Source organism: Electrona antarctica (assembly GCF_951216825.1).
Source record: "Electrona antarctica genome assembly, chromosome: 4".
Classification (NCBI taxonomy): domain Eukaryota; kingdom Metazoa; phylum Chordata; class Actinopteri; order Myctophiformes; family Myctophidae; genus Electrona; species Electrona antarctica.
The window spans coordinates 40,852,675-40,917,685 of record NC_136809.1 but is presented as its reverse complement, the minus strand read 5'-3'; the positions used below and the strand labels follow the sequence as shown (position 1 = coordinate 40,917,685).

The window sequence follows — 65,011 nt, the reverse complement described above, 5'->3', positions numbered from 1 at the left end:
TATTACATCAATTACACATCCCACAAAGCATTGAATGAATTAAGTGTTTTGTTTGTTTTTGACACATTTCTGACCCAATAATATGATGTTCGATTGTAGGGAGTCTTTAAGTCTCCTACCAGAGACTCTGCTGGTCATCAAATGATTGGTTTAGGAATGCGACAAAAACAAATTAATTCAAGGGGAGTGTAATTGATAACTTGATACTCCTTTAAGTGTAAAAGTAGAACAAGTTTAAAACTTCAGATCGCAAACAGCTAGTAAAGATCAGAAATAAAACACCAAGACAAACAGATGAAACAAACATCCCTCAGTCCTTATGATCACATAATGAAGAAATACTGCTAGGTAAACAAAAGAGCCAGATGAAAAAGCACATTTTCTCTCAAGACAAGAATCTTCAGTGGAAGTATAGTAGAGAGGTATGGAAGCTGTAAGTGGGGGAAGTGACTTTAATGTTAAATCGATACATGCATCCACAGGAGAAAGCAGTCTATGGCGTGCCAATGCCAAGAAGCTACTTGGAGCTGACCTTGAGCCCTAAGAGCAATGAAGTGGACAATGCCAACGCTGCCAATTTCAGCACCGACGTGCTGCTGATCCCTGACCTGTCGACCTTCAGGATCCTACCCTGGGCCGAGCAGACCGCCCGGGTCATCTGTGACCCGTGCACGGTGGGCGGGAACCCACTACGGACTTCACCCCGTCTAATCGCCAAGCAGCTCTTGGGCCAGCTTCAGAGCCTGGGCTTCTCCTTGCACTCCTCCTTCACCTACGAATGCTGTGTCCTTGGGGCGCCGGACCGCATCGGCCCCAAGACCCTCATGTTCCCCGCCACCACCCTGCTCAGCAACCACGACCAGCCTTTCTTCCAGCAGCTGGTGGATGGCATGTACTGCATGGGAGCGGATGTGGACAGTTTCTCCTCGGGCAGCGGCCCTGGTCAAATGGAGATTAACCTGAGGCCAGAGTTTGGGATTGCGGCCGCCGACAGTGCCTTCACCTTCCGCACGGGCATCAAAGAGATGGCCCGCAAACACAGCTACATCGCCAGCTTCTTCACCGATGACGGCCTGTACAACGCCGGTGTGTTGTCCCACAGCCTGTGGGACGCCAACGGGAGGCGGAGTCTGTTCCACAGTCGGGACAAGGAAGGCGAGCTGTCAGACATTGGCTTTAAGTGGCTCGCTGGTCTCTTTACTCACTCTGCCGCCCTGAGCTGCCTGATGTCCCCAGGCCTCGGCTGCCGCAGTCACATGGCCAAGGCTGCCGTTAAAGACCCGAAACGAAGCATGCTGTACGCCACCTGTGGCTTCAACGAGAACAGCACCTCCTTCAACGTGAAATGTCATGGCGGGCGGGAGATGCACATCGACAACAAGCTGGGCTCGGCCATGGCAAACCCTTATGTGGTGTTGGCTGCCACCGTGGCCGCGGGTCTCGACGGTATTAAGCGTAACCTCACCGTCGAGGGTGTTTTAAACAAGGCATCCAGTCAGCAGAGACAGTATGCCATCCCCGCGAAGCTTGACGATGCCCTGGAGGCTTTGGGAGAGGACCACGTCATCCGCAGTGCCCTCGGAGAGCCTTTCGTGCAATACTTCATTGCGATGAAGAAATTTGAGATTGAGACACAAGAGCTGGATGATGAAAGGAACAAGTGTCTGGAGTATTTCATCTAGAAGCAGAAATGCAACCAATAGGGTGCTCCAGAAGAATGTTTTTAAAAGGGTGACAAAAGTTCCTTCTGACAAAAAATATCACTTGAAAATACAAGCTTTTACGTTTTTAATCAGCCTAAGGGATATACTAAATAAACTGACAGTGGAAAAACTGTGTGGTCTTTTGTTGATTACTAGTGCAGTAGCCACAGAGTGCTTGGAGGCCACTTTATATTATGTCAGTCATTCATGTCACACCAACCTGGGCGAGTTTGTGGATTTCATATGGACAATCGGCAGTGGTGGACTTAAGTACAGTTGTTTAGTTTTCCTTTTCTTTGCAAGCACATGACTTTCACTCTGCTACATTTAAAATAGAAATTTTTACTCAACTGTATTAATAGGAAGGGACTCTCCTAAACATACACAAATATATTATGAATTAACCGTTCAAACCCAATTACAATAGTGGAAATAGCCGATGTGACGCATTGTGACCTTGTAGCTCTGCTATTTTCACTATTGTAATTATTAAAACCGGGGCCAATGTGTGTAATCTGCAAAAGCGATAAAAATATGGAATAGCTTCAAAATGTGTATAGCACAATTTGCAAATTTAAGATAATATATAAAATGTATAATTAAATATAAAACCATATTATAATAAATATAAAAATATGTCATATTTACAAAAAATATAAAAATAAATATTGCCATGGTTTTGTTTCTACTGATGATTCTGCAAATGTTTTCTGTTTTATATACAATAGCTTAAAGTATAAAGGGTATATAGGCACTATAAGCTAAGGCTTCAGCATACACCTTTTGTATTAGTGCTGGTAAAATATTCCATTCACACACATATTCTTAAAGAGAGAGATGAAAGCATAATAATGTTTGAACTTTTGCACCTCACCATAAATCAAAATCTAGGTCTGTTATATTTTTACTCCAATGTTTACAAACATACCACGGGAAAAAAATCATTTCTGCATTGCTAAGTTTGTATTTTATTTATTTGTTGTTGTTGGGCTTTAGTATAGGCCTACAAATACAAATATACAATGTGTTGGCCTGCCTACAAAGACACCACCTCGTCTACTATCACATTGACCATGTTTGACCTAAATACAAAACAAACACCTCCCATATCTTCCATCATGTTTTAACAGTATAATGTCTTCCCTGAGGAGCTCTGAGCTGAGAATGTCAAACTCATAAAAGGACAAATTGCTGTAGCTAGCATATTACATACATGAAGGCAGTTGACTGACGTGACTTGTTTAAATGTGTGCCAGAAGTTATAGAACAAAATGTTGCTAAGGCATTTGCCCTGAACAAACTTCCATATGACTTTGAATTTCATTCACTGGCTTTTCAAGTAGCCTATGTACTTTTTTACTCAAGGCATGAAATACATTTTAAGTACTGTAATTATTACAAAATTGTCACCATTCATTTGCTACGTCCCCCCCGCCAAACGACTTTATAACTTATAGTTACTTGTTCTTGCCTATCAGATGACCAAATCGTTGCATGAATCGCCCCAGTTTGTTGTCAGCAGCTGTTTGTGTCTGATACATCGAACAGCTATTGACGGAATCAGCAGAAAGATCCCTTGCGCTGCTCACAATGGAGCTTCTGTCCTTTTCCGAGTTATACATGACTGTAGTCATTAATGGTTTGTCTGGGGGCTTCCTCTCAGTGCCGAGGAAATGCTCAAATCGACTGTATGCTTTCAGCCTTCTGGGTTCTGGGACAGATGAACCCCCTCCATCCAAAGTGACTCTTGAGCCTCGTTCCTGATCCGATACAGCATTCATCTTTCTCCTGCTTGAGCGCTGAGCAGAGGACCGGTCCATCTTCTCCATGTCTGGTAAATCACTGATTGCATTTTGTGATCTGGAGAGACTTGCCGATTTATCTTTCGAAGGCGTTTTCTCTAAAGCAGGGGATTTTGCAACGGGAGATGCTGCTGAAATTGCCTTTTGTTTGGATCCTTTCTGTGATCTAACAGAGTTCTTCCTCTCCATTTTTTCCTCTTTCCGAGGTGATTTGTTTTCATCCGATGTTGAAAGCAGTGACTGTACTTTGGACCTCAGAGAGTTCATCCTCTGGAGTGCAGGCACAGAGCTCTTGGCATCAACCCTGTGATGTGAGCTCACAGACGTGTTGGATTCTGTCAAACTGGGTTTTGAAGCAGCCATGTCCTCATTGCATGCTGCTTGCTTTCCATCATCGAGGGCAGCTGAACCTGGGCTATGAATTAGACTCCCTCGAATTAAACTGTGATCCTTTGTCCCCCCAGACACCAAATTCACAGTTGGAATAGTTCTCTCTTCTTTGGGTGTTATTTGGTTTCGCCCCTTTTGAGCATCGGGACTCAAACTGCTTATAGCTAGCTTGTTTATCGAACCGTGACTTTCTCTTAATAAGCCATCCTTCTCTTCTGGGATTTCAAATAGAGACTCCATTGCTCTTGAATGCCTCACGTTGAAGGGTTTGAGTGAAGAGTCCTTGGATTTCATATCCAGATTACCTGCTGAAGTTGTCCTGGATAAAGGCTCTTGCCAGATTATTGCATCTGTAATGTCTTTCTGTGAAGCTGCTTTGAAAAGTGCTGGTGTGAATGGTTGCTCTCTTTCACTTCGACTCTCAATACCCTGGTTAACCTGTTGACCTATTGCTTTGACCCCTCCCCTATCTCCATAGTCAGCTGGTTTCATGCTGACACCAGACTGCATTGTCTGCTCCAATTCCGCCATACTTTTACTTTGGTCCAGATCTTGTAATAATGGCTTACCCTTAGATCTTTCCAGAGTTGCAATTGCAGAATAGAGTGACTCTTGGCTCTCCCGCGGACTGATGCACTCCTGCAGACTGAGTCTTTTCAGTCTAACGTCCTCCAACCTAGACTTGATGTCCAAAGACCGTCTAGTGATCAACTGTAATTGATTGTCGTTCAAGCCACCTTGACTTCCGTGTGGGGAAGCCACATCGTATGGCATGTCTGCGGGTGCATCGCTGTTAGTCATGTACGAGTTGATTTTCCACTTGTGGAGCGATGTCTCAGAGTTGAACGGAATCAGGTGCTGGTCGGAACCGTAGCGAGTCAGATGTTTTTGATGGAACTGATTAACCCTGGTTGTTAACAGTGGATCCTGGCGGGGCCCACACCTCTCAGGTGCCCCAAGAGCCCTCCCTTCTCTCATGAGCTGAGATGTGGCGTTCAACCTCTGCAGGTCGCCGGCGTAACTGTGCCCCCTCACCATGTCAGGGTGATGAGTCATGTGCAGCCTGTCCTGCATGCTCAGACCCCGGGTCAACGGCCCACCATTAAACCCATTGTCTTTGGCACTCCTTAATCCATGCGTTACTCTGGATCTCATGTGGAGCCGGTGGAGGGAATGCTGGCTGGAAGTAGGGCTCTGCAGAAACAGCGGCTCTCTCACGGGATGCTCAGGTGGCCTGTTCCTTGGCAGTGGAACAGAGGAACGAGCGAACAGGCGGCGAAACTCCTCGTCATAGGAGTCCACCAGCTGCCCTGTGATCACCAGCACCATGCTCATGTTGATCTTCTCAAAGGACCACATGAAGCTGGAAGGAGAAGACAGTAAAAGGAAGTTAAGCAATGCTCACAGTTTCCAGAGCGACTCACCAAAATGCACTTTTACCCCATTTTGGACTGAGGCAGATTCTAAAAACGCCTTCTAAATCCTGACCTTATACGTTTTCTGAAAAAATTCAAATATTTATATAGCAGCATCATTTCTTTTGAATACTGTATACATACTGTACAGAACCCCAAGAGGGGTTCCTGTCCAGAAGGGTTAGAACACCAAGAGGGGTTCCCGCCCAGAATGGGTTACTTTACTAAAGGAGCATTCAGTGATTTGGAAAACCCTCCCGGTCTGCCCCGGTAACAAGATGTGCACATGCACACACTACAGTGGGGGGACACGCAACAGGCACACCAAGGCCCACCCCACTCGATCATGATTGGCGGAAGGCCCCTCCTGATTGGATGAAGGTTGGGCCATTTAGCCAAAAATGAAATCTAAGGTCTTTTGACCCCAGGGGTTAACTGGGGACAGGGAGGAACTCCTTATATGGTCAGCACACTCTATAGTAGGGTGGATTATCACAACAAAACAAAAAAATAAGTGATATTTGAATTAAGTGAAATCACTGAATATACCTTTAAAGGACCGTCCATTTTCCCCATATTGCTTAATGTTTTTGATATTACGTTTAGTTACATTATATTCTTATTCACGATGTCATGTTTTCAATCAGTCAATTTATGTTATGTCTTCTGGGGGCAAGCTGAAGCCATACAAGAAGAGTACAAGTCTGTGTGTGTCTTTCTGCAGCTATAATCTCCTAAATCACCACTGCAGCAATATTGTGGATACTGCCAGTATTAAGGAAGTAAATCCACAAATATTAGTGAAATCATTATATCAAATCCACTGTCCTGCCAATCTTCCATATTTGGGCAAGACTAACATTATCAATATGACTATAATATCGTCATGACGTCAGATCTGTAGATCAGCTATTTTCACACCAAATGTTTGTATCCCCAGAATTGAGAAGCCTATGAAGAATAGTGTTCATTCATGTGTTTAACTCTCCAATAGTACTGTACTGTACTGTACTGTACTGTACTGTACTGTACTGTACTGTACTGTACTGTACTGTACTGTACTGTACTGTACTGTACTGTACTGTACTGTACTGTGTTCTGTTCTCATAAACTATCTGGATAATAACTGACTGACCTGTACGTTCCATACAGAACTGTTTTGCAGTCAACGAGCATGAACTTCTGCTCTAAAGCTCCGTGGAATTTAGCCCCAGATCGGCATTGATACTGCTGTCCTCGTACGGTTCGAACCCGGATGTTCTGGTTGAGAAACAGATGAGAATCCCAGATTTAGTGATACAGTACCAAACGTCTACACACTTGCACATGCACGCACGCATGCACACACTCACACACACGCACAGACACACAATCACACACACACACACGCACGCACGCAGGCACGCAGGCACACACTCACACACACACACGCACAGACACACACTCACGCACGCGCACGCACACATGCACGCACGCATGCACGCACGCATGTACAAATACATGTTTGTATTACTATACTTGTGAGGACATCAACATTTTAGGACAGCGATTTTATGAATGCCAATTAACAGGTAGGAACACTGGTCCGCACAATTATAGTAATACCATAGTAACACGCACGCACACACACACACACACACACACACACACACAGACAGACACGTATCACACATCACACCCTTTGTGGTCGCAGACAAGATCTAACATGCATCCATGTTTGTCACTTCTGTCACTTTGACATTGTAGCCTTGTAAACGATCCCGGTCGTGTGAATTCACATAATCATGTGTCTTCTGCAGACCAGTCTGGGCGGTCTACAGAGGACACATGATAATGTGAATTCATATGACCGGGTTCATTTAACAGGTAGGAACACTCACAATTATAGTAAATACCATAGTAACACGCACGCACGCACGCACGCACGCACGCACGCACGCACGCACGCACGCACGCACGCACACACACACACACACACACACACACACACACACACACACACACAGACATGTATCACACATAACACCCTTTGTGGTCGCAGACAAGATCTAACATGCATCCATGTGCTAGGGAAAACATGTAAGTTGGTTACAGACGATTATACACCAAAACCATTATAAGTGTTTCATGTAGCTAAAACTCTCCCACAACAGTTTATCTAGGTGCTGGTTTAACAGGAACATCCAGGCTTGTTGATGAATGCTTCCCAGTAATCCTGTGCGTTACCGTGGAGTAAATGTCAGACATAATCCATTAATGCTTCTGCCATCAGAATGAAGGTCACGCTGGTAGGCCTACAGCACAACATCCTCACATGGATCAAATCCTCAGTGTTCATATAACTCTGACCCTAATGGATCTGTTAGAAAAACACTTAAACCCCACGCGTTGTTGAGCGTATCATTTCTGTTTTCGCTCTACAATACATGTTTTCGCTGAAAATAGCAGATCAACAAACTCACAACGCCACACGTTGCGGCACCTTGTGAGCTTGCCAATCTGCTATTTTATAGCTGCGACGGTTTTCCCAGATATGCTGGGGTTATAAAGGGATATTTAATTTCAGTTTAGGCTCATTTTAACATCTACTCTGGCTTTTGTGAGTACCCCAGACAGTTTTTGAGTTGCTCCATTCAGTATTTAGATATATGGTATTAATTTGATCAGACCTTCCTATACAAATCCACTGTAACTTCAAACTCTATTGATATTGTCATTCTAATATGTGAGGGGGGCGTGTTTTTTTCAATTACTTGTTTCATTTCATTTTGGAGGGAAAAATACAATAAGAAATTAAATAAAATGAACACTTTCCCTCCCTAACATGACTTACACAAGTTAATTGATTGTAGAATAGCTTCCCTCCCAATAACAAGTTACACAAGTTATGTTTTCATTGTTTAATTTGCGTTAGAATACGTTTTAAGACATACAGGGTTTCCATTGGACAGAGTGGGATAGGTGACGTGCTTTGATGACGTCATCGCAACATTGAGTGTTTTTCATGAATGTATCATGGATGGTTAAAATGGAGTCAGATAAAAATGAATATCAAATATCTAAATACTGAACCGAGCAACTAAAGAAACTCTGAGTAGACGTTAAAATGACCCAAAACTGAACTTGAAAGCGAAATATCCCTTTAAGCGGGAGAATTGAACTCAATATTTATTTGTATAACTGTGTCTTTCTGCCTGATTTTATGGAATATATACACACAAATAAAAGATGAAAGAATTAAATTATTCAGCTAATAAAGGTAGATTTGATGTGGCATTACCTTCAGGTCTTGGATCCTCACACCCAGCCTCTCTGACATGTTCAAAAAGCTGTTGGATTGGAAGTAATCCAGAAGTATGTAGACAACCACTCCTCTGAGCGCTGCCGTTACAATCTCCTTGAATATATCCACATCAGTGAAGACGTCCATGGCTACAGCAATAAGCTGTCAATGAAATGGACATAGGCTCGTTAGAAAGGCATGAGATGGCCTGGGCCATGGCTCAGTGGTCCAGGCACCTTGGCTGGTAATCCAGTCTGGCAGTGTGCCGCGGGTTCGACTCCCGATCCCGACGGCCTTTACTGCATGTCTTCCCCCCATCTCTCTCCCCATTTCAGCCTACTGTCTGTCCCTCCATAAAAAATATAAAATAAAGGCGAAAGCCACAAAAAAAAAATTCTATATATATATATATATATATATAAAAAAAAAAGAAAGGCATGAGATGGGTTTACTGAAGATTGGCAATGCAAAATGCCTTCTGGCTAAAAAAAACAAGTGTACTGTAGGCGTATAATTGTTTTTGAAAAGTCAATACACTTTGTGGTCAATCCAAATCACGTGGACACTTTGGGCCCTATTATGCGTGTCTTAAGTACCAGGTCTTATGACTTAACTTAAGACCTGGAGGCGTGGTCAATGCTGTTTGGCCACTCAGAATAGCCAAATGGCATTGATCACGCCTCCAGGTCTTAAGTTAAGTAATAAGACCTGGTATTTAAGACATGCATAATAGGGCCCTTTAAGTTTTAGGGCCCTATTTTTCAATATTTTGAGTGGCCAAACAGCATTGGCCAAACCTCCAGGTCTTTAGTTACGGTAATCATAAGACCTGACATGCTAAATAGGGCCCTTAAACTCTTCTGGGATAATTTTATACGAGACAGCAAGATGACACCAATGTGGTGTCAAACGACATGTTCTGAAGGTTATTAAACACACAGAGAATATTGTTGCTGTCAGGCAGAAACCTCTTATCTTCATATTGAATCTAACCTACTTGATCATACTACAGCACAATCACACAAAAGCATCAAAAGTAGCAGATCCACAAGATCAAGACGCGCAAATCGATGCGTTTCAAGCTTGTAGATCTGCCATTTTTAAATTTGAATCCTGAAAAATAACAGTTTTGGACATATGAGGCTTCCACCCGACAGAGACGATTATATACCATTGCATGAGCCATAATTCATGACCAGCAGATGTGTGAGTCATAATAACAGATGTCAGCAAGATGGGATAGGAACAGATATTAAACCATGGTGTTCTACAAAGCAGATGACAGTTGATTTGAACAGTGACATCCTGTATCCTGTATGTGGCATGCAGTATCTTGATAAAGGATGGCACATAGCTTCAGAGACACATATCTATAATGAATACACAGCTTAAGAGTAATCAAGCATATTTATAGGATTATGAACAGATACTGGAGTCTGGGATGTGGGCCAAGCCAGGGCATATTACAGTAGCACTACAATGATCTACTCTTGTTGCATTCTTGTTTTATTGTGTTTATATCTTATATATATGCTCTTGTGGATAAACGATATATATATATATATATTTTTAAACGTTTTCAAATGGCTGAAATGTATTAAGGGTTGTATGTCTACAAATCTACAAAGTAACTATAAACTAAAGTTTTCAAATAAGTGTAGTGGAGTACAATATTTGGTTCTGAGATATAGTGGAGTAGACATAAAAATAGACATGAAAACTGGAAATACTCTAGTAAAGTATAGAAATACCTCAAAATTGCACTTAAGCACAGTAGCCTACTTGAGTAAATGTACTTGTTTTTATGTCATTCGGTCATTCCATGCAAGCCAAAGACAATTTTCCACTTTTTTCAATTTGTGTTTAGATCTAAATTATTAGGTAAAGACCGGGCATGTACAGTATGTCAGCAACAATGTGAATTATTTCCACTTGTTCAGTGGAAAAGCGAATCACAGCAGCTGTAAGCTGAGATTCATACCCATTCAAGCTGAGACAAGTCAGGCACTTTACTTTTAGACTGGCATTAATCTTCTCCACGAAGGATTTACGTAGCATTCATTGTCTGTCTGTCTCGAGGGGGAAAATCTTATAACGTTGTTGGTGAAAAGTCCAGAACATTTATCATCCTTGATGTTTGTGATTTGGATATGGCATAATGTATCATTTTGCTATACGGCACATCATCTCTATAGGCCTATTGCACTGGCCTTTGGGTACTTCTTAATCCTGACCACATTTTACCATGCAATAACGACAAACATTGTCCTCACCTGCTTTGCCTCCTGAATCTGCTTACGAGCAACTTCTTTGATGGTCGGCGTGTTTTGCCTCGGCGGGTGAAACAGCAGGCTGATGTTGGTGTCCAAGTTGTCAAGCGTGACCTGTGGCCAGCCCAGGTCCAGGTCAGGCACCTCCTCATCCGAGTCGGTTGGGAAGTAGGTCGATGAGCTGCCCTTCTCTGCTGTGTGCTTTGCCTCCGACGAGTCGTCCTCTGAAACCGGTAGCTCTGCATTTTCCAAAATGAATGATATTTCTTCTTCTGAAAGAAAGGCGCCTATTTGCTCGGCTTTGACAAACTCCTCGTAGGCGTCCCTGCCTCCGCAGAGCAGGGCATAAATGGCCAGTCGATAAGCCTCCTTGTAGTGGGGCTGTACGTACAGTGGGGCCACACTGTCCTGCTGCAGGGAGGACAAGCAGGACGGGTTGGACTCCATTGTTACCCACAGGGGATCTCTGGGCCTCAAACTGGTTTGTTCTTTACCTTCAAAGGAGCAAGTCATGCAAATTTGATTGGGCAACGTTACATGTTCGAACATATGTTCATGCATTTAGGCTATGTTAAACGCTTAACAGATGAGTCACACACTGAACCCGAAAGGAGACTTAAGGACACATCAACAGTAACCTATGAATTGGAATAGAAAAATGGAATACAAATCATGTACCCTATGTGACTGTAGTTAAGTACTGATATGAAATAACCCCTGCTGGCTGTGAACTAGGTTACCTGTCCTGAACTGCCTGTAAAGAAAATAAATAGTTATTTTCATTAAATAAGGTTACTTACTTCATGGTTGTTGAACGGCTGCTTGTCCCGGAGACAATCACACAAAACTCATGCTGATACAGGCATACAGAAACACAGCAAAGTATTCATTCTTGGCAGCTGTACTAGTGTGTGCACAATGTAAAAGCTAGCAGTCAGTCAGTGATGGGTGCGGAAACAAACAGCCTGTTGTACCTGAACCAGACCCTACCTGCTGTGTGAGTTACACCCACTCACCTGAGGCAACTCTGTTTCGCTGCAAACATTTTCTGTTTGAGTAACCAAACGGACAAAGAGAGCTTTTATCTCTGCTGACTGCTTTCAATACAACATTTGAATAGAGAATATGGACAGATCTGACACAATTCATATAGTAGGCTACATAATGCTACTCAATGTTCTCGAAGAGTAGCGTTATGCAATCAATGTCAATAATGGAGTATTCGAAGTACATTTACTTGAGTATTGTACTCATTGTACATCTTTCGAGTATCTGTACTTTACTTTAGAATTCATCTTTTTTGTGATACATACTGTGATACTTTTGCCCCATTTCAAATATAGTGAAAATAACAGATCTACATGCTCACAACATGTGCGCTTGTAGATCTGTTATTTTCACTATAATGAATATACTTTTTTAAATGTCAAAATTGGAATACAGCAAATGCATTGTTCAAAAGTAACGTCATTTCAACTTTTGAAAAGTATTTTATTTTAAAGCAAGTTCTACGGTACTTTAACTCAGGTACAAATTTGACAGAGCAACTTTTAGTTGAGTTATTGCCTAAGGCAAACAGAAACTAAAAACCAGGTTTTCAAACATAAACATCAAATCGGACAACACTCTCATCACTGACAACCTTGATGTGGCCAACTACTTGAATATCTTCTTTACAAACATAGCAACAACTCTGGTTAACAAACTGCCCTCCCACTCTGGGCTCTTTGGTGTAGAGCACATTACAACCTTCTACAGAAACCTAGGTGTTTGTAAAGACGATTTTAAACTAGTTATGGTAACAACTGATGAGGTAATTAAGAAACTGAGTGTCCCCCAAGATTTCAAACTGGCCAAAGTAACCCCCTTGCACAAGAAAGGGAGTAAATTAGACCCCGGCAACTACCGCCCTATTTCTATTCTTAGTTCCATCTCGAAAGTGATGGAAAAAATAGTCTATGAACAGGTTGAAAAGTATCTTGCCACTAATAAATTATTGTACGAGTTCCAATCTGGCTTCAGAACATCCCACTCCACTGACACATGCCTTCTCTATTTGAGCGACCACATCAAACAAGAGGTGGACGCTGGCAAATACTGCGGCATGGTCATGCTGGACCTCCAAAAGGCTTTTGACACCGTGAACCACTCCATACTGGTTAGCACATCAGTGAGCTGGATGCAATCCTACCTGGAGGGGAGAGAACAGATGGTGGAAGTGAACGGAACACTGTCCCCCCCCCTCCCAGTGAGCTGTGGCGTTCCACAAGGAAGCATACTAGGGCCTCTACTGTTCCTAATATATGTAAACGACATGACTTCAGCTTGTGACTGCAACTTGTTCCTGTTTGCAGATGACTCAGCACTGCTGGTCTCGGACAGGGACAAACTGCAGGTTGAAAATGCCCTCGGCTCTGAACTCGGTAGAATCTGCACCTGGCTCGCTGATAACAAACTATCTTTACACCTGGGAAAAACTGAATCCATTCTCTTTGGCTCTATTAGTAATCTCAGCAAGGCAAATGGCTTCTTGGTTAGAGTGGGTGACAATGTTATCACACGTAAAGATGAAATTACCTACCTAGGTTCCATCCTGGAGGCTAATCTTTCCGGTGATAAAATGGCCACCAACGTAATCAAAAAGGTCAACCATAGAACAAGATTCCTTTACAGGATCTCCTCACTGGTCAACAAAAACACCTTGAAGACCTTAACAGGAGCCCTTGTACAGGGTTTCTTTGACTATGCATGCACCTCCTGGTACCACAGCACCTTAAAACCAGGCTCCAGACTTCCCAAAACAAACTGGTCAGGCTCCTACTTGACCTAGCCCCCCGAACCCACCTCACCCCTGCCCACTTCGACAGGCTGGAATGGCTTAGGGTCGACGACAGAGTACAGCATCTTGCAATGGGTCTGGTCCACAAGATTCGATACACCACCAAGATACCCATGTACCTGTCTAGATACTTCCTTAACGTTAACGAAGTCCACACCCACAACACCAGAGGGAGTGCAACGAACCATGTACAACCCAGATTCGGCACAAACAAGGGACTAAATTCTTTTCGCTCCTATGCCACCAAAATGTGGAACGCCCTACCAACTGTCATTAAGACATGCGAATCCCTTGACTCTTTCAAAACCGCTCTCAAAGGGCACCTACGGACGGCTGCAATTCGAAACTGGCCCCTGTAAAATCGGAATCCCTCAAACACGAACGCAAGGACAACACAAGAGACGGTCGCAGCCACACCAACTCAGGTATGGCCACTGAGCCAACTTGGGGACCCAACGCAAGGACAACACAAGAGACGGTCACGGCCACACAGCCAACTCAAGGTACGGCCACGGAGCCGACTTGGGGACCCAACGCAGCTCCTCCAAGGAAAACAAACAAATTAACGGAGCTGAACGTGAATCCCCCCCACCGCCCACCCCTTTTTTCCCCTCACTGTATATGTTTCTTTTCCCTTTTTACCCTTTTTACCTCCTTTATGATGAATTCCTGTTCTGTCTATAGAAGTGTCTATTTGTACGTCTCTAAATGTTTTGATGATTTGAACATGGTGGACCCTATTGGAAACAAGTGTAATGCTTAATTGGGTCGTCCACTCACAGTTAACAGCCTTTGTATTGAGTTTGTGCTTGAAATGTACTGTAATTCTGCAAACTGTTAATAAATTCTTCAATCAATCAATCAATCAATCAAAGGCCCGACTCACACCTTTCGATCTAGCATACAACATTGATGCATGCTAGATGTAAAGAAAGGGTTTGTTTACATCTTGCCCCAATGCATTTCCAATGGAAGTCACATGGTTTGACACAACATTGTTCGACTGCCCCCCACCCCCTCATACAACACAAATGTTGTGTCAAACCATGTGACTCCCATTGGAAATGCATTGTGAGCTTGCATCAGTCAATAAGTCTTGCATCAGCCATACATCAATCTGTTGCGAAGGTGTGAGTCAGGCCTAAGCTCACAATGCATTTCCAATGGGAGTCACCCTTGTATGAGGGGGTGGGGGGCAGTCGAAACACAGCCGAAAGCCGTACAACACAAATGTTGTGTCAAACCATGTGACTTCCATTGGAAATGCATTGGGGCAAGATGTAAACAAACCCTTTCTTTACATCTAGCATGCATCAATGTTGTATGCTAGATCGAAAGGTGTGAGTCAGGCCTACGTGAGCAAGCCTCTGAACCCCTAATTGCTCCTGATGGGCGGGTTGGTGCCTTGCATGGTTTCCTCTGCCATCGGTGTATGAATGTGTGTGTGAATGGGTGAATGTAATGCATAATCTATGTAAAGCACTTTGGATAAAAGCTTTATATAAATGCACCATTTACCATCTAAACTCCACTCACTGTATGTAGTTGACTACTTGACCAGGAGTATCTATACTTTGACTCAAGTACTGGGTTTCAGTACTTTGTCCATCACTGGGTAATGTATAGTTGCTGCGCAGTGCCAACTCAGAGATGAGCACAATTTCTATTATTCCATTAGTGTGCTAATTATATTATAGGGTTTACAGTCCAATCAAGCAAGAGAGGGAAACATAAAGTTCCAAGACAACAGAAAGAGGGTGATAAGTAAGGTTTATTGTCAACACAAAGCATGGAGAAATACATTCAAACTGGACAGACCTGGTATAGTAACAAGGGCAAGAACTAATAAGAGCCCCACAGTGGCCGGTACATTCTCAAATTAAACAGCCACCTTTTCACTATATGACCTGCCACTTATTGTTTTAGAACAGAACCTCCAAAATAATGGTTGACAAACGTTGCTGGTATACTCGACAAACATACGAGCCGTAACACAAAGAAAAATCATTGCATTTGGCTGATGTTTGGTGCTAAATTCCGACCATGGAGAACACTGGTCCTGTACCAGACCCTACATGGTTTCAACTCTCATTAGACATTCACAATAAAATGTATACAGGCATTCCGCTATGTTAAATAGAGGAAGGTGCAGCTTTTGAAACACTGAACATTGACCGTCTAACCTGGCCATTTTGTTTATTACACGTTTTCTCACCTGCCAAGAGCGCAGTGACCACCTGAATGACATACAGTACGGTATCTGAAACTGACATCTACATACACATTGAAGTAACAGCTTTTGTTTTCACACTCATGCCACGAATCAGTAACCTCGAATGCCCTCCCTACCTATCCCTAGCTTACTTCCTAGGGGGGGTTGGGGACTTGAGGCGGGACGAGGGGCGAGAAGATGGCGGGGACTTGGGTGGGACAGGGGTGGAGGCCGGGGTGGAGGCCGGAGTGGGGCTCTTCATGGACGAAGCTGGGGTTGCGGACTTGGGTGGGGTAGGAGTGGGGGTCTTGGAAGGAGGAGCTGGGGATGGAGTCGGGGTCTTGGGAGGCGGCGCGGGCGTGGCTGGCTTGGACTGGCCCAGCCGGGGCTCGGGGGCCTGCGCGCCGTCCCTGTAGACGCTCACGGTGATCTCCACGAACTCCCCGCCGTACTTGTTTCGCACGTTGATGCTGTACTTGCCGGAGTCCTCGGAGGTGACCTCCGTGATGACGAGGCTGGCGAACTTGCCGCCCTCGAATGTGATTTTGGTGTGTGGGTTGGACGACACCTCCTGCTCGTTCTTGAACCAGGTGACCTCAGGGGTCGGCTCGCCCCAAACCGTGCAGGTGAGACTCAGGGACTGAAGAGTTGAGAGGAAGATTTCAAAGTGAAGAGGTGAAATCTCAATAGTGCCATAACCCATTAAAACCGGGAAAGCATCTGTGTCGTTTTAGATTTTAACCACTTCAACCATTATTTAATACTTTGGCTATTCAAAAATAGCTCATATTGTGAGCTATGAGCTTGTAGATCTGCTATTTTTGAAAAGAATATAACAAATAATTAAAAATGAAAGGGGTAATGGAAAAAGCACAGCCCCCTCACACATTCTAATACGTGAGGTGATTTTTCCACACATCTTTTCATTTCATTTCTTTTTTCTTTTCTTTGTTTCATGTTTATTTTATTTGAAAGTGAAATATTCCTTAAACTCAACATTTTAGCCCACTTCTGTGGGTCCCTGGAAAAAACTATTTGGATGGGGGTCCATGGCCAAATACATACAATAGTTTGAGAAGCACTGATATAGCATACATTTTCCAGAAAAGGAAGACATCAGGTCGCAATGGGTTTATGTGCACAAGAGATCTAGAATATCAAGAATATACATACCTACAGTACAATACATTACAGTACATAGATTAAAACAATAAGTACATTGAATACTGCCCTACAAAAGCCAAAGTGCAGTAACTATGGGGAAAAATGATGCTGATGAACTGGTCAGCCAAATGAGATATCAGCAAATAAGTGATATTACACTAATTGTAAATATGTTCTTGAGGTAATTGTTTATCCCCTAAAATCACAAAGTATAAATTGACTTTTGGGATACAGAAATAATTCTGTGTTCAAAAACTTTGGCTTTGTAGGGCAGAATAGAGAAGCAGAATCACAGAAACAATGGATGGGCTTCATGAACATCCTGTCCATTTACATTCTTTATCTGATATAATACAGGTAGATGTGATTTTACCTTATTCTCCATAATAGTGACCACATCAGGCAGGCCACCGACCACTCTACCACGGTCTGAGAAATTCATAGAGATACATTATTTTCTGAAACCACTGCATGATACAGTATATAAATATAATCTATTTAAAAAAAGTTATTCTCCTTTAGAGTTCCAGGCTTCACTGAAAATCATAGGCCTACATTGCAAAAAGATTAGTATGGTCATGAGTCAATATTTCATTTTAAATTAGGTTCAGCTGTATCAGGGTGTGGACTTTACAGCTGTGCCCTTTTCAGTTGTTACCTCTATGTTGCCTTATAAACAAGAACTGCTTTTTAAAGGAAAATAACATTATATAACACCAATATTCTATAGTATATTATATAACAATAATTCCATTTTATTCTATACGTTTATAGTAAAAGCAAATTTGGTTTAGTGAAATGTCACCATGGGTGAAAATAATTGAAATGGGGAGGGGGGTGGGGGGGTGGGGTAGTAATACAGTATGCCTTCTAACGATCATAATATACTCACTCTTCTCAGCAAATGCGGCAGCTCTGTAACATAAGATAACGAGATTGTTAATATCATTACAATGTTTAAATAACTTGAATTTACATGTTATATTAAATTGTTTCAAATGACTCACTTGAGTCTAAGGTACTCTTCATAAGCATCAGTGTATGCTGAAATAGCAAACAGAGGAGAAAAGAAAGTTAGGACATTTCTAAAGCAGTATATTACACTGTAAAATCAACGGTGTTAATTTGACTCTCAGTGTACAAATGGAACCAAATGGTTCCATTCATACACTGTGTGTGTTGAGAACTCAATGTTTCCATTGCCCACCTTGTCCAGAGAGGTCGAAGCTGCGGGCGTATGTCTTGACCCCGTCTGAGATCTCAATGGTGTATTGTCCCTTCTCTCTGTCTGTGGGATCACAGATCTGCATCCAGGCCATCTCCGCTGTGCCACCAATCCTCATCTTCTCAGAGGAGGAAATCTTGCTGTCCCTGCAAGGATCATATCAGATATGTTAGAGTCCAGGCTTACACATTAAGCATTGCGTGCATATTCGGTTATTTTTTTTATTACTGTATGTGTATCCCAGTGGTTCTCAAACATTTCCATGGCATACAAGATGTTTGTTGTTAAAATGTTCGAAATCTGTCACATGCTTTGAAAATAGCAGATCTACTGTACAAGCTCACAGGCTTTTGAGCTTCTATATAAGATATTTTCAAATAGCCGATGTATGCCGTATGTATGGTTGAACTGATTTAGATGCTACATTAATTTTAACTCATTTTTCTGGGGACCCCCTTCAAGGACCCCTGGGGGTCTCTGAGAACCACTGCTTCATCCACTGAGAAAAGGAGGAGTTTGTTTGTACTTGTGCTTCCAGCTGGTCTTCATCTCCTCTGTGTAGTAGGTCATGTAGCACTGCAGTCTGATGCCTTCAGGAGTACACTGGAGAACCAGCTCTGAGGCAGACGCACCTGTGCAACACCAAACACAATCATGTTTATCGTTGCTGTCGGGCAGAAACCTCTTATCTCCAAATTTTAACTTTTTGTGTTTTTTTGGTAAATCAACGCCTTATTTGATCATACTAAGAGTGTCACACAAAATAATCAAAATAGCAGCTGGTCCACATGCTCAAAACACGTCGTGAAGTAACGCATTTTGAGATTTTCGGAAAAGGGCCATATGATTGTGTGTTTGTGTCTGTATGACATACAGACAAAAAAAAACATATAATCATATTCATTCCCCAGGTTGTAGATGGCTCTTTAAGAGAGTTTGCTAGTGGTTAAAAAAGGATATGTCACCATATTGGAGAAGTGACAATAACACAATATTGTGGAATACACTTACAGCAAATAAAAATGCCTGGTAGTATTTGCTCAATGTGAATACAGTTCAAAACAACAACTTATTATCACTTAAGTGTATACTGTGTATGCCATTACATGTACATACATTAAAACAAAGGTCTGTAAAAGGTTGCTAAACACATCTTGTACAGTATGTAAATAAGCTAGTGGTGGCAGTAACAGGAAAGAGAGTGATAAGATGATGCAATCTAAATTCCTACCAGCGATGTGGGCAAGGCCATTGATGATGTCATCAAACACTGCAAGACAGAAAAAGTTCAAATCAGACCGTAGAAGGAAGCTCAATAAGCTTTACAACAGTAATAAATGTCACAGAGGTTGACCATTCACTGGTATTGATCTTAAGGTTGTACCTTGGCCAGAAATGTCAATCACAGATGTGTCCTTTCCTCTGTCGTCGCTGACAGTTGCTTTGTAAATGCCCTGGTCCTTTCTGGAGAACTGAGAAAATAAACACCATACTTAGGAGGAATATTTAAACAAGCAATATTGGAAACACAGAATGTACGGTCGATCAATAAATCGCTAGATCAATAGATTGAACCAGTGGTTCTCAACCTGTGGGCCGGGTCCCCACAGGATTTGGCGTATACAAAATACTATACTGTACTAGGCCTATAATAACTGGTCAAACTTTGGCCAATTTGTCAAATATTATGCATACATTTTGAAAATAGATCTGCTAATGCTAATTTCACAATATTTATCTGTGGACTCGAGTCAAACTAAATGCAATGCCTCAACTCCTACAATTCCAAGTGCTTCTCAGGGTTAGGGGGTCTCCAATTAAAATATGATTATTTGTGGGGTGGTCACAGCCTGAAAAGGTTGAGAACCACTGGGTTGAGCAATAGGGGTGCCGTACTTAGTTTAGACAGTACTTGGTTTAGTCTAGTCATTGGTTAGACCAGTCATTAGTCCTACAATTAAAAGGTTGAGAACCACTGGGTTGAGCAATAGGGGTGCAGTACTTAGTTTAGACAGTACTTGGTTTAGTCTAGTCATTGGTTAGACCAGTCATTAGTCCTACAATTAAAAGGTTGAGAACCACTGGGTTGAGCAATAGGGGTGGAGTACTTAGTTTAGACAGTACTTGGTTTAGACTAGTCATTGGTTAGACCAGTCATTAGTCCTACAACCTAACCTCCCACGGGGCTGCACACCTAAACCTAACCTTAACCCATGTCTAACCAATGACTAGTCTAAACTAAGTATGCACCCCGAGCAATAGATCATGGCTGAAAAGTCTTATGGTTAATCAATTCAGAAGTTCAGTATTGCAGAGTGTGTGCCAGTGCCATGAATATTTTACCAGCGGGATGGGCAGAGCAACGGTGCCAGACAAGACATTAGTGGGAGTATCAAGAACAATCTCATCGTCATCCTTGTACCAATGGAAAGCAGACTCTTTCTTCACGTTCGCCACCTGAGACATACAGAGCACACAGAGAAAGATTTAGCGGCAAGCCTGGAAAACAATGACATAATTTATGCAGAGAAGAAAAAGGTAAAAAATAATTTAAAAAAGTAAAAAGAAAAAAGATCAAATCAGTTTTTTTGTGTCAAGGGTTTTTCTCAAGATTCACCTTGAGAAAATATTATTAATCTGTTTTAATATTATGGTAAAAACGGTACACTCCTGATCCACTTATTACTCCTGATCCACTTATTACCTGGCAAACAAGCAGAACGGTACACTCCTGATCCACTTCGAAATTCAGATACTCTGAGAAATGTGGGCCTGGAAAAGAAATCACAGAAACATTATTCATGATATTGCCAGCTCTATGTCAAGAGACAACTGCCAGCAACATGTACAGTACAGTGATAAATAGTCAAATACTATTTACACATAGTCTACGCTAGAACTATAGTTGGAATATTTAGAATGGCATTGCACTTCAAACAGGCAGGGCATAGGATCAGTTCCTTCAAATATCTAGGTATAGAAAGGTGGATAAGCCCATCAGAGATGGCAACTACGAGCACAAGCGCCTGTTACTACAAGCGTGAGATGTTTTATATTCATTACCCCATGGTTTGAATGAGTAATGTGATATCAAACCGTTACCTGTACTTGTTTTTAATCACGCACATACAGTCTTGGGTGGGTCTTTTTTCTACCTTTATTTATTGTATTATGTTTCCAGACCGTGTGTATTTGGGACATGTGAATGGGACACTGCTTTTAGACATGAGAGCAATAATAGCATTTTGAACTGTTCTGTGTTTCATTTTCATACTATGATTGCTGACTTGACATGATGACTAAACGGCTGATCATTGTTAATTGTGTAGTTCATGTATCCCAGGCGTCTCTAACCATGTGATGGACGTGAGCATTCAAACATTTAACAAGGGCCTGGTTATTGGACAAGGTTCCAGAGTTGGTTTAGGCTTTTAGTAAGGATAGAAAGGGTAGTGGGTTTTAGAATAGCGGTTGTGTAAATTAAATTTGTTGTGTCTGAAATATAATTTGTTTATTTATTGTAGATTGTTCTATTAACCTCTAAGCTTAACACCAGAAATGACCCCACCCCACCCCCAAATGTTTACTGTACAAATATGTAATACTAGTGTTGATGATGTGTTGATGATGTCTGGTATATTATTGCATATCTTTAAATGTCTATGAATTGAATACACAGAATCACAATGGAAATAAGCCCTCATGGCTTTTTGGGTTATCCTTCTAGCACCACCGTATAATCTTACCAGTTACCACTGTACTTAATTGTGCCACAATCTCTACCCACTTGATTCTACTCACCACCTCACACATGCTCTCTGTATTATGTACCCGATGAAGACCATAGCAGGTGTTCAGGTGCCTTTCATAAATATTTGGCACCATTTAAGATGGCGTGCCGATTTCTATCTCCTCAACATTTTAGAATAGTAACATACTGCCAGTTAAGTCACTTAAATATACAGGCAATGCAAGCATGTATTGTGTTGTTTTGCACCTACACAGTAGCCTATGTTACTGTAGCCTAAAATAACCTATAGCGGTAATATAAACAATAACACAGCTGCCCTAAAACATGGGAAACACCTGCTACAGTTGTTAGTAATAAGTCAAGGAACCAGAATGCAAAATATAAATGCAAATGTAAACACCTGCTAGGATGTTGACATGGGTTTGTCACATGTCTCCTTGCAACAACACAATGTTTGAATGTCTAAACAAATATCTGTCAAATGGTCGACACTCGTCTGTCATTAGTGTCATTGTTCAGTTACCTTGCTTCCTGATGTACTCTTTCCTCTGGAACTCCGCCTCCTTCAGAGCAGCCTTAAACACTGAAAGAGAACATTTGCACACACAGCAATGTAAATACAGTATATGGTCTCCAATACATACATGTTATCTGCTTGTGTCCATACTGTTTAACCTAGTGTAATATACTGTACTAACTCAACTTGAACTCGTACTGGAATCTCTTTTATCCCAGCTCTGGTAATCTTCCAGGACATAACCACATTGCCTAAAATACATTAATATATCGTCTCTGTCGGGTGGAAACCTCATATGTCCAAAACTGTTACTTTTGAGGATTCAAATTCAAAAATAGCAAAAGTAGCAGATCTACAGTACAAGCTCAAGAAAAAAACCATTTCGAGCCTCGTGTTTTGAGCTTGTAGATCTGCTACTTTTGATGCTTTTGTGTGACGCTGTAGTATGATCCAGTAGGGCATTAATTTACGGGAAGAAAAGACCACAAGTTAAAATATGGAGATGGTTTCTGCCCGGCAACAACGATATATTCAACGATACATAAGCGACTTTGAGTACTATTATAAGCACTATATCAATTCCAGCTATTATTATTATTCATGTGTAATCAATCAATCAATCAATCAATCAATCAATCAATCAATCAATCAATCAGTCAGTCAGTCAGTCAGTCAGTCAGTCAGTCAGTCAGTCAGTCAGTCAGTCAATCTCTCCTCCAACAGTGTGACATGATGTGAAACAGAGCCTCACCATCTCCCACCAGCACAAGTGAGGTCTGGTTCTTGGCCTTGCCGTCAGTGATCTGAACGGTGTAGGTTCCCTCGCTGTTTTTGGTGAAACTCTCCACTGTCATCTGGATGATTCCAGTAGCCACGTCATGGCTGATCTTATTACCCTGGGAACGAACACACCACAAATATCCTGTTTTTATTAAACGTTATTAGTTGATTTAAGTTTATGTAAGTTATGTTATGTAAGATAAGTTAAGATAATATTGCCGTTATATAACCCTTTGCTATTTCTCGCTCGATGGACATTCCATTTAGATTACGTAATTCCGTGGACAAGTAATGCTACCGTTACACGCATTCCTAGAGTGTAGAGTGTAGTAACTTATTTGAATGAATACAATTATATTTTAATCTGCATGGTATGTTATTACAATAACACTAGCACATCTGCTGTGGTTGGAGGTGGTCTTCCTAGAAGTGTAGAGCCTGCAGTGTCAGACAGTAGGACACCTGACAACTGTAGAGCCTGCAGTGTCAGACAGTAGGACACCTGACAACTGTAGAGCCTGCAGTGTTAGACAGTAGGACACCTGACAACTGTAGAGCCTGCAGTGTTAGACAGTAGGACACCTGACAACTGTAGAGCCTGCAGTGTTAGACAGTAGGACACTTGACAACTGTAGAGCCTGCAGTGTCAGACAGTAGGACACCTGACAACTGTAGAGCCTGCAGTGTTAGACAGTAGGACACCTGACAACTGTAGAGCCTGCAGTGTCAGACAGTAGGACACCTGACAACTGTAGAGCCTGCAGTGTCAGACAGTAGGACACCTGACAACTGTAGAGCCTGCAGTGTTAGACAGTAGGACACTTGACAACTGTAGAGCCTGCAGTGTCAGACAGTAGGACACTTGACAACTGTAGAGCCTGCAGTGTCAGACAGTAGGACACCTGACAACTATAGAGCCTGCAGTGTTAGACAGTAGGACACCTGACAACTGTAGAGCCTGCAGTGTCAGACAGTAGGACACCTGACAACTGTAGAGCCTGCAGTGTTAGACAGTAGGACACCTGACAACTGTAGAGCCTGCAGTGTCAGACAGTAGGACACCTGACAACTGTAGAGCCTGCAGTGTTAGACAGTAGGACACCTGACAACTGTAGAGCCTGCAGTGTCAGACAGTAGGACACCTGACAACTCGTGTCTGAAGCTCATAAGCACATGATGCCTCCCCTGAACAAGCTAGGATTGCTCCTTGGTCGAGTGGTAGACATTAAGGGTCTCACACGTGGGACACGTGTTCGAATTCTAGTTCGACATAAATGTTACAGAACTTATTGCAGCTTTGTTCTGGCTTTATACTGTTGAGGAGCATACATTAGAATAAGAACGCATGGAATAAAGCAAAATAAAATCTCATGACTGAAACATTTTCCTACTCTGTGATTTGTGAAACAGCAGCTCTGTTTCCTAAACAATTAACACATTGTGTAGAATTGTGACTTTTAGGTATTATGATTCTAAACCTACCAGTAGAAGAAATCACAGACTGAGGCTTTAACTTTTGCTTTTGCAAAATATCCGAGACCTTTAGGGTCTTATGGAAGCTCTTAGCTGCGTCTGAACATGCATTCTATTGTTAGGCCACTTCAAATACTCCACAAGCACAGCGTGACGTGTTGTGATGTTGTAGATCAGCTATTTCTGGTACGGGACACGCTTTCAAATGAAATGACTATGGTGACTGAGAACTTTAATCCATGACAATGAAGAGGTTGCACTACCTCTCCACTTTTGACCTCTTTGTCGTTGAAGATGAACCTGTAGGACACGGCAGGGGACAGTTTCACAGCCTGCAGCCAGAAACGAACATGGCCCTTCTCCAGAATCTCATAATTCAGACCATGCTTCAGGGGAACAACTGGGCAAAAACAAAAAACATGGATTAACACTCAAGTAACACCTAATCGTCCACAAGTGATAGATTGCACCAAATAAAAATACAAAAGCAAGAGCGGCCGGTACACATACAACCTTATACTCATAATATAATTAATATATTTAAAGTATATACAATTTATTGTAGCTGTCCAATAGGATAGGTTTGTCTAAAACAGCCTTCTTCAACACTGACACAAACTCAGGCTATTTATTAAACATACCGGTACATATTACCAGTGTGAGTAAGCTACTAGTGCCATGTCCTACTCCCTTCACATTAAACTGTACAGCCACCCGTGATTTTACACATGCTTCTAATTTCAATTAAAATATTTAGTTCTCTTTTTTTTTTTTTTTTGTTGCGGCTTACGCCTTTTTATTGTTTTTTTTTGAAGGGACAGACAGTAGGCTGACATGAAACGGGAGGGAGATGGGGGAAGACATGCAGTAAAGGCCGTGTCGGGCTCGGGAGTCGAACCCGCGGCACACTGCGACTGGATTACCAGTCGGGTGCCCAGACGGTTACGCCACCGCCTGGGCTCTCTATTGTTCTTTAACATAATTTTAATTCATATAAAGTATAACATATTTACTGAATGTTACTGAATGTAATTCTAACCATGACCTTGACTTTCTTACCCTTGTGAGGGTGGGAAAATGTGTCACATCTGTAATTAACAGTAGGAGCTAACATCAGTGTGGGGACTATACTGTATTATTATAATTGTTATTTTTATGAGAATATGTCACCCTTAATCATGCCATTACATGATTATGGTGATAACCTTTAACCATGCCAACCGTACTAGTCTGTTACAATAGCATGATTTCATGACAAGTTCATACATGGATAATTATCCCAAGGTTCAAAAGAAAGAAAATGCTGAGGTGTTGAATACAGTCTGATTTCACAACCCGCTCTTTTATACACAAATGTTAGCCTCTTTACAAATACTAGGATCATCACTGGATAATGCACACCAAATCTTGTTGACATTGTTACCAGACAACATAGAAAATACTAGCTGTCTGACTCAGACTTAAATAAAAAGTGAATCAATCATTGAATTAATTTTCCTTTCTAACGGATAGTACATAAAGGAACATAATGGCACTGTATACCTACAGTACCAGTATGTACTAGTATCTACACAGTCATGGAATATTGTTTTTCAAATCTAATTAAAAAAGTAATTGATGTAGAAAAATCAAGAACTTAAGGAGTTGCCAACTTAAACCTGATACTTACTTGGATGCCTGATGGCATGGCTGAGTTCCAGCATGGTATTCAGGGCTGCAGAATGAGATGAGATTTTTTTAGATTAAAAAAAAAAAGATTACGCGGTCACTTAAAAGCCAACACAGCTACAATGCAATTACTCTTACACAAGAAAATTTGATGGACAATAAATCTTTTTGAATTGTGAATCACAATTGACTATACTGAATTCTGTACTGTACTTGTCATGTGGGTTGTACACTGTATGTGAGGTCTATGCTATGTGTGTCAACATGGCCTGTTACGCATTACGCATTGCTGTGAATGTTGTTTCAATATGCCTCAAAGAGAAATTAAATTCCTATTCTTAAAAATTAACTTAAAAAATGTTAACTGCTCTGCCAATAAGGCTGCTTGGTCAGGGGCGATATTGCATTATGAGCTTCAGGCAGTACTAGTTGTCAAACTACAGTAGTTTGTCGCATTACTGAGCCTATGATGTCCATCAGTTCAAGGCTTCATGGGGTGTGTCATTTTTTGGTGATGATTTCATGGATATTCTAATCAAGCCCACCTACCATCTTCAGTCAGAGTGTGGCTGGCAGAGACACCATCCGTGTCGGTGACAACAGCAGAGTATTTGCCCAGATCGTCTTTAGCTGGGTTGGTGAAGGTCAGCTTGGTGCTGATAAAAGTAAATACAGCAAGAATAAGAATGGATATACTGTAGCAACACACAGTGGTACTTAAGTACAGTACTTGAGTAAATGTACTTACTTAGAAATGTACTTACTTAGAAAAATAAACAGACAAAGAACCATGCAGGCAACTTAATTTCCAAATACACAAGCTCACAATGCGTAGCTGGAACTGGAAATCTTCTGAAAGGGAACACTTTTGGATATGCAAGGTGTCCACCCAACAGCAAGGATCTTGTCTCTTTGTATAGTTATGTTATTCCACAGTCACACACAGTGTAAATCTGCAGTTCTGACTGAGACTTCAGATTAATGTTTGTGTTAGCCGTAGCTTAATTTGAGGGGACAGGTTCACTTACGTTCTTCCTTTAGTTGAAACAGAGACCCTGTCGCTGTCACCAACTGCTTTATAGTTCTTAGACCACATAAACTTAGAGGTCTCAGACATCTCACAGGCTTCGTAGGACAGGAAGATGTCTCCGGTCTCCTCGTCCACGCCACAGTTGATCTCCTGGGTTCCTTGGAATTGGAAGAGACATGTCATGATGCTGACTTTGACATACTACCATTGACGAGTCAATTCAAATCCAACCGTTCACTGCCATTGACGAGTGTCAATAAAGGGTTTTTATTGATTCAGTTAGATCGCGCTCGTATGCAATGTATGAATGCCTCGCGGGTGCTAGGCGATTGATTAAACCGGAAATTAACCGGAAAAGTCCGCCTCCAGGCTCCATTCGCTTCAATGTAAACTAAATTATTTCTCATATTGCGTTTTTTCCCCAAAACAAACTATATTCACGGCCCATTTCTAAAGCGTCGCTGAACGCGTTTACAAAAGTTATATTTCCCCCACAATACATCATTTGTGTACATCTAAGGTTCTCAAACTATATATGGTTACCCCCTTGGGGCTCCTGACCCCCAGTTTGGGAACCACAGGTGTACATCATCCTAGAGCTTTAATTACCTGCAATAGCTTTAGCACACACAGCCTCAGACGGCGGGGAACCTCTTCCGACAGCATCACCATTGACTGCACGCACTTTGAACACATACGATTCACCTTCCTCCAGACCAGTCACCTGCAAAAACAAATCACACCCGTGTGAACTGAGCGGTGCAGGCTGCTCAACAACACCGCTGGCTGGCTGCAGTTATAGTTATACTGCTCAGTGTGAATGGCCCTTGTGTGACCCGAATGCGACCCCAATCAGCCACAGGGGTCAATGGGTCGTACCCCAAACAGAGAGACAGACATACATACTATACACACACGGCCAGTCATTGGAGCGGTTAGGCATCGCTCAAAAGGACAAACATCAATATCAACTTCATCTCATTGTCACTGGAGACCTGAGAGTTAAAGCTCAGTTCAGACCAAAGATTCACAATAGAGTATGCGCATGACATCATCATCGTACACGGGCCGGAAGTTATGCGGGAACGCCTACTGAGTGGCAAAAAACTACTTTCTGGGCTGGCCTTGACAGCCCATACATCCAAACAGAAAAGTCCTGATCTGATTGTATTAAATTATGTTAAACGACGTTAAACTCACTTTGCCACTCGATTTGCCATTCACGTTATGCATGCGCATACCCTCTATTGGAGGAAATGTTTTTTAGAACGTAGCAGAGGAAAATTCACATCTGATGCCGACTGATTAAGTAGCAAGAGATTCAATTCAGATCACACACACAGCAAACACTTTGCTCACACAAATCTGCCATTGATGTGTGGGCCTGTGATTTTCACTGTCCAGTTTTAGCGACAGGGCTGTGACAATACCAATGCTACTGAAAATCATTCAAACATTTTTTTTTGAAAAATGTTCTCTTCAAAACAGCAGATCTACCTGTACAAGCTCACAACATGTTACAGCATCATTACACGCTGTATGAATTTGAATGATAGCGGGAATCTTACCGGCAGGTAACGATGGCCAGCAGCCTCAGCATTCAGGGTGACAAAGTCCGAAGAGCCCTTTTTGGCCATTTCCACATGGTACCCAATGATGGCACTGGCCCCGGTGTAGATTGGAGCCTTCCAGAAGATGACCAGAGAATGTCCTCTCACTTCACTGAAGCTCAGGTCATAGGGTGGACCTAAGAATAAAAACATACCACCCATGACTGAACATACTGTACAAAAGTAGTTCACATTCATTATAAACCTTAGGACAGCATGAGTTTCACCATGTATTTTTGAGTGGTGTAAACCACTCCTACAACTGGCTTTGTTAGTTTACGTGTCTGTCTGTCTGTCTGTTCGTACCAAAAAATGAGCATGGTTGCTATGGTCACCCAGTTCACACGGGTGTGATTTCATTACATCAGACATTACGTCAGACCACTGCTGATCAGTCTAAGACCTTACACCACTCAGTTCACACGGGTGTGATTTTTTTATCACATTTTATAATTGTGCAGTTAATGGTTTATAATGATTATTGTTTGTTGTGATGTCTGACTTGGGAGGAGTACCAATCTTAGCTCACATTGTCTTGAAGGTCCAACATTAGTCGTGGTTAGACATAGCAGGTTCACCACATTGGTTTACCAAATTGGTTAACCAACCTTTAGCTCTTGTGTTGAAGGTCCACCATTAGTATATAATTACACTTCATCTGAGCAGGTTCACCACATAGCTCAAATCTATAAGTGACTTGAAAACGAATGCTTCTCAGCAAAGTACTCCTGTACAGCAAAGCTGACGTGTGGTTTGCATACCTTGCAACCTTAATGACACCTCGTTTGTTAGTTGAACAGCAAAACAATATGAAACAATTTTAATGAGGCTGTCCGGCTGTGTGTGTGTGTACAGTACAGTACAATACTGTACAGTATGTCTGCAATGACTCCATACAATATCATCGTCTAGTCGCACACAACACGATATCTTGACATTTCATAATACAAGTATTAGATGTCTATAAACGGTAGGGCTGACCTCGGTTAGTCAAATAGTCGAATAATCCATCGGAATGAGTCTTAGTCGACTACCAATCTCTTAGTCAATAGTCGATGTATTTTGTTTTGCATGATTCGACTTAGAGATTGGCCTAATTTGTTATACTAATTAAGCAGGTTATATGTCGTGATTTATCGGGAGAAACCAAGCAAGTATATGCTAACCCAGCCCAAATGATTCTCTGATGATCCCAGCAGAATGATTCTCTGTTGCAGGGTTCCCCAATTAGTTTTCCCCAAGAGGCAAATTATGTCTAGGGTGAGTTGCTGAGTTCCACGAAAATGTTATTTTATTAGTTAGAATACATGTAGAAGACCTATTTGACAGTTGCAGAAACATAATTGCCTTCCTTGACACATTAACGAGCTTCAACATTAGTCGACTAATGACAATCCTAGTCGACTATAAAAATCCTTAGTCGGGCACAGCCCTAATAAACTGACAATAAATATTTTGCAAGTTGACGGTCAAATCTCAATCGTGGCAATAAGCTACAGTACATGACTCAACTATGCAAACCTCTGTTGCCATTCTTTACAATGGTACAGAATACCTGCACACCGCTGTTTGTGGCATACATTAACAACATTAACACCGGCAACCCTGGCAACCCTTCATTTTTAGGTTTTCAAGTATATATTTTCAAGATAAAAAATGGATATACGTAGCTAGAATACCAGATCTATAAGCTCACAATGATAGGATGCGTTGTGAGCTCACATATCAGCAGACGCGTCACCACCATTCACTGTGAGTACGTCGCGACACCCCCAGTCTCACAGATAGTTCATCCCCCCCACTTTTGACCACCCGACTGTTTTTGGTTTTTTTCTCCACATGGACATCAGCAACAACTCTAAATACAAGTTTCGAGCTTAGGGCATTCGTTTATGAAAAACAAAAACAAAAACAAAACACGAAAAGTTAAAGTATGGAAAGCAACGATATAGGACTCAATGGTAAAGACTAAAGAGACAATGATACAGCGAGTGACATGCAGTTAAGCGTCTCCAACCTGGTTTTGCATGTGTCCAGGCCTCACACTTCAGAGGGGTACTGGGAGCTGAGGGCACTCCCACACCCGCAAGGTTCCCAGCTTGAACCTTGAACTCATAGAAGGTTCCCTCCGTCAGACCGTCAACCTGGAGTTAAGAAGGAATAAGAGACGTGAAGTCACATCATGGGTGCCCTCAGGGTTCCCACAACACCTTCAGGGTTCCCAGATTCCCAAACAAAATAAGTCTAACTTATGTAAGTAATGTACACAATAAGTAATTGTGTTTTTGTGTGTGTCAACATGGCCTGTTGAGTCATGTTTTCTTTTCTTTATTATTTCTTTTGTGTGGATACTGTACCACAACAGGATCAGCTAGTTTACCACTTACTGTTGTGAAATATGCCTAAACCAGATTTACTACATAAAACGTATTATTCCATGACCAAAGAAAATGTTATAAAAATAAAATTCCATGACTTTCTATGTCTGGAGTTTAATTTTCTAAATTCCATGACAGTCCAGAAAATCCATGCCCGATGGGATCCCTCTCTGTGTCTTTTAGTTCATTTTGCCAAACCGAATGATTTAGAGAAACAGAACTCTAGCCACAGGCCTTATCAGGGCCGTGCAGAGAGCACTGAGGGGGCAGGGGCTCAAACTCCAGAAAAGGGCACATGTGTGCGCGCGCATAGCGCGCACACATGTGGAGTCCGTCCCTTGTGCCATTTCATGTCATTGGACAGTAAAATAAGCAATATGTTCTCATTAGTCTGAAACTAAAACTGACTGATGGCAGATTAAAAGATAATTCATTATGATAGTGGAATTATCATTACTTGTCAAATGTTTGTCTTGAATGGCCAATGGCACTTATTGGCCCCCCACACAAGCCCTTATTGCCCCCCCACACATAAGCCCTTATTTGCCCCCCACACAAGCCCTTATTGGCCCCCCACATAAGCCTCCCCCCCCCCACATAAGACCTTATTTGCCCCCCCACACAAGCCCTTATTGCCCCCACACAAGCCCTTATTGGCCCCCCACCACAAGCCCTTATTGCCCCCACACAAGCCCTTATTGGCCCACCACCACAAGCCCTTATTGCCCCCCCCACACAAGCCCTTATTGGCCCCCCACACAAGCCCTTATTGCCCCCACACAAGCCCTAATTGGCCCCCCACCACAAGCCCTTATTGCCCCCCCCACACAAGCCCTTATTGGCCCCCCACACAAGCCCTTATTGGCCCCCCATATAAGCCCGTATTTGCCCCCCAAATAAGCCCTTGTTTGCCCCCCACACAAGCCCTTATTGGCCCCACACATAAGCTCTTATTGCCCCCCCCCCCCACATGCCCTTATGTGGGGGGTGAGGGGGTGCCCTTTTTTTTGGAAAGGGTACTCTCTGCAAAAGGGCAGGTGCTCAAGCCCCCCTAGCCCCCCCCCCCCCCCCCCCTCTGCACGTGCCTGGGCCTTATTACCTTCAAGCTATTGACAACCTGTTGGGCAGTAATATATTACTTAGTAATATAGTTTTTACATAGCAATAAATTAAAATATATTACATAATATTAATATATTAGTAACAAGTAGTGTAACGCATTACAATTGTCAAACCAGTAATATCATTACAGTAACACAGCATTACTGCATTACAATCAAGAGCTAAGCACTCCGATAGTGCCATAGTAGGTTGTAACAAGCTACACATTGATCTACACATTGCGATAAGCTGTTGAAGCAAGTAATTTGTAACAGTATAAAATATAACTTATTATTCCTGATACCATAATTGATATATTATTGCTTTTTAGCCCATTTAGACCAACAAAAGCATCTATGTCATGATTTTATTATAAAAAACTATTAATGCCGATTTAGGCATTTTGTTGCTGTCGGGCAGAAACCTCTTATCTTCATATTCTAACCTTTTTGAGTGGTGCAACCACTCCAAGGAACGGCAATGTCCGTGTTCACCTATGTGTTCACCTAACTAACTATGTGACTATGTCACTATGAGCACGAGTACCAATGAGTACCAAAAGTGGCGCTGTTGTGCCAGAAACAGAGAGAGAGAGTGCTGCACTGCTGCCTGCTAATGAGAGACAGAGACAGAGAGAGAGAGAGAGAGAGAGAGAGAGAGAGAGAGAGAGAGGGGGCGGGGGAGTTGCACCACTCAGTTCACACGGGTGTGATTTCTTTTTCTATTAGGAGCATCAATGATAGAAAAACAACAGTCTCATGCTTAGTACAATCCCACTCTCAGACCACTTACAATGACCATCCTCTCTTTGATGGCAGCTAAATTAACTTCCTTCCAGGCCAGAGTGTCGGCATTACGCTTGTCCACGTAGTAGGCGTTGACCTTTGAACCGCCGCAGTGCTTAGGGCTCTTCCAGGCAATGGTCATGGATGAGCCGTCACAGCTGAGCAGGGTGATGCCGAAGGGGGCACTGGGGGTTGCTGTTGGGGGTTTGTTGTTATTTTAGTTGACATGTAATGCATACTGAAGGCTTTTAGCTGATGCCTCTATCATTATCCAAAGCTACTTTGAGGGAGTTTCCTCGTCAGGAAATTAAAGGGCAACGTCACCATTTTTTTATATGAATCGTTAAACATAAAAATAACGTGAACCTAAAACGTGTCGAAACATGGTGTATTGTGTAGGCTGGCCGAGATTTGCCAGCACAGAGAGAACAATGTTTTGACACACAGAATTGGGGAATGACTTTTCAATCCTCCCCAAAAGAAATCAGTGATGTTGCCCTTTACCGTCACATTACATTGGGTACATTTTGTCCTTAAGACAAAGACACTCCAAATTAAAGACTGTATAATTTCAATTTAAGTACATTTTTGTGGTCCAGACTACCGTAGTCAAACTCATGCAGGTGGAGTATTTCCGTGTTGAATTAAAGCAATACAGTGGCATAGATGGTACTGTGATTGATAAATACAATATGAATACAGTGATAAGTGGAGGAAGTGACAACAGCGGATAAGTACAGTGAGAGAACATCATGAAAGTACATACCGTACTCCACACCCTTCCCTAAACACAACAAATGAAATGATCCACACAGTGATGAATGAATGGCAAACTGAAAAAAACTGTCATTTTGATAGTGTGCAAATACTATACTTATTTTAAACCATTTGGACCTGTTACACATATACCTTGTTATACCTTTCAAGTCGGGGATGCAATTGTGTCGTTTTAGTTGTTGCTATATATAGCATATTTCAATCAAGATTAGAAGTTTTTCCAGCAAACTTGATTTATGTTTCAGGTCTAAATGGGTTTTAAGTTTAACAAACTTTTAGGTAAATAGTGCAAGTAAAGGTCTCCACACACCGGGCGCGAATCGGATGCGAATTCGGATTTTTAGCGGCATTTCTCCATCGGTTTTCCGAAAAACGCGGCCGGTGTGCAAACCACCTTAACACCTTTAATCCAAAGCACTTTACACCGGCTCGGGGATCGAACTGGGAACCTTCAGTTTCCCAAGCGGCCACTATACCTCCTGAGCCACTGCTAGCCTGTGCTACGCTCGTTTTTGTATATTTACAAACATATTATTCTCAATGTAATAAGATAATATCATCTATGTTGGTTTGAAACCTCATATGTCCAAAACCTTTACTTTTCAGGATTCAAATTGTAAAATAGCAAAAGTAGCAGCTCTACAAACTCAAATCGAGCTTGCAGATCTGCTACTTTCTACGCTTTTGTGTGACGCGGTAGTATGATCAAGTAGTGCGTTAATTAAAATAAACAAAAAAACAAACAAACAAAAAAAATACAAAAAGTTAAAATATGGAGATAAGAGGTTTCTGCCCAAAAGCAACGATATACTGTACGTGTCGGTCTGCTATTTTATAAGCGCGACACCGTTGTGCGACAAAGTATAACTCAGGCTTTACTCACCAAGGGCAGGCTCCACAGCGATAGGAGAAGACTCCTGCGACTCCTCACTGAGACCGTGCACATTCACTGCCTGAACACGGAACGTGTAGGTCTCTCCTGGAACCAGGCCGTGAACAACAAACCTGACAGTAGGGATGGGACGATAATCGTTATGATCACTTATTATCGTAATAAAAAAAAACAGAGATTAGAATTTATCGTGAAATTGTCCTCCGTCATACACTAGGATGAATTAGCCCTTCGATAAGTCCCTCTCCAACCCGTCCTTGTCTTGTAGACACGTTAGCAATGGTTACTAAGATAGGAGACTTGGCAAGCCTTCTTTCTCACCCATTGAGATGCATGTTAAATGACGGGATTTCTTCATATAAATAATCGATCATTTCAAAATGTCTTCTAAATGTAGTTAACCAGGCCTGCAGTAGGCTATGCACTGGACAAATGTGCATGCCATTATTTCAATAAACTAGAAATGTTAGAGGGAGAAATGGTATCCAACTCAATCAACTCTAACAACCGAGGTTTCATGTAATGCACAATAAGACTGGTGATTAGTGATTAGTGTTATTGCCATCACCTATAGGTGGCTCAGTCGTGTAACTTTCCCGACGCTAAGCTGTGTACTGTATGTGTTCAACAACACAGCCATGCAAAATAACACTGACAGCTATAAGTTGACGAAAGCTTGACCAGCATAACAACGGTTGCTGAACTATTTGGATTGGCATTGGACAATGGCTTTTGAGGTAGGGCTAAATGGATTTTGTTGAGCTGCAAATTCAATACCACTTAAAACGGACCTGTGAAGAGTTCGCTCTTATTTCATTCTACACAAATTGATTTGCCTGTATCCCTTATGCCTAAACGCTGTTTAGGCATAAGGGATACAAGATAGGGGTCCCACATTCTTTTATCCAGCACCTGGCCTACTCACACAGTAGGTTTCAGATTGTGCACACAACTATTCCTATGTAGAGCCCACATAGGAATACAGTAGAGCCTTGACAACAGTAGAGCCTTGACAACCCACACTTCAATCAACCAATAATAGTGTTGGCAAGGTTCAAGGTCAGAATGCCCACCCAGCACCCACATAGATGTGGTGACACACATTCTAATATACTGTGTATAATGTCATATAATAGAAATGTAAAGCAGGGGTCGGCAACAGGCGGCCCGCGGGCCAAAATTGGCCCCCCAGAAATAATATCTGGCCCGTGAGATAATTTTGAGATTTTTTTTTTTTTTTTTTTTTTTTTTTTTTTAAAGTCCCACGTTAGCGACCATATTTACAATATGAAAACTGTCACTTAGACAATGTAGGTTACACACCGCTGGAATTAAACATGGAACCTGCAGGCAGCATTAGGTGAGTAATTCATTGTATATGTGTTGGACGTTCGTGGTTGTGCTAATGATAAAGGGACAGGTGCTGCCAGTGGGATCCTCCTGCTGCTTAACGACGACACTGTTCTGTGACTAGGTGTACTAGTGTAGCTTTGCATCTGCCCGTGTGAAAGCAGCATAACGTCGTGTCAGCACCATATTTTTCCAGCAAAAAAAAAGAAAAAAGTTGATTTATATTGGTCAAATTGACCCGAATTAGACCCGAATTAGACCGAATTAGACCCGAATTAGTTGCGCGCGTGCGCGCCTTCACGGGCGCACGCGCGCTGCGCGCGCGCACGCGCCAGACGGCCGGCCCGCGATGGAATGTCTGGGAATAATATTGGCCCGAGGACAATCTCAGTTGCCGACCCCTGATGTAAAGAAATAAGAGCCAGAAGCCCCCATGCCAACATGAGAATGAATACATGTATTGTGTATACTTTTTTTTCCTCTATTGTTGATCTGCATCTTGGTCCAGTTTTAAACTGGACTTTTGCAACAAAAACGGCAGGTTTTTTTTAGCATTTCAAATAATCAAACAATCTGTGATAAGTTGCAACTGGCTCTCGGTTTGTGTGAGTTAGGAAGTATTTATTGTATAGTCTACAATGTAGACCATAGAACATTACGTATAAAGTAATACTGTGAAACGTTTTCTATTAGACAAACACTATTTTTGATATAGGTTTTCACTGGATAACTAAAAAACATTGCATGGATGCACCTGGGACGTATCCTTAGTGATGTATTCCAAGGTCATCAGGGTTTCGGGTCTGGCAACATCATACCCCTCACTCAGGTGACCCAGCCGGGGTGATCAAGTCCCGACTTACGTCCCAGTAGCTACCCTCGATCAGTCCCACTAGGGAAAGACCAAGGCTACACAATCCGTTGCTCCGGAATTACTCTGCCAGGACTGGGAAAACCAGATTCTGGCGCGTGGAAGGACTAGGCTCTGTGGGTTGACTCCTGTCCGGGCCCCTCCTACGTCTCACCAGGTCCACTCCTGCTCTCACCAGGCCCAGGACCTGTGCGTTACACCAGACTCCCAGCACCAGTCACGTGGATTATAATGACCCTCCTAAAGGTCTCACTGAGGGTTTTTTGGGCTTCCTCCTCACGGAAGACACGGCTGTCACCCGTCTCTCCGGTGGTGACCAGACTATACCTGGTTGTCACATAGTCTATTCCTATGAGTCACTATAAATAGAATAGTTATATTCCACATAATTCCACATACCGGTACATGTGTTTTTGGACAAGCTGTTCAATCCATACTGTAGATCTATAGAAGATTGATTGATTGAATACAATCTATTGTGGTCCTCTGTATTCAATTCATCAGCATATAGCATAAAAGATTATCATCAACAAATATAAAACACTATATGTAAAACTACAAAGCAGAAACAAAAATGTCGGCAGTCAATGCCATCACCTTTCTATGGGAAAAGTGAGTTTACCTCCGCCTTTTTTTTTTTTTTAAAGGGATGGTGTCAGGGCATTCCACACAGATAATAACAGTATATGCTCACCTGTTGTGCTTGAAGGGCTTGTGGTTGCATGGGGTCCACTGCTTGCCGCCTGCAACACGGGAATCAATGTAGTAGCCCATGAGGTTGTTTGGGTGTTTGGGTGCTTCCCATTGTACAAACACAGATGATTTGGTGTTCCTGGACGCAATCACCTGACCGGGAGCAGAGGGGACACCTATGTACCAAGAGTAAAATAAACAATTAGTGCACTGTATTTGACATATGTACAATATACAATTATACATACATGTACATACATAATATACTGTATAACCCATGCAATATCATTGCCATAATTTCCAACTGCTCTTTTTAACTGATGATACGACAGCATATATACTTTACACACTGCTCACACCTAGCAAGTCAAATTCCTTGTACGTGGAAAATACCTGTCAATAAACAGATTGATTATGATTGGTGTCTCCTTTAAACAGATTGATTATGATTGGTGTCTCCTTTAATGTGATACTCACCGTGTCCATGCATGCAGGAAGCTTACCGGTAAATAATATTTCATAAAATAAAAGTGCACATTTATAATATGTCACTGTTTATGTAAAAAGCTATGATTATAAGAGACCATAATGAAACCTGTGCACGATTAATAATCAAATACATTTGATAGACATGAGAATTCAACAAGCTACACGTGGTAGGTGATCATTCTGTAAGCAAGTGAACATACAGTGCATACATTTGGCTCAAGACATACTGAATACATACCACACCTTTGATAAGAGATAACCTGTTATCCTGCAGTTTTGTGGTGAAATGTGCAGTAATGTCCGATTGTGATAGGATGAGTGAAAAGGGATGAACTTCATGAAGTTAGATTGAATGTGGTGGAGCAAACTTTTGGCAAACCTCTAACCAGACTCCAGTCCGATTTATTTTGCAAATTGTTCATGTTTGATAAAAAAGAGAAAAAATAAAAAATAAAAAGCTACAGTACAGTAAGAGCACCTGATGGGTGCAAATAATACAGACACATCCTTGGTGTCAGTATAATTTGCAAAGCCACTATCGCCCGATGTGGCAAAACCATTTGTTTATGTTGAAGATCATTCATAACATGATTTATTTGCAGTGCCATTGGACTGAGGTCTGCTTGTAGTGTCCATTAGTCATGGTTAGTGTCTTGAACAGAAGAGTACGTTGAATGGTGCGTGCACCGTTTTGACGTTGTGACCATAAGTTGTGACATTACTCAGTGACAGTGGTGTTGACGTTGTGACCATAGGTTGTGACATTACTCAGTGACGTTGTGACCATAGGTTGTGACATTACTCAGTGGCGTTGTGACCATAGCCTGTGACATTACTCAGTGACGTTGTGACCATAGGTTGTGACATTACTCAGTGACGTTGTGACCATAGTTTGTGACATTACTCAGTGACGTTGTGACCATAGCCTGTGACATTACTCAGTGACGTTGTGACCATAGGTTGTGACATTACTCAGTGGCGTTGTGACCATAGGCTGTGACATTACTCAGTGACGTTGTGACCATAGGTTGTGACATTACTCAGTGGCGTTGTGACCATAGGCTGTGACATTACTCAGTGACGTTGTGACCATAGGTTGTGACATTACTCAGTGACGTTGTGACCATAGGTTGTGACATTACTCAGTGACAGTGATGTTGCAAAAACTAGTGTTGTGGTGATGTGAGAAACATTTAAATCAACATACAGTACCAGTAGGCTGCTCACTCCCTGAAACATACATTCACATCATTTATCTTTACCAAAAGGACAATTTGATTCGCTTATATATGTGGAGATTATAATTTGCATTATAGCTTATTACAGTTTTAATACTTAATAGACATGTAATACTGTACATGACGGCTATGTATACATAATGTATTTATATATTTATGGTATTTATTTATTCAAAGTACATATTAAAGCCCACCCTTACCATCCTTATCAACCTTTTGTATGGGCTCCGTAGCCACAGAGGGCCCGCTGGAGCCATACATGTTGACTGAATACACACGGAACTGGTACTTTATCCCATCTTGCATATCAAAAACAGGATAGCGAGGGGATTGCAGTTTGACTGCCGTGTTGATCTTCTCCCAGGATCCACTGAACCCCAATTCCTTGGGAGAGTCGACAAGATAGAGCCATCTATACTGTATAACAACTTCATCAATGTACTGAAGCATGAAACACATAATGTAACTACAATCTAAAACACAACGCGTCTATAATATGTTTGTAGGAGTTGGGGTGGGGTTCATCTCATTTTAATCCTGATTCAAAAGGTTAAAGATGGCGTTCATTCATTCTCACTTATAAATCATTAAGGGTAGACTACTGCATGAACGCTGTCAAGAGGTTACCTTTTGAAAGTTTGGACTTTGAATGAAAATCCATTTCACTGTAAGTGAAATGAGCCCCAACAAAATTCATGTGTTTACAAAATTGTCTAACATTCTGTCTAATATTACATACACCAAAATCCTCAGTGTCAATTTAATTGCGAAAGATTGACCCACTCTCTGAGGATTTTGTGTTGTGATAACTATTGCCCAGTACTTAGTAGCGTACGTGTCTTTTTTTATCAACTGCTTTAATTTTCGTTACGTTTAGTTTTTACAGTTTTACAGCTGCCAATCCCTACTTGTTGGTCTTGGGAAAGGTGTAGATGACTGCATGTCTCCTCCAATAAACATGGAGCGGCCAGCCTTGCACTTAAATGATGCATCTGGTTCGTCCAATGTGATTGCGATATCAAAAGATAAACTAAAATAATTTCCACCTGACAGTGAGGAGCTTCACAGAGAGAACGTAACGTGTGCAGAAGAACAGGCTATCTCTCCCAGTTCCACTCCGCTGTCCTGACCAACCCGTACGACTCACTAGTGCAGTGGTAGAGGGCATCCTCGGCTGCCAGCTTCCCAACCACGAACACGGCCAATAGACCATAATTATGCAGGCCATCTTGCCATTAAGTTAATGGCAGGGTGGCAAGTACTGTAGTGGTAAATTTGCAATTGACAGCCCATACATCCAAACAGAAAGCTCACTTTACCGTTCTATTAATTGCTTTTCCTTTGATGTTAAGAAAATAATTATTGCTCAAGTGTTACTTCCCATTATTGACTATGCAGATGTTGTGTATCAGAACACAACAGACTCTCATCTTAAGCCTCTAAATGTTTTATATAACTCCCTGTGCAGGTTTGTATTGAGATGCCCATATGATACCCACCACTGCCTCATGTACAAATCACTCAATTGGCTGCAGCCTAAATCAAGACGGCAACTACACTGGTTTCTCTTCATTTATAAATGCATTTATTTTAGGTGCCCTGGCTGCTTACTTGAAGCAGTACCTGACTCAGTCTACCTCATCCTATCTACAATACCCTTACTTTAAAATCCCCAAAATCTCCAATGTGGTTGGGCGGAGGTCTTTCTGCTACAAAGCCCCATTAGATTGGAACAACCTCCCTCTATCTCTTAGACTTAGATCCATCTCATCATTTAGTAGCTTCAGCGTACGTTTGTCTTGTTTTTGTTTCAAAACTTGATTCAGGTTATGTGGTCTGTATCAGTGTCACTTCCCTGTTAGCATAGGACTATACAACTTATTTTTCTTTTATGCTACCACAATATTTTGCATATGGTGGTCACAACATTTATATATGTACATGTTATCTCTTTGATATGTTCCGTATGGGTGTGTCACATATATTGTCATTATTTGATTTACTGTATACCCTGAAATCATTTAGTAGCTTCAGGACCTCCTTACATTCACATCTAGACTCAACTTGTCTATGCTTCTAACCTGACTGTAACCAAGTATGACACTGAAATATTTGCACTGTGACCTTATCTTCATTGTGTATTATGTGGTGGTTGGTGGTGTAGGTGGAAGTGGGTGAGCAAGCTATTTGTGTATATATGTATGTATTGTGTATCTGTTGTTGTTATCTGTGTACTGCATGTTTTGTGTATTTGTGTACAGTATGCTTTTCTGTATTTTGTTTGTTTATGGGTCCCTCTTGAAAATGAGATGCTACAGGTACATCTCAAGGGGCTGTCCCTTCAATAAAAATCTGAAATCTGAAAAGTCCTATCTGATTGTATTAAACAACGTCAAACTCACCAACATTGCAACTGTCTGAAAAGCTTGAATTATCCTCTTTCTATCTGCAACGTGTTTGTTTCATAGAACTCCACCGTAGACATGTTATACGAGCTGCTTTCAGTGGTTTCTGTCAAGAAAGTGCTATGCAGGCAGTGTTGATTTTGACAGCAAGTTTCGATTTTAGTCAGTCTCTTGAATAGTTTTCATTTAGTTTTAGTCACAGTTTAGTCACCTGGAATGTTTTAGTGTTAGTCTAGTTTTAGTCGACTAAATATCATAATATTTTAGTCGACTAAATCTACAGACAAAAAATATTTTTGCGCAGTGCTACGCGTTGTGAGTTTGTACAGTATGCTATGCTATTTTCAGCATGCAACCAAGTGTAAAATGACTTATACTGGATCTCTTCTCCACTAGTCCCTTCCTAACATTTTATTCTAGTTTTTATTTGATGACGAAATTGTCAATATATTTAGTCATAGTTTTAGTCATCATAGTTTAGTTTTCATTTAGTTTCCATTTAGTTTTCGTCCGTGAAAAAAGGTAGTTGACGAACATTTTTCGTCATAGTATTAGTCGACAAAATCAACACTGTGTGCAGGGCCATTGAGTTATATCCAATGATCGCTTCACGGACTGTATTGACAGAAAGTAGCTCATAACATGTTGGATTTTTATGAAACAAACACTTTGCAGATAGAAAGAGGATAAGTCAAGCTTTTTGTATAGCTGTAATGTTGGTGAGTTTAAGGTTGTTTAACACAATCAGATATAGGACTTTTCTGTTTGGATGTATGGGCTGTCAATTGCAAATTGTGGCTACTTGCCACCCTGCCATTAAATTCATGGCAAGATGGCCACGGTCTGCATTATGCCTTTGTGTCCTTGCCTGGTGGCACCATGGAGGAATCTAACCTCAGTCTCCATGGTGGTGGGCAGGTACTTTGCCCCTGCGCCACCCGGACGCAACAGTGTGCTACACTGCTAGGAATAGGCCTATCTCACAGCCCGCTTTCCACGCCCACTTCCGGTAAATAGTGGTGTCTTTAACATTAGCATTTACACGTTTTTTTCTCTGGAGAATCTAAGTACATTTTCTAATGTAAAAATGTGACAGACCAATATTATTATGAAGCAAACAAGATGGTAAATCAGCTCGAACAGATATAGAACAAACCTTACCTTGAGAAAACAAAAGTTGTAGACTTCTTAAATTACCTCTGTTAACATGTAGCGTCTATGGAGTGACGTCACGCTATCACCACTAACCCCGAAAGGGGGCGTATTAAGGGGGGCGGGGAAATTCTGTGAGATTCTGTGAGCTTATTATTGAAAAGATTCAAGAGATTTTATTTGCCACTTGCTCATGAATGTGTGTGCATTGAAATGTTGAAGCACAGTCTAACCGGAGTGGCCACCGGAGCCTCCACGGGAGACGCCACAGCGGCTTGTGGACGCAGTCGCGACATCCTGGGACTTTGTGCCTGTGCCGGTGGCTTCACTGGCTTGGTTTGGGGGACGGGCGAGTGGCACATCTTCTCAACGACGTACCAAAGTGGAGCCCTCCCGCGAGGTTTGGGAGGCGTCCAACTCAGCACAACGTATGATTTGGTAATCTCAGAAGCATGCACCTCTGTAGGCTCCCCGGGAATTTTTAAATAACCTATATTGAGAGTGAATGGTGTTGAGGCATACATAAGAACTACATAATTTGTATCAGGAACTAGATATATTGAAATATGGCAAGTGAGATGATGAGTTTAGTTTTTGCCTTGCAGAAAGTGTTAAATTGAGGGTTACGGGGAAAGCTAGTACAGCTTTCAGAAAGCAAAACTGTTTGAGTGAATTCAACTTTAAAGCATATAGCATTAAAGTGAGTTAGCATGAGATTAAGAAATGGCATCACAAAAGTTAAAATGGGGGAAATGGTTAGGCTTAAATATGTAGAGGATTAAATTGATTACATTAAAGAGAATGCCTTAGTTGTAATGTTTTTGTCTTGTTGACTGTCCTCTGTTACGCAAGAGTTGTATTTATGTCAGCACACACTCATCTGACACAGAATTAATTGCTTTGATTCTGTAGGCAATTTACGATTGTACAGCAATACATTGTCTGTATTATGCATTGCAAGGTCATTTGCAGACGATAGGGTTTTATATTGATGTGATTGTCGTCATGCTCGTGTTCCTTTAATCTCATTTTAATCCCATTCCTATTTTAAACGTATTGAACATTGTAAGGGGTATTTCACCCTTACAAATTCTGCAACATTTATATATGTGAATGATGAATGCCGACAGCTAGCCAGCTGTGATGACAATGGTGATGATGAAATGACATTGATGAAATGACATGGATGAAATGACATGGATGAAATGACGTGGATGAAATGATGTTGAATACATTCTACATTTACAATGTAATGTAACTCTTTTTAGTTACATTCTAAAATGTAAATGCAAATGTTATTTACAGTAGCTGGTGCTCATCAGGCAGGGGAGGAAAAACGTGATATTAGTGCTCAACGTAGGATTGTGTTAACCAGAGCATTGAGCCATTATATAAAGAACACGGGTGATCCATCCTCTGAAGGGGTTCAACCCAGTCACATATACTACCTTCCAGGTCATCATCCTTGATCATTATGTCGTACTTTCCGTCAATCTTAATCACTGTCACGGACAGAACAACAACAGATTAATAATGGGACACTTCGGTTTCGGCTGTGACTGGCATGTTTCTAATTACCTTCTGTACCTTCCAGCCTCGCGCTCTCGGCGGGGTCCAGGGCGGTCACGTTGTCCGACTTACGGGAGGGCCTGCTGATACCGGAGCTGTTGACGGCCCTGACGCGGAAGTGATAGCTGTGGCCCTCGCTCAGGCCATGTGCTGGGTATTTACACACCTTCACAGGGGAGTCGTTGCACTGGACCCATTTATCGCTGCCAGCCTCACGCCTGTGACAGAAGGTGACATCATCAGCCTAATGGCATCATCATCATCCCTCATAGGCAACACAATGATGTAGTTTGGGTGAGTGATTGCACACTGATCTCAATGGCATCACGTTGTTGTATGTACATTCTCAGTTATTCCCTTGTGACTAAACTGAAAAAGCAATACAAATTTGAATCATAAAAAAAATGTCATTACGTTGTTTTTATTCACTTAACCCATTTAGGACTGAGGCCGATTCTAAAAACGGCATATAAATCCTGACCTAAGTTTTCTGAAAAACTTCAAAAATGTATTCCAAAATTACAATAATGTTATGCTGCTATATACTGTACATACCAACAAGAACCCCAAAAGGGGTTTCCGTCTTGAAGGGTAAAACCCCCCAAAAGGGGTTCCCGTCCTAAATAAACATGGCAGCCATTTGGCCAGATGGGTGGTGAGTATTGTAATGATCAATCAATCGATTATGTCCTAGCTGTGATCAATTGAACTAACGTATCGCAAAGAAAACACATTTTTCAAGGTAACTTTTTTTTACTTATATGCCTATATTATCAATATTGTTTTGAATGTTTTGTTAATTTTTTGGGGGCCCACTTGCAATATGCAAGTATGGAGGAAGATGAAGAGGAAGATGGGGGTCCGCAGCCAAATACATATAACCTTGGGGGTACATGAAAATGTTTGAGAACCACTGATCTAAATAAAACAAAAACTGCTCCCACACAGAAAAGAGAGAGACAGTATGGATACCTTTTATCCCTCACACAACCAATGTTGCAGCATTAACTAATAGGGTTAACAATGTCCTTTCATATGTTGTAATTCATGTCGCTATGGCAAGTCAAGGCATGCAGTTCCTGAGCAGTTACTAAAGCACAGTGGTGGTAGAAGTAAAAGTAGCAATATCACAATGTAGAAATACTTTCAAAAGTAAAAACTCGAAAATTATTGGCATCAAAATACCACAAATAAAAGTACTCATTATGCAGATTGCAGAACGTCCCATTTCAAAATACTTTTAAAGATTGTTGTATTCAAGTTTTTAAACTGTGTCAAAAGCAGATCTACCAGTGCCGCATCTTGACTCTCCGTGAACTTGTAGATCGCCTATTTTTAATAGACAATGTATAAAATAGGGTTTAATTGGTTACAACATAACTTGCAACTAAAGTTTTCCAATCATTGTAGTGGAGTAAGAAGTACAATATTCGCCTCTGGGATGTGTTTCAGTAGAAGACATACAAAGTATTGGAAAAATGGAGATACTCAAGGAAAGTAAAAGTACCTCAGAAATGTACAGTACTTCAGTTTATGTACTGTACTTAGTTACTTTCCACCACTGCTCAAGTACAACTGACCTGTCTACAAAGTATCCAGTGATGGCCGCCTCATTGGTGGTGTTGGGGGGTTTCCAGGCAACCAGGACATAGTCCTTGTTGACGTCATAAGCCTTGATGCTTATTGGTGCACCAGGTGCACCGGCCGCAGGGGGAGCGGCGTCTAGTAAGTGAGCAAACAAGGACGTAGGGAAGGAAAGGAGAGAAGGTAACAGTCAGAAAGATAGACAGACAAACAGACAGAGCAGACTAGGTCAAAGAAAAACGTTAAAATAAACTTAAGGTACTGTAGTAAAGAAACAGGCTAGGCAGGGACAAAATGTAACAAACAAAATAACTGCCTAAAAAGGTTATCCTCAGGTTTCCATTTGGGGATGTGATGGGAATCTAACTGCCCTACAGTCATGACATTTTACATGTGAGGTAATGTCATTCATGCTCAGACACATCTTCAGGTTCAGCAACGTCGACTTGGTTCATAGGCAAATAAGGCAATCAACTCAACGATTAACCTGTCATACCACGGCCAAGAAATCTTTGCACGCTCTCATAATTACGAAGATTTTTACAGTATGTGTTTTTTTCTCAGTAAAAGTAAGAGGCTATCTTTTCACCTTTATGTGTATAGGTTACCCCATTCTCTGTGCATCCACCTCAAACTCAAACCATAAAAAGAGTTCCATGGGCCCACTTCTCAATGACTGAACCGAAAGAAAATACTGGAACATACTATTCACTCCTTTAATCCCTTAATGATAAGGTGCCAATGACTAATGGTTCGATGTCCTCTTTAGAGTTAAACCAGTTGCTTTGATTCTGAAAAAGGATCAACAAATGAACCCTACCGGCCCTATTCTAAGGTGAAAAAGATTTGGCGTAGAACAGGGTTATTGTGTGTGTGTGTGTGTGTGTGTGTGTGTGTGTGTGTGTGTGTGTGTGTGTGTGTGTGTGTGTGTGTGTGTGTGTGTGTGTTTCCAGCTGGTGCTCATTATATTTATGCACTGTCAAATAGGTCTACATCTATTCTAAGGTGTGTCTGCTGTCGGGATGAAACCACCTAACTCCAAAATGATCATTTTTCAGGAAATTAAGAAAACCGTATATTTTGAAAACAAAGGAATACTGCCTCATCAAAGTTGGTGGTGTGACTTTATATAATGGTGGAGTTAGTTGCTAGCAGACAGTTTGAAGGTCCAATGGAGTTAAAGGTTTTGTCTTAAGTGTTTATTACTACTTTCCATTGGTTCAATATTCGGTGTTCAATAGCACTGATTTGTGAAAAAAAACCTCAAAAATGGAGTTAGGTGGTTTCGTCCTGACAGCAACGATATACTTGTATAGAAATGCAATACAAAATGCATTTTGAGGACCCACAAAGTTCCACGCTTTGCGTGTCATTATCCCGTCATTTAACATGCATCTCAATAGGTGAGGAGGACAGCTTGCCATCGCAGAGTGGTTGGGCCTTAGTGAAGGGCTAACTGCTGTAAATTTACTGTAAATCGCCCAGTTGGGGACATGGATTCAACATTTCCCATATTTTTTTAATAGGGAAAGGCGAGATCTGTAAATTACTGTCAAACACTGTCTAATTGGACATGAAAAGAACAAAATACATTGAAAACAGCAGTTGTGCCCAGGCGGTGGCGTAACCGTCTGGGCACCCGACTGGTAATCCAGTCGCAGTGTGCCGCGGGTTCGACTCCCGAGCCCGACACGGCCTTTACTGCATGTCTTCCCCCATCTCTCTCCCGTTTCCTGTCAGCCTACTGTCTGTCCCTTCAAAAAACCAATAAAAGGCGTAAGCCGCAAAAAAATATCAGCAGTTGTACCTGAAACAAACATGTAGGCGCTGTGCTCTGTGGTTCCGTCCTTGGTGAAAATGCGGAGGGTGTACAGGCCCTCGTCGTCCTTAGCCAAGTCGCTCAGGGTGAGGGAGGCCACACCTCCACCCGCTGACATCGCCACCAGTTTACCTGGCTGTAGCAGCTTATCTGGCAGCAGATGACATGGAGACGGTTACAAACATAAATATACTACACACTTTGAAAACAAAAGAACTATGTTTAAATCACTTTCGACCTGGTGTCTGAATTTCTGGCATGTGATGTGATTATAGACGGAAATGTTCGAAAGAATTTCAGAAAATAATAACCATACTACATTGCACAATGCGATATTACATTGCATTGTGAGCTTGCAAGTGTGATATTTTTGCTATTTTTAAAACATTTATAAATTAGTGCTTTATAAGTGGTTTAACACACTTTAACTGATTTTTTTAGTCTGTGTGTAGAATTTGGGTAAATTTGTTCAAACTTAGAGTGGAATGACTTTGCAGCAGAATTATGCCAAGTACTCCAGAAGGGTCCATTAATGGACCCTTTTAACATACATCTACCACTTTGACAGGTAAATGCAAGTTACCGTAATGACACTAATTATAGGGTTTTTTCACATAGGCGTTTCTGTCTACCAGCCTCAAATTAACTGTACAGGAGTATAGTACATGCTTGTACACAGTAACAAAATCAAACACACCCACAATGTTGTTACATTCGGCTGTGTTTACCCAGAAAAAGGGTCCATTAGGTTTAAAGTGTTGCTTATTAGAACGTTGTAGTTTAATAAATGGAATAGTGTAATTTGTATCAAAGTGGTTATGACTGTGTGGCTTCTATTCCTGACTGACTGACTGACTGACTGACTGACTGACTGACTGACTGACTGACTGACTGACTGACTGACTGACTGACTGACTGACTGACTGACTGACTGACTGACTGACTGACTGACAGGCAGGCAGGCAGGCAGGCAGGCAGGCAGGCAGGCAGGCAGGCAGGCAGGCAGGCAGACAGACAGACAGACAGACAGACAGACAGACAGACAGACAGACAGACAGACAGACAGACAGACAGACAGACAGACAGACAGAGCATTGTCTGTGTTCCTCACAGCGGTCTTACCATCTCTGTACCACTGGGCCAGTGGTGGCAAGTTGGGCAAGTCGGGCACCACAACCATGGTGCAAACCAGACTAACGGCTCCTCCCTCTACGGCGAAGGTTACCCCGAAACTCTCCAGCAGGCTGACTTCCAACTTACTGGGGTGGATCCCGGACAGATGTGGCACTGGGAAAGAGAGAATAGCAGGTTGTTATCCTCATGAATGAACCCATACAGTCCCTATTCTGGGCATAATAGGCTTGGCCACTTGCCCTGCAGGCTTATGCAAAGGCTAAAATGTAATTTAGATAGCATGTTATGAAGATACAGTAATGCCAGGTTATACTGTTTTAGAGTTAGACTGATGATAGGTTCTTGGTTTACTTATGATCCTAGAACACTATTTCTATGCATTTGATGTATTGCCTCGTGTTTTCCTTGCTTACTGTAGGCAACATTTGGCGAAAATCTCATGCGTTTCAAAGTATTGTTTGTAGATCATTTATTTGATGGGGGCCAAGTACGGACGCCTGGGGGACCATGGTAATGAAGTATATACAGGGTTTAAGTGGTTAACCTCAGTTGGATTGTAAATGATTCATACAGTATGCCATAGAAAACAGAACATGTTCAGCGATGCATTGTTTGTGTCTTCAGAAGCAAGTCCTTCTGATGCTACGCACAGTCCTTATGCCGGCCCACGGCAGAATCATCTAAATAGTAGTCTTCAAGTGGTGAAAATTAGCACATGTGCTAACACACTGTAAATGATGCATCTACAATTTGTACAACTGTGCAATGAGCAATGCAATAGTTATGTCCATATCAAATAAATAAACATAAACATAAACATAAAGAGACAAGAACGTGGCCGCAAACACTGGTAGCTAAAGTGCCAAAAAGAAACCAACGTTTCGGCAGGTAATTGTCTTATTCAGGGTACCTTCATATCCTGAAGAAGGCAATTACCTGGTTTCTTTTTTTACTCTGCGTCCGAAACAAAGTATAGTGTGTGCGGCCGCCTTCTTGTCCTTTGAAGACTACTATTTAAATGTAACACATTATACCAATTTGTATAGCTTATGGAAAGGATAACTTCCCTCATGTAAAAGATAAAACGTCAGCATGGCGTGTAAACAAGGTCTTATATTTTCATGTAGGGGAGCGGAGACGTTTTGTTTCCCCGAACAGATAGAGCTTCCCCTAGTTTCCATTGGCTCAAGACTGGACCACCACCACCACCCCCTTACAATAGTTTCCACTGCTTATCAGTCTTACACCTACTACAGCACAATGTTATTTGCAGCCAGTGATCTCAAGTGGAAGTAGTTGTGTTGTCCGGGCCGGGTTCCAACTTCCAACACTAAACTGAATAAGATCCCACTCACCCAGTCCAGTGAGTTGGCAGGACTCTGCACTCCCTGCTGCTCCTAGAAAGAAATAAAGATGAATAATATGGTGATATCTTTCACAATAATGTTGTGTCATTTCCATACAAAGTTAAAGAAAGGGGAATTCAAGAGAAGGGTAGTGTGTAAAAAATGTAGGTCAAGTGGGGTTGGAACTAAGAGAGGGTGTATATGAGCTGTAATGAAGAGAGAGAAAGTTTGAGAGCCTTACTCTTGACAGTAACTGTAGCCGTGCAGGTCGTTGTGCCATGATGGTTGGTTGCCACCGCCCTGTACTCAGCAGTATCGCTCACCACACACCTGAAACAAGGCCAATGAATGTGTCGCCTTTTCAGTGACAGAAACTATGTGGATATTATGTACGCAATCAATGATGCCCTATTCTTCCACAATTCCATAATTCTAATCATACAAGTTGGGGGCGGTGAGTGAACCCACCTGGGGAACCAGTTGTCCCAGGCTTTTGTAAAACCCGTTTTTTTTTATATTACTCCTCCAGATTCTGACCAAAAATCCCGCAAATCGTTACACAGTATCTCTACAGTCATGTGTTCCAGGCGGATCTGTCCAATATTTTATATTCCATCCTAATTGGCTAACATTGGCTTTCAAAGTTCGCAGGATTGGCCCGTTTTGAACAAAAAGCCTAGGTTGAGGAATATATCCCACCCTTTTCAGGTGGATTTTTTGGACACATTTTTGGAACAAAATACCTCAAATCATCTCACATCAATTGCCATCCAAGGCGTAAGAAGAAACATTGGCCTATTATAGCGCCACCAGGAGGCCACAACCTGACCTGGCCTGGTGGAGACCTGTGCCCGAGGGGCACTTTATCTAGTTGGAATTAAACTTGAGCGGTGGAAGAACGCAAGCACTCAAAATAGAATCCACTTTTTGCCATTGTGTGTGTTGCGTATGACCTCTGGCCTCAGCCATGTGTTCTCCTGTCATGTGTTCTCATGTTGTGAACAATGTCCTTGCCTCCACCTTTGCAAGGCTGACCACACCCTCCTGAGAGAACAAATGTTTTTTATGACACAAGGCACTGACTGGGCTGAGCCTTGATCTGGTGCCGTAGGAAAGCAGGTGAGGGAGGCCATACCGAGGCGTAGTGCACTATTAATGACCAGGATGCAAGAGGAGCCTCTTGGGTGAGAATAGAAAGGAGAAATGTGACCTCCTCCCCTCTGGAAGGAACTATTTTAAAGGCAATGCATTTCCTCGGCTGGGATATAATAAACTGTACCTGCTATCTGGGCTAATCTTTTTTCCAAATGGACTCTAGTTGTGTTTGCATCTGCAAATGGAAACAACTTAAATTTGTAGGAGGATAGGCTTTTGAAAAACATTGTGAGGTCTCCATTGATCCTGTAACGTACTGTAATAATATAGGACAGATTCAATGTGGTTGAGAGAGAGAGAGAGAGAGTAGGAGAGAGACAGGAAGAGAAAAGGAGAGAGCAAGCGAGAGGAAGGAAGAGAGAGGCCGGGAGAGCAGGGGGGAGGAATCCACGGCTCGAATGACGCAAAGGTCAGCATTTCGGCATGAACAGCTGAGGTGTCTCGAAGACGAAGGGGGGAGCCAGCATGCTGGGCTGTCTTTGGAACCGGGGTCTGACTTTAGACTAAATAGGGGATACAACCTCTCTCACTCACACCGCTTTCCCTCTCTGGCTGGGTGGCTCTCTCTGATAATATTTTCTATGACATACTACAAGGGAAAAGGAATTTATGTTCCAATATGACATAATCAACATGTGATTACAACTCCTACTCTTACAATTTTTGTGTCTCCTGAACTCCGCTGCTTTAAGGTCATGCAGTCTCAGCTGCCAACACCTCTCCCAGATCCTTACCCTGACTATAATTGCATTAAACTTATTTCGTAAAAGAACGTAACTCCAACCTAATGTGTAAATACAACCATTTTAATACTTAAATGTAACCATCTGTAACTGTTAAGCAAATCCATTGCTCTACCTAAACTCAAAGCGGGTGTAAGTGATATACAGTATATATATTTTTATAAGTGTAATCGCAAAAGTAATAATAATTGCTATAGAGTGTCAGTAACAGGGGTCTCCCTGTCTCTCAATATCTTAAGTAAACAGAAACACATTTTCAGATATCAGGATAGTGAGGATACCAATTTCATCTCCTGATTGGATAAAATCGATGACCTAACTGAAAAGGGTTTGTGTTAGATATATACAAATATGAATAATATATAAATAAAAGATATGGGTATGGGAACTGTACTGCCCGAGAAAAGATCAGCCTACATAGCGTAGTGCGATCGGCAGAGCGCATCATGGGAGGCGAGCTCCCCACATTCCAGGAACTACAAAAAGTGGTGTGAAGTCAAAGCCCAGCGCATCATCAAGGACAAGCACCACCCAAGTCACAAGCCGCTGGCAAGGAGGCCTACCGCAGTATCAAGAGTAGCACCATCAGATTCTGGAGCAGTTTTCACCCGGCTGGTGTCAGACTGCTGAACGAGGCACAAGCCTTGTTCAGAAGCCTGATGACAGGCAGTGTAGGCTGGTCTCAGACCTACCGGTTGATTATACCAGGGACAAGTGACATTTTTTAGCTCTTCCTGGACCTCTGTGGATTATACATATGTGACTTGACTATTTTTCTTTGCTCTTCCTCATGGACCTACTTGCGGATTACACTAGTGTCAGTCTACTCTATGTGGAATATGCAGTCCTCACGCACTGCCATTTGTACAACGCACTGATGTGTTTTTGTTTCTTTCTAGCAATTTTAATATATAAAACCGGATAGCTAAAATCTATTTTTTGCTCATTTCTGACTTAACCAAGCATCTAGTTTGGAATATAAACGCTTCTAGAGAAAGATCAGATGTGACAGCACGAGGTAGTAATGGAAAATTATACCTCCCGGTTTGGGCGGGAAATGGAAGGCGGGGCTTTTCAGAGTAAAATCTGCCTGATCTGCTGGGCCTTTATTTTGAAAAATGCTGGCACACTGGAAATGTTAAGCAGTCACTACTCTCGTACTCTGTGTTCACAGTGGTTGTTCAGATTGTCAGTGTTCAAATTCCCTGCACCTTCCCGGCCTCCTCCCTTTGGCATTTAGTTCTGTTATGGGTGATTCTGACTCTCCGGGGAGAGTTAATTAGAAGTAACCTCCTGCCTTCCATGTCCTAATGAACTATCTTCTTCCCTTTCTTTCTTCTATGGGAATTGACGATACGATGGGAACGATGCACGAAAAATGAATTTCACCCACTTCTTTATTTCTGTAAACCTGTGATGTGACAATAAAGCAGAGTCTGAATAGAGCCTGCCTTCTTGCTCAGGTGATACATTGAATCTTGACCATCAGGTCAAACTTCAGATCCTGTGTCTAAGTGAGACATGACATGATCTAAATATCTCTATAGAAGAGCAGGGAGACACAATACAACCACCCCACTTGTATTAGTTATATTGAATTCAAATACTCTACCATACAGATTAAACAGCATTACATTTTATTCATAGATTAATGTACATAGTGCCGCTTTAAGTGCAGTGCATCTTTAAGTATGGTCTTGCTAGTTCAGAAGCCACAAAGAAGAAGGTTTGATCAGAGTTGAATGAGTCACATACCTGCTAATGATCAAACAATGCACTCCATACTTGTTCTCAACCTTGTACTTTCCTGGTATACTCAGTGTGTCAATGGGGACCCCATTCTTGCACCTGAAAATCAAAACAAAGAAAATTGCCTCAGTGCGTGTGTTGGTTGATGCTTCTCTCAAAATACTAAGCTACATTGTGTGAATTGTTGGTCCGAAACTAAACAGAAGCAGCATTGATATGCAGAAAGCAATGGAATGGTGATGCCGTTAGAATGCCATGTGGTCACCTAAATTAATAGATTTATTCCTGTTGGGATCGAGAATGTGCACGGCAAATTTCACGACAATCTGGCCATGATTTGGCGCTATTCGTAGGTCACAAACGGACAACGGTCACAAACGGACAACATGTCATTTATTGGTAGTCATATTTTAGTCATCTGAAATGTTTTAGCTTTAGTCGACTAAATATGATGAGAAATCTACTGTTTACTTTGTCAACAAAAATGTTACTTTATACTTGGTTGCATGCTGAAAATAGCAGATCTACCGTCTTGTACATCTGCTATTTTCAGAGCGCAACACCGGAGCGCAACCAATCATAAAATGACTTGTATATTAGCTCTAGCTAGACCTCTTCTACACTCGTCCCTATCAAACATTTTAGTCTCTATTCGTCAACGAAATTGTCAATATATTTGGTCTTAGGTCCAAACCGCACCAATGATTCTCCATGCAACTCCTTGCAACCAAACGAGAACTACTTGCGAGTAGTTGCATGTAGTTGCATGAAACCATTCACCAGTTTTTACTCAGTTTGAGTCAGTGAAAAAAGGTAGTCGACGAACATTTTTTGTTAGTCAACAAAATTAACACTGGTTCAAAAGCCACACCCCAGCATAAAGAGCATTCTAACCATTTGACGACAGGGGCCGGGTAACCCTGCACGGTGCAGAACAGCTTCACAGGGGTCTTCTCCCACACAGTGTGGGGCCTCAGTGGTACCAGGAAGTCGGGCATCCTATGGACATGCTCATGCAACTCCACCTTCTTGGTCATCATGTCCTTAACCTGCAGGAGAGCAAGTTGTACCAGTTGAAGGTCAGAACAGAGTAGAGTGAAATGTACGCATATTTTACATGATAAATCTGTATATCACTGTTCATGTGAATACCCGCAGCTTGCAGGGCCCTGTGCGAGACTATTTCAAATAGCTACAGCTGTCGAAACCATATTCATAGTCACCAATTTCAATGTAACACAACACAGGAACCCCAGCTAGTGTTTTTGGTCGTCCAACAGTTTCTTAACCACTTAAGACTCAAAAATAGCAGATACAGTGTCGGGGAGCAGCCTTATAACTCTATGGGAGCAGCAGCGATAGTGCTGAACGCACGCACGTTCATTCACTGGGAATGTTTTTTTTTTATCCCACGATTTTGTAACCCATTTTTCACCCCTGTGTCAATTATTTAATGTGATCCTGGGCTCTACACACCCTCCGCCAACCTGGGGAGAGCAACGGACCTGAACTCATGCTTCCTTCATGCATGAGTGTCCAAGTTGCTCCTTTATACCTGACAAGGAGGAGTTTCCCTGGTTGGACGTGGCACGTGGAAGGAACACGTTATTCCAACCAGTTCCTTTCCCCTCCATCAGGCGCTCTGGCTGGCCAGGAGGAGGCAGTTTAAAAATACAAATAAAGTGTTGTTCTTGATTGTGTTACGCGCACATGAATCACATGCATGGGGCCTTTTGATTTGGTGTAGCGTGAGGGCCCTCGGAGGGGTTGATTCGGAACTAAAGGTTTACTCAACTAGTCAACTACTGTAGTACTGTTACGTACTTAATACTTTTCCACACACAAAACATACGTGTCATTGTCAATATGTAATATATTTCACTGAGACTGATACATAACATGCTTATTTTACATACTGTATACATCATATAGGCCTACAGTATGTATCATATACTGTTGATGTGAACTCAAGTTTAAATGAGTGATGAGATACATTAACCAGCTAGAACAGTGGTTCTACGTCTAACCCAAACTTTTCTGGACCAGGGCCCACTTGAAAATCTCCAAAGAGTATTTTCACAGACCAGCAGACCCATCTGACCACTTAACATGGCTGCCGTGTTAAGCAGTCCCATGGGTGGGCAGTGGGCCTTTTCAGAGCATGTTTATCTTAATGATCAATCCATCCAGTGGTGGTCTCGCAGGCTGAGAATCGCTGAGTTAGAGAGCACTTTTACTTCGATTCAAGAAGACACGTGGACACACGATAGCATCATCATTATCTACAACTCAGCAGCCATACACATCATCACAGCTCCAATCTGCTTAGAGCAGACAGAGATTTGAGAGATTATATCACTAAGCCTGGAAGCAGGTGATGTCATCCTATCGAGTCCACCTTTAATCTCAGCATTCATCTTTCATTACAGAATATCAGCGATGGCAGCACTCAACAACACAGCCTGCTGTATTGACTAGTTGTGCTTTTAATGTTGTCTTTGCCAACCACTTTGGCAGATCTTCTGTATATAAAGAAATCTATTTGTGTGCTGGCTAAGTTTTTTGACTCTATCTCTATAGGAGTTGCAAAACATTCTATATAACTTGTGTTTTACTATTTGGTGATTGAAATGCAGTGCTCAATGTTTAAATACTATAAAAGGAGATTTAAATATGAGGTCTTAAGTCCATATCAGGCATATCTCGGTTAAACATAAATAGCAATATTGCATTATCAATTTGATATCTGTATACCAGCGATAATTCTGAAAGAGAAATGTCATAATTTCTAGAACAGAACTATTAATCTAAACTCCTCAGTTACTGCATGTGAAATTGCCAACATCATACTAAGATCTTCTGTTGAAGTGTTAAGCCTAATTTCATAGTGTGATAGTGAGACTATAGCCATGACTCATAGCTCATAGCTCTGTAAAGCCCAAAAGTAGCTGATCTACAAGCTCACATGAAGGCATCGCATTGCGTTTTCGGCACGCAACACTGGCCAAGTATAAAGCCCAGCATAATGCCTAGAGTTCTGAGCCGTGAGCAATGGCTTGTCTCACAGCATATTAAGCTTTAACTTGTCACTCTTGGCTTCAGCGCTTACCTCTCTCTTTATAGCAATATTATCTACTTGGGTCTTGGTAGCCATCCTCATGCGGTGTAGTTCCTCTTGGATAGCTTGCAAACCTTTTCCAACATGGGTGGATACCCGCTGGTACTCTTCCACCGTCTCAGAACTCCTAAACCAACAGAATTATAATGATGAACTGTACACACTAAAAGGGACAGAATATACATTCTCACCGTTTTATTTTTAATCACCTTTTTAATTGTGTTGTTCTCTATGTTGTCAACAAACACGGCCATGGGATGGGAGACTTTACAAAACAAAATAAAATACCCTACAGCTGGTTTACAGCAAATATTACAGAATTCCCTACACTATGACATCATATTTGCCAGAGTCAAGTGTGCATAATGCGATATGTGGTCTCCATGGTATCCCCAGGAAGTTATCTTGCCTAAGGTTATCTACAGACTGTAGTTTCGTTTTACCTCACAACTAAAATAAGCTCACAGATGATCGCTAGGGGCGATGGCCACCAGGCCAAGTGGGAACTCACCTCTGCCGGAATGGCGGTATCGTATAAGCTGAGTCCGCCATGATAGCCTCTGTGGCCTGAGGCTGCACTTGGGTCACCGATTTAGAGCTTGATTTCCTGTGGAGATTTCCAATAACTGTGAACAACTAGCTATTAAAACGCCAAAACTCACATTTAAGTTGTTATTCCACATAAGTATACATTTCGGTACAAATAATATCCCAAATATTTCTGACCTAATTTCATGCGTTTTAAGTTATTTGCACTCATATTAAAGGACAATTCAGCCCAATGCAGATACTGTTTGTATATGTTACAGATGAAAAAGGAGTACTAATTTTCTTCGAGTACACCTCATTGTGTGTGTGTGAGTGTGTGTGTGTATAATTTGACAAAAATAAATATAAACAAATAAATAATACATAAAATGTACTGGCAATTCCCATTAAGCCAGACAAACATCCAAACTTGGTGTCACCTCCCCACTCAAGATGAACCTGCTTTAGGTGTGGACTGTGGAGGTGTGACCTCCCTTTCAAAGGAGCTCAGCCTCAAGTTTAAAGATGATTATTTCAATGGCATCTTCAGACAAATTATGCAAACTGTGGACTGTGACAAGAATTTTAACAAATTAAAAGTATTAAAAAGTCCTTCGGACAAAACCTCTTAACTCCATAGGACCGTCAAACTGTCTGCTAAAGCAGCTAACTCCAACACCTCTCCCCCTCTCATGCAAGTAGAGAGGGGGAGACAATAGACAATACCAACTTTGATGGGGCAGTATTGCATTGTTTTAAAACATAAATATATAAGGTTTTCTTAATTTCCTGAAACATTATTGGTTGTTTCAGTTGGAGTGCCTGTGTCCACCATATAACTCTATGGTGTTCACAGGTATGCTGATTGGCCTTGGATCTGGGTCATGTTCAGGGAGGTGGTGTTCTGTTCAACCTACAGTACACTAGTACAGTATGACGATGCAAGTCAGACACTACACCACATCATGGCAGCCTGCAGTAGCCTGCTGAAGTATCAGCTCACAGGGACAGAAAGAGGCTCAGCTGGGCCTAACTAGGCTACAGCCATATGAACTAACTAGTACACTACAGTGCATACCAAGCTAACCAAATCTCAGGTCTATAGGTTCAAGCATAGCACAATGCATTATGTAAGCCGGCAGAGCTATTCTACAGGCCAGGAAGCAATGCTTCTAAAGCAGACTAAAGCAATGGCGGTGAAATATATGCTGGCCCTGTATGAACCCTCAAACAAGGTCAAAGTACTACATTTATGTTCCATTAATTACAGTTACAGACCACATTTTTACCAGTTAAGGGTATAAGTGATGTTTTGCTTGAAAGAAAAAGCCCTATAGAGAACATGACATCACGCCATTGAAGGTAATAGCTGAAAACCTCCCAAGATGGCACCACCTGTCCATTATACTCAATGGACTCAATGGCCAGGCAGTGGCTCGCTCTAAATAATCAAATAGTAATCGTCTCCCTGTCTCTCCAGCAACAGATAATTTATCAGTTTCAAAGTTCAAAGTGTTCTAGTTCCAATTCTACCTACCCCTACTTTTTGGTTTTGTTTCATGGCAATCATACGTGTTTATCCTGTAGTTAGGGTATACAATATGAGGCTTCTTTCATAATTGTGTAAAATTGGTAAAATTGGTAATTTTCTGTTTAATAAAGAGCTGGACAGACTGGGAGACCCCTGTTACTGAACAATTGCATTTTTTCCCTTTAAGAGATTCTGGCCTTTTGACAGCGAATGGCCCCTACATCACTAAAAGGGAATGCGGGGTGGAATTGAAATGAATGGCCTGTTAGTTCAATTCAAAGATGGACGGATTGATCGATAGGCAGATAGATGGATTGATCGACAAGCAGATTGATGGATTGATCGACAGGCAGATGGATGGATTGATCGACAGGCAGATGGATGGATTGATCGACAGGCAGATGGATGGATTGATGTAGAACTCAGACACACAGTAAAATCCTGTTTGTTTGTCCATTTGTAACTCAAAGTGTACAAATGGAACCAAATTGACCTGTACACTCTAAATTAAATAACATTTAGGATTTTACTGTGTAAACAGGCTGTAGATGGAATAAGGAAGATAAAGACTACATCTACTTCCTGCTTGCTTACCATCAGGCAAACACACAACACCTGTGATACTAGCGTATCAATGGCTCTAACATACGGCCACACAAGGAGCTGCAGCCAGACAGTGTAACATATGTCACTCATACAGTAACACCATACCTTACAGTGTGCTGCTTGAAATTAGTGTGAAGGGTACGAAAATCAGTGCTGATTTGGAGTTTGGCAGCCATATCTGCAACACTTCAAGGAAATCTGGTTAAGAGCACCAGGAGGAGGTAGAGATAATGGTTTACCATCGCCTGTCATTCATCGCTGTCTATTATTGATGAATAGTCCAGAGGGAAGTACACACATGCCCCAAAAAATGGAACAGCTGCAGGTGATGAATTAAACTGGTACATTTAGAAGGGAAGTCTATTTCTACTGGGAGCTAGTATACAGTTGTGCAGACTTCCACACTGTATTATTATTACTGTATTATATTATTGAGAAATACCAGGCCTAATAACACTGACTCCTAAATCAGTGCTGTGATAGCAATGCTCTGACTGACATCACTGTTGATGCTTTTCTTTATAACAACAATACACACACACACACAAGACAGGCATACAAGAGGTACTCGGCCACAAGAGATTTGCAGGATAATATTACACCCCACAAAGCCCAAGCTCAAGTCTGGCATTGAAGAGGGACCCATGATAGCCTCCTCTCATTCCATATTGCAAGGGCTCAGGACTGCAAATGTTTCACCTTGCGATGCGCATATACAGCTAATCTATGAATAGCTTTAACACAGTCTATTATGGTATATATTAGAGGGAATCGTTAATGTTACATTTACAGCACCTTTGTCTATAGTGAGGACTAAATGTAATACTGTAACCCCCCCCCCCAAGACTCAGACTATAGAATAATGAATTTAAAACCAAGTCAGGTTCCCACAACATTAGTTATAGGCCTATCTCAATTCAGCATAACAGACTGAGAGTAGGCCTATCTCAATAGAATAAGTTGCATTAGGCCTAGCTAGATTGCCTACTGACAGACAAAAATGTAAGAAAATGGGGTCAGTGACCTCTTAATTCAGTAACAACCGCTCAGGGAAGGTACAGCAGCCTTCTGCTAACAGAGTAACATTCACACACTCCCTTCACCACAGTGGCGAAAAAGTCATCGTTCAACTAATCACGATTTGACCCCCAGCCATTTAAAACACTATAGCTTTCAATTAATTAAAGCAAATACATCTTAACAGCGATTAAATTAACATCCCACGTTTGTTTTCTTACTATATGTTTCAGGAAGAAAAAACAACACAAATAAACCCTCTAAATTAAGTGAAAATATTAAGTAAAGCTACTTACCCCAAGAGATCAAAACAGCGCAAGCGGTGGCAGACCAGCGATGGCACTTGGGAAGCACTTGCTGATGGGAACAAAAATATTACCCTCTGACTCAAGGAATGCCTGTTCCCCTTCCACCCATGTATGGACGCACTTAAGACTATATATAGCATTTAACCCCATTTTTCGGGCTCATTCGCCGCTTTGCGCACCGGAGTGAACAGCTGTGCAAACTAAATCGTCACTTTCAAAGGAATGCGCAAGAAGCGTAAATTGATTTATCCGATTTTGTGAGTTTAAAATGGAAACGAAGAGGGAAAACTTAATTGAAGCTTTGCAAAAAATATGTAAACTTGTGGATATGGGGGGGGGGGGGGGGGGTTATCATCTAGCCTAGCCATTTACCTCAGACAAGTAATTTTACAAACCACATGCCAAACATTCAATTGATTAGCCTAATTGTGATTTAATGCCTATTGTCTACTCATCATTTAACAGTCGTTTGACACAGGCTGACTGCCATTTTAGACATCGAAAAGCTTCTTTAATCTGTATGTTTCTGCTTTCTCGTATCATCCAACTCTTTATGAGACCTTTTTAGGGTTCTCCTCTCAAGACAACCACCCATGGGTTCTGAACACTTGACAGCAGCAGCTGAGCTATTTTTAACCACAGAGATAAAGTCTACAGGGTCAGTGATACCCTAAGCACTTACTGTAGGCCTACTAGAGCAACGCCCCTGCAGCTATTTTAATACACTCTATTTTAAATAAGCTCATATTAATTAAGTTAAAACAGACACGGCAAGCTTGGCGAAATGTGGAGGCAATTCATGTTATAACTACTTTTCTTTTGAAAAGGCTGCATATATAGTCACAGGTGCTGTTTTTCAGAGGTAATAACAATGACACATAACATAACAATCACAATACAGCAGACGTGTTAAAACGCGTAGGATTGCCTTTACCTTACTTCAATACCCTGCATCCATTCAAATCAACTAGGGATGTGTTCCATTGGCGTATGCTGCCCCCTGGTGTTCGTTTAATTTTCAAGTGGCCAGATCTTGATGTAGCCTACAAGCAAAATTAATGTTTATAGGACTAATTTGTTTATATAACAAAACATAATACAGCTTGGATTTGAATTTGTGAGTGAAATGTTGGTGTATCCTTTTTATTTTCTAGACTAACTCAGCTTCTGTGTGCATAGACAATGGTACAATGATACAATAGGTCGCCTATTGGGACTGTATGCCGCAGATTAGAGATTACTATGAAAACCTGTAAAACATGTCAGTCCTTCGATCCGTCCATCACGCCTCCATATATGGTTGTCAGGCCATCACGCTTCACATACTTCCCCGCTCGTCCTTCCTCTACGATGTCTCCCTTTTGACTGATGCCTGTCCATTCAAACTCTAGACGGGCCCGCCCCAAAGTTATTAGTGCAGCGTTTTTAACAGGCCCAAAAATTAAGGCCCGGCCCTACCTGGGCCCTCATCAAACCCTGTACACTCAAGTACACTGCCCCTGCTCCCACCCTTTGATCTCCATATATGGAGCTGACCTGTTCTGACATTCCATATGTTGATCTGACCTCATCAAACGCTGTACACTCAAGACACGCTCCATATATGGCCAGTACAGAATTCATTCCATATGTTGATCTGACCCCCCATGCCAAAGCGCCAGCTCTCGCCCAGCAGTCTGCCGTGACCCAGGCGGATTCTTGCACGCAACCTCGTCCTCTCGCCCTCAGGGCGTCTTGGTTAAAGTGCATTAAACATCAAATGTAATTGATTGATTGATTGAAATATTTATTAACAGTTTGCAGAATTACAGTACATTTCGAGCACAAACTCAATACAAAGGCTGTTACTGTGAGTGGACGACCCAATTAAGCATTACACTTGTTTACAACAGGGTCCACCATGTTCAATTCATCAAAACATTTAGAGACGTACAAATAGACACTTCTATATAGACAAAGAACAGAACAGGAATTCATCATTATGGAGGTAAAAAGGGAAAATAAACATATACAGTGAGGGAAAAAAAAGGGGGTGGGGGGGGGGGGGGATTCAGATTTTACGGGGGCCAGTTTCGAATTGCGGCCGTCCGTAGGTGCCCTTTGAGAGCGGTTTTGAAGGAGTCAAGGGATTCGCATGTCTTAATGACTGTTGGTAGGGCGTTCCACATTTTGGTGGTATAGGAGCGAAAAGAATTTAGTCCCTTGTTTGTGCCGAATCTGGGTTGTACATGGTTCGTTGCACTCCCTCTGGTGTTGTGGGTGTGGACTTCGTTAACATTAAGGAAGTATCTAGACAGGTACATGGGTATCTTGGTGGTGTATCGAATCTTGTGGACCAGACCCATTGCAAGATGCTGTACTCTGTCGTCGACCCTAAGCCAGTAATCATTATATTTAGTGTATAATTGTAGTACCTTTTAAACCAGAGTGCTTTACAGTCAAGCAGAACCTATGAAATGCAAGTTAGATCTCTTGTGTGAGAGATGTGAGTGAGTGAGTGAGTGAGTGAGTGAGTGCATGCATACAAACGTGTTTGCATGCAGCACCCAGTGTGTTTGTACAAGGACTAAAGGAGTTTATTGGAGCATAATAATGTGATGAGCAGGGAAGTTCACAGCAGAAGTTTGAGGGGCCTCTTCACTGGAATGTTACAGGGCCCGTGGGCCTCTACACAGAGAATCTTTTACACATATAGTTATTTCAAATCAACAATTAGCTCTTTACGTGTGTCAATCAATTGCATACAACAAAACAATGAGAAAATTACTTTATACACAGCCCATTTCAGCTGCAGTCTGTAGATAAACTGTGAACTATACTTAGCCAGGAGATACACATAGGGAACACACGTAAGCTTACATTCTCATATTTTCCCTCAGGGATCACTCTCCTAAACAGAGCCCTATGGCAGTGGTTCTCAACCTTTTCAGGCTGTGACCACCTAAAATAATCATTATTTGAACTGGAGACCCCCCATCCTTACAAGCTCTTGGAATTTTAGGAGTTGAGGGCTGAGGCAATACATTTTGTTCGACTCGTTTCCACAGATAAATATTGTGAAAATAGCCGATCTACAAGTTTTTTGTTTTTTTTTGCCCGCGACAGCGTCAGGCTGGATTACCGGCCTATAGGTGCCTGGACCGCTCAGCCACGGCCCAGGCCAGTTTTCCTTTTTTTGAGGGGCACTAGCCCCTAAAAAAAACAGCTTTTCGTCTTGCTTTTCGACAGCTTTTCGTCACAACTCATGTCACATTTGCCATTTACAATGAAAGGAGAATTCTTGATTACGTGTGTCTGAGCAAGACGGCTTTTTCTGTCAACACAAAAATTAAATGCCATTGACAATGAAAGGATAATTTACGTCATGTCATATTTTTGAGGGCGCTAGCCCCTCCTATATACAGCTTTAATGTTTGTCTTTCAACGATGCTTGTTTAAGAAAACACCATAGACAATAAAGAGAAATGTAATGTTTGTTTTGAGGACTAAAACAAACATTAGCACCTGCTGCTTAAACAAACATTATGTTGTAATTGATGTA

General features: G+C 41.8%; 4 protein-coding genes across 6 annotated transcripts in view; 1 reads left to right on the top strand and 3 right to left on the bottom strand.

Annotated features, from left to right (window-relative positions):
* Positions 1-1,682, top strand: part of lgsn (lengsin, lens protein with glutamine synthetase domain) — a gene marked incomplete at both ends in the record, with an annotated part of 3,252 nt that extends 1,570 nt beyond the window's left edge. The window contains one exon of the mRNA XM_079498434.1: positions 483-1,682. Coding sequence (XP_079354560.1) covers positions 483-1,682 — 1,200 coding nt within the window. The remainder of the gene's footprint in view (positions 1-482) is intronic.
* Positions 1,683-2,658: 976 nt separating this feature from the next.
* LOC306921668 (uncharacterized protein) lies at positions 2,659-11,796 on the bottom strand. Of its 2 annotated transcripts, none has more exons than XM_079498905.1 (5): positions 11,664-11,796; positions 10,867-11,357; positions 8,591-8,755; positions 6,446-6,570; positions 2,659-5,258 (listed from the first exon to the last, which is right to left on the bottom strand). In XM_079498905.1, exons 2-5 carry the CDS (start codon positions 11,308-11,310, stop codon positions 3,161-3,163), a joined length of 2,832 nt encoding a protein of 943 aa, XP_079355031.1. In that variant the 5' UTR covers positions 11,311-11,357; positions 11,664-11,796; the 3' UTR covers positions 2,659-3,160. The 2 variants fall into 2 exon arrangements, with proteins under 2 accessions (XP_079355031.1, XP_079355032.1); XM_079498906.1 differs by having other exon boundaries at positions 10,867-11,102.
* Positions 11,797-15,455: 3,659 nt separating this feature from the next.
* LOC306922621 (myomesin-2-like) lies at positions 15,456-61,625 on the bottom strand. Of its 2 annotated transcripts, XM_079500358.1 has the most exons (34): positions 61,459-61,514; positions 60,251-60,343; positions 57,992-58,087; positions 57,472-57,607; positions 55,257-55,411; positions 54,369-54,461; positions 50,957-51,045; positions 50,725-50,766; positions 49,358-49,522; positions 48,224-48,385; positions 46,413-46,554; positions 44,842-45,050; positions 37,981-38,155; positions 35,057-35,178; positions 33,404-33,591; positions 31,150-31,276; positions 29,091-29,269; positions 28,132-28,246; positions 27,521-27,680; positions 27,042-27,148; positions 26,494-26,538; positions 25,088-25,224; positions 23,323-23,467; positions 22,578-22,637; positions 21,008-21,075; positions 20,647-20,760; positions 19,688-19,775; positions 19,535-19,573; positions 18,830-18,935; positions 18,286-18,449; positions 18,086-18,122; positions 17,971-17,993; positions 17,452-17,507; positions 15,456-16,554 (listed from the first exon to the last, which is right to left on the bottom strand). In XM_079500358.1, exons 2-34 carry the CDS (start codon positions 60,319-60,321, stop codon positions 16,063-16,065), a joined length of 4,107 nt encoding a protein of 1,368 aa, XP_079356484.1. In that variant the 5' UTR covers positions 60,322-60,343; positions 61,459-61,514; the 3' UTR covers positions 15,456-16,062. The 2 variants fall into 2 exon arrangements, with proteins under 2 accessions (XP_079356484.1, XP_079356483.1); XM_079500357.1 differs by lacking the exon at positions 60,251-60,343 and having other exon boundaries at positions 61,459-61,625.
* On the bottom strand, positions 39,890-44,740 carry LOC306922622 (M-protein, striated muscle-like; the record flags this gene model as incomplete). Its single annotated transcript, XM_079500359.1, has 3 exons — positions 44,712-44,740; positions 43,497-43,753; positions 39,890-40,090 (listed from the first exon to the last, which is right to left on the bottom strand). Exons 1-3 carry the CDS (start codon positions 44,734-44,736, stop codon positions 39,890-39,892), a joined length of 483 nt encoding a protein of 160 aa, XP_079356485.1. The 5' UTR covers positions 44,737-44,740.
* Positions 61,626-65,011: the final 3,386 nt, after the last annotated feature.

Bases quoted from the DNA above. Each gene is read 5' to 3' on its own strand.
- LOC306921668 (XM_079498905.1), bottom strand. From the start codon at position 11,310: ATGGAGTCCAACCCGTCCTGCTTGTCCTCCCTGCAGCAGGACAGTGTG. The intron at 6,571-8,590 runs GTAATGCCACAT...TTTCTCAACCAG, and splicing joins TGAGGATCCAAGACCTGAAG to AACATCCGGGTTCGAACCGT. The intron at 5,259-6,445 runs GTCAGTCAGTTA...TTCTCCTTCCAG, and splicing joins GTTCTGTATGGAACGTACAG to CTTCATGTGGTCCTTTGAGA.
- LOC306922621 (XM_079500357.1), bottom strand. From the start codon at position 61,610: ATGCTATATATAGTCTTAAGTGCGTCCATACATGGGTGGAAGGGGAAC. The intron at 31,277-33,403 runs GTAAGTGGTCTG...TCTTAACTCCAG, and splicing joins TCAAAGAGAGGATGGTCATT to GTTGACGGTCTGACGGAGGG. The intron at 27,681-28,131 runs GTAATTAAAGCT...TCCAATTCCAAG, and splicing joins GTGTGCTAAAGCTATTGCAG to GAACCCAGGAGATCAACTGT.